The sequence below is a fragment of the Cololabis saira genome, chromosome 20, assembly GCF_033807715.1.
Source record: "Cololabis saira isolate AMF1-May2022 chromosome 20, fColSai1.1, whole genome shotgun sequence".
Classification (NCBI taxonomy): domain Eukaryota; kingdom Metazoa; phylum Chordata; class Actinopteri; order Beloniformes; family Belonidae; genus Cololabis; species Cololabis saira.
Genome location: NC_084606.1, coordinates 32888980 through 32951779, shown reverse-complemented (window position 1 = coordinate 32951779; position 62800 = coordinate 32888980). Strand labels below are relative to the sequence as shown.

The 62800-nt window shown below is 39.7% G+C and overlaps 2 protein-coding genes across 3 annotated transcripts; both read left to right on the top strand.

Moving 5' to 3' along the window:
* Nucleotides 1-2362: 2362 nt before the first annotated feature.
* msantd1 (Myb/SANT-like DNA-binding domain containing 1) lies at nt 2363-6164 on the top strand. Of its 2 annotated transcripts, none has more exons than XM_061709646.1 (3): nt 2363-2954; nt 3043-3336; nt 5176-6164. In XM_061709646.1, the coding sequence occupies exons 1-3, from the start codon at nt 2572-2574 to the stop codon at nt 5444-5446; spliced, it is 948 nt and encodes a 315-aa protein (XP_061565630.1). In that variant the 5' UTR covers nt 2363-2571; the 3' UTR covers nt 5447-6164. The 2 variants fall into 2 exon arrangements, with proteins under 2 accessions (XP_061565630.1, XP_061565628.1); XM_061709644.1 differs by having other exon boundaries at nt 5155-6164.
* An 898-nt stretch (nt 6165-7062) lies between these two features.
* On the top strand, nt 7063-62459 carry rgs12a (regulator of G protein signaling 12a). Its single transcript, XM_061709663.1, is given in 26 exon segments — nt 7063-7153; nt 8786-10638; nt 12185-12277; nt 35773-35794; nt 38000-38169; nt 39137-39229; nt 39555-39698; nt 42270-42452; nt 42577-42727; nt 44336-44404; nt 44407-44432; nt 45322-45378; nt 45380-45431; nt 45434-45480; nt 45482-45514; nt 46027-46059; nt 46061-46101; nt 46188-46209; nt 46212-46286; nt 46288-46322; nt 46769-46836; nt 46839-46859; nt 47053-47111; nt 47694-47793; nt 50267-50815; nt 60437-62459. Coding segments are annotated over 25 exon segments (4227 nt in total). The 5' UTR covers nt 7063-7153; nt 8786-8853; the 3' UTR covers nt 60736-62459.
* The last annotated feature ends 341 nt before the right edge of the window (nt 62460-62800 follow it).

Genomic DNA, 62800 nt, shown 5'->3' with positions numbered 1-62800 from the left:
CTCTCTGGGCTGTTTTTTTATGCATTCATTCCTGTCGTGCATTTATGCGCATGATGTCCACGAAATCTTCTAAATAATCCAGAAAAACAAGTCTGAGTGTCTCTTTTTAAAACTGTTGGCTAAGAAAAGGGCTGGGGTATTATGGAGATCACTCACAACTCTGACTTCTGCCTCTCTACATGAGCAGTTTATCTGTAGATTAGTCTGGCTCCTGGATTAGCCAAAAAGGATTACTCCCACTTTAATGAATGAGAAATTATGGAGGTAACTGAACACAACCCTAAAAGACCCCACGAGGAGGATTCAGGTTTGACACTGAAAGAGACAAGTATTTAGGCATTTTCTTAAAAAAAAAAAAAATCAAAAAAAGTTAATATCATGCCAGCAACTAAAATGTGGAAAAATGCCATTTTACTGCCTGAAAATGACACATTTCTCTGCACCTTTCATGTCAACTTTCATTTTCTCCTCCATTTCTGCACCGAGTCTTATCCTCTGCAGCAGATGTGATGATTGTGCAAAGCTGTCAATAACTGGCATTAAAATGCACAAGACCCTCAGGGATGAATGAGGAGCAGATGGGTCAAGGGTCTAATCAGGCCGCACATGAGTTCATCCGGACCGACTACTGCAACTACTGCCACTAATTAAGATGAAGACATAATAGATGAGCTGCATAGCTATGTTACTGTCTCTGCTTTATTTTATTTTTATGTTCAAAAAGTACCATATTACGACAGAGTATTAGGGCCAAACTAAGACAACAATTTTTTTGGGAAATTACGAGAATAAAGTCATAATATAATGAGAATAAAGTCGTAAAATTACGAGAATAAAGTCATAATGTTGCGAGAATAAAGTCGTAATAGAATAAAGTCGTAATATTACGAGAATAAAGTCGTAATATTATGAGAATAAAGTTGTAATATTACGAGAATAAAGTCGTAATATTACGAGAATAAAGTCGTAATAGAATAAAGTCGTAATATTACGAGAATAAATTCATAATATTACGAGAATAAAGTGGTAACATTACGGGAATAAAGTCATAATGTCGCGAGAATAAAGTCGTAATAGAATAAAGTCATAATATTATGAGAATAAAGTCGTAATATTACGAAAATAAAGTCGTAATATTACGAGAATAAAGTCGTAATAGAATAAAGTTGTAATATTACGAGAATAAAGTCATAATATTACGAGAATAAAGTCATAATATTACGAGAATAAAGTCGTAATAGAATAAAGTCGTAACATTACGGGAATAAAGTCGTAATATTACGAGAATAAAGTCGTAATTTATGAGAATAAAGTCGTAATATTATAAGAATAAAGTCGTAATATTATGAGAATATAATTTATGAGAACTCTAACAGGAAGAGCATCTTCTCCCTGTGTTAAAATGAGGAATATTGAGCATCTTGTGAAGTTATATTCATATATTTATAATATATTTTATTCTCGTAATATTACGCCTTTATTCTCAAAATATTACGACTTTATTCTCGTTATTTTACGACTTTATTCTCATATTATTATGACTTTTTTTTTTTCCGTCTTAGTTTGGCCCTAATACTCCGTCGTACCATATGGACAGAGCCAGCATGAGGCAAAGTGCTGCAAAGACACAGTCGACTGGTGTTTCTCTGTACCATAGCGAGGCTTCAGTGCAGACAGAGTCGTTCTTGAAGGAGGCATAAAGGGAGAAAGGGGAGTGATAAATAGGAGGGAAGAAATGCACATAAAATGGGAGATGTGTGTTTTTACAGTGTGTGTATTTGGAGGACCCCCCCCCTCTTAAGGGGGAGGGGACTTCGTGTGGTCAGAGAACCCCCCCTCCTGACGGCTCTATTGTCTACCACCCACAGCTATGCAAAGAGGGAGGATTACACGGGGCAGCATGTCGTGTTCCTCAGCAGATCTGCCCACAGCTCATCACCACATGTTGCCATTTTTATTTTTTTTGCTCTGATGTCTCTCCCCCTGTATTTCCCACCTAGAGTGCATCACACTTTCTTCCCGTCTCTGCTCGCTTTTGAGGTGTAAACTGGAAGCTGGAGCTGTTTACTCCTTCCCTGCACGATTCCAGATAAAGCAAATCCTCCCTCTCCGCCGTCTCAAAGCGACTTGTCTATTATTAAAAGCTTTTAAATGGAGCAGCGTGTTGGACGACTACCAAGTCCATTGCCTCGTTGCCAGGGAAACACATATCCGTGGTCTCGGCTCTCACACCCCCCCCCCCTCCCCCCCTTCCCCCAGAGGCTCATGTTTCAAAACTGTCAGCAATCTTCTGCGCTCACACTGCTGCCTTTCAGCTAAAAGCTTTTTGTGCTGCCAGTGGAGCAGAATGGAGGGCAAAAGAGAGAGGAAGGGAGTGGTTAAGGGAAAGGGGAGGGAAAATAAAGGACCCCTCTCACCGTTGCCAAGGCAACTTGATGTCACTGTGACATCATGCAGCATTAAAAGCTTTTAACCGGATTCCTCTCCTGCCTTAGGCCCCATTTTGAGTCCTCTTTCAGCTAGGCTAGGGGGAAGGGCACAGGCAGGACGGTGGTTTGTGTGCATTCTTGCATGTATCCCTCCCTTATTGCAGACTTCAAATCAGCTCATAGCACAGTAAAAAGACTTTCAAATCCAGCTTTAAAGATCCACATCTCTGCAAAACAAAATCTGCAGGGGCCTAGAGAACCATTGCAAAAAATGGCAGCAGATGATGGTTTCAGCTACCTGATGCCAGGCCACAGTGAGAAACACCGGCGGGCCCCGAACTGGACCGATGGCGAAATGAAAGCTCTCTTGTACGTTTGGGAGGAATTCCACAACGAACTGAAAATGAGCAAGAGGAACGCCAAGGTGTACGAGAAGATGTCCCAAAGGTTCTTCCAGCTGACCGGAGAGCAGCGCTTCAAAGAAGAGATCAAGATGAAAATCACCAACATGTCTTTCCAGTACAGGCAAGTTGCTCCACATCCACACTCGTCGTTTGCCTGCAATTTCCAGATGTTTGCATGGCTATAAAAACTCTATTTTTTGCTCTCGCAGGCGCCTGAAAGCTACGGCCGGCGAATCTACCGAGCTCCCTGACTGGCCTTACTACAAGCCCATTGAAAAGATCCTCACCAAACCGGTGGAGAACGGCAGGGTGACTTCGCTGGAGCTCCAGTCCCCCACCGCAGGGCCCTCCACTTCTTCCCAGTCCACAGAGAACATCCTGTCCCAGGGAGAGGACGGCACGATGGGGTTCCTGCCAGAGTACACCGGCTCCTCAGACGAGATGGAGATCAAACAAGAGCTGGACTCTTTGAGCTCTGACAGCGACAACACGCAGGGATCCAGGTAACAAGCAGAATGTCAAGGCGCAGTTTTTACATGAGTTTCTTTTAATCACCTTTGTTTTCTGCTGGTAATCAGAGGTGTCTTCAGTATTCACCAGAGCTGGGTAGAGTAGCCAAAAATTGTACTCAAGTAAAAGTACTGTTACTTCAGAATAATATGACTCAAGTAGAAGTAAAAAGTAGTCATCCAAATAATTATTTGAGTAAAAGTAAAAAAGTACTTGGTGAAAAAACTACTCAAGTACTGAGTAACTGTTGAGTAACGTCTGATTTATTTTTTTAACACAACCATTCAAACAGACAAAAGTACAAAATAATCATCTTCAGGCAAATTAAATCAATACAATAATAAAATAAAATACAATTAATAAAAAAAAATAGCTTAAATTAAAATAATCTTAAAGTAAATTCAAGTACTTTAATAAAATAAGTAAAATAAAAAAAAAAATAAATTAAGCACAAGTAGCACAAAATTTCAAGCCTTTGTACTTTTCTTTTTTAACCAGGCAGAACTAGAACAAACATTAACTCATAGAAACTCTGTGTGTGTTTGAGTCTGTGTAAATGTGACAAAACATGCAAAAACAAACATTTTTCCCAAAGAATCACTCAGTGATGTCATGAGATTGACGCGTACGCGGATAAAAGGGATAAAAGAAAAGTAACAAGCTCAACGTAGCCTAATGTAGCGGAGTAAGAGGAACAGTTTCTTCTTCACAAATCTACTAGTAAAAACTATAGTGATTCAAAACTACTCCTAAAAGTACAACATTTCCCAAAACTTACTCAAGTAAATGTAACGGAGTAAATGTAACTCGTTACTACCCACCTCTGGTATTCACATTCATTACTCAGGTAGAAGTATAGATACTAGAGTTTAAAAATACTCCTGTAGAAGTTGAAGTATCAACTCAAGTTTTTTACTCAAGTAAAAGTATAAAAGTACTGGTTTCAAAACTACTTAAAGTATAAAAGTAAAAGTAATGTAAGGGGGAAAAAAGCCATTAAGGACAAAAGCCATTGAAAATGAATGTATCTTAGTATAATGCAAATATATTAAAGAACCATATATGTGTACTATTGAGCATTAACATGTGTTTCAGAGAGCAGGAGATATGATGACTAGTTGCCTATAAGTATTGTAATGGTGCAAAAAGTCAAACTTCAGAGGCATGTTATCATTTATCCTAACCTTTATTGGAATGTACATCCAAGTTTAGTTGCAGGAATCTGAGGGAACGGATGTAAGAACAAAACTGGACAAGAACATCTGAAACAACCACAACCAAATTCACTCTATCCGGATGGAGCAATTTAACTGGATAGTTTTTTTTAAAGGCCGAAATTATATAGAGTAACGAGGCTGTTTTTAAAATGTAAGGAGTAAAAAGTACAGATAATTGTGTGAAAATGTAAGGAGTAAAAGTAAAAAGTCGTCTGAAAAATAATTACTCCAGTGAAGTATAGATAACCAAAATTTCTACTTAAGTAAGGTAACGAAGTATTTGTACTTCGTTACTTGACACTTCTGCTGGTAATCAACTGGCATATTTATTATTGATGTTTTATAAAAGCTGTGAATAACTAGAATACCTTTATTTATAAACTGTATGCTATAATACATAGAAAATAATCATAAATAATGTAATGAGTAACTGCATACTATTTTATATGACAAATATCACTGACAAGAGTTTTAAAAAGTACTGAGTGAGTGTAAAAGCATTATTGATATGCACTCTTCTTTCAGCTCAGTATTGAGATTAATATCACCGGGATACTGAATCTGCTCTGAAAGGTTTCTTCTGTGGTTTTCCAGCTCCCATCCTTTCTCTGCCAGGAGGAAGCATTCCAACAGGCGCCTGTCCATGAAGAGGAGGAAACTGCAGGTCATGCAGGCCATGCTACAGCAACAAAAGAGGTCGAGCCGGGCCGTAGAGGAGACGTGCAGAGAGATCCGTCGGGCCATGCAGCAACAGAACCTCCTCCAGGTCCAGTGTCTGCAGCTGCAGGAGAGGATGATGAACCTCTTGGAGAAGATGATCCAGCCTCCCTCCACCCCGTCCGCTGCATGGGCTCCAAGTGCCACAAAAGATTCAGGGAAATCTTAAAATTGTTTGGGATGGATTGTTGAACATCCTCACCTAAAGCCTTGTTAAAGGAAAATATGTATTTTATTTTGGATTTCACTGTAACAAGCATCTTAAAGGTATATTGTGTTAAAATTATAACTCCTCCAAATGCATAGATGATATTGTTGTGTCCTAAAATATGATTTAACATTTTTCAAAAAGGTGTCTGAATATCATTTATAGGGTATAATCATCTTAAAAACTTGAAATAAATGTGTTGATGCTATCAAATCTACAGTAAATCCGTATTTAATGTGAGTTTTTGATTAAGACTAGTTCTATCAAATCTTCTTTGACAACTTGCCAAGTATTCCATTAAATTACTGTGGGAGCAGCGATCTTGCAAAGTATTGCACATCATTTTTATACTCTGACTGGATAATTACATATTAGAAAGGTGTCATGTGTAGCACCATAGACGCAGCAATCAAGTGCTATTGAGTTCTTTGGAAATAAGATGCCACAAAATGGCAACAACACCAAAATAAACAGTATTCCATGTCAAGGAAAAAAATGCATCTGAAGCTTCTGCAGAAGTCAGTTTTTTCGCATAATGGCAACATTAAGAGAAACTTGTTTCTCAAGGACACGTTTGCTTCCTTTTTCACCTTGAGTGAAAAAGGCAGATCACTGACGGTGACTGATAAAAGAGTAGAAGAAAAAGGCTTTCGGCTTATGAAATACACAGAACATCTCATTTAGTTGTAATGAATAAAAGTCTTACAAATCTGGCTCAAATCTTCTGGGTTTTTTTTTTGGAGGGGGGGGTACTAGAATAAGTAAGTGAATGACCTAAATCCATATTTACTGCATTTAATTTAATTTGACTTCATGCTTTGTGGTTGTTGATTTTATATTCATGTAATTTTACATAGTGATTACTAAGGTTAGGGTTTTTATATTTTAAACCACTTGTGATTCAAAGTGTCTGCCACAGTCTATTAATGATCCTGCAGTCACGTGACCTCGGAACAAATAGCTGGTGTTCCCGTGTGTGATTTAAATGCACACGTGTAGTAAAACTGCAGCCGTTGCCGCCCTTTGACCGCCAGTCAGTGTTTAGTTTACACAGCACCGGTGGCATCAGTGTGCAACAGACCTGCAGAGACCCACGGGAATAGCTGAGGAATACCATTAACACACACATGGGTAGGACTTTACACTTATCAAATCGTGCTGTTACTGTAGATACTCACCTCTGCTCTACATTATACAGTACGTCATGGATATTTAAATGCTTTTTTCGGGGGAATTTATGTAAGATTTAAAGTGAAGTTTTGAAGCAGGAGATTATATATTGTGGTGCGACTACTTATCAAAGGTTCTCAGCTTTTATTTGTATGTACTTAAGCGCAAACTAAACACTGTCAACCGCTGCCGGTGTCAGCCAATAGCGTGTCTCCATTTGTTTGAATATTAAATGTTGTGGCGTTGTGATTGGCCAGGAGGAGAGGTCACGTGGTCCGAGACGTTACGCTGCCATGGTTACGATGAAAGACGCTTTTGTGATGAATGGAGGGAGGAGGGCTCGTGCGTTGCCATATGGACGACAGAATCACGGCAAATGTTGTAAATAAGTACAAACATGGGCGTAAAGTGAACATGTAAACGTGAGGAGTTTCAGAAAGACGACCGTAAGACGAAGAGGGGTTTTTTTTTTGTGGAAAGTATTGAACGCTGGAATAGGTAAAGACACGAATTTTGTTCTTTATTAGTTTTTTATTGTGTTGACTGTCAGAAGAAAGATAACTTTGTTTAAATGTTTACGGCTAGACAAAATTAAGCAGCTTTCGTGTTTGAAAAAGTAATATGAACTGGAAAAGTTGAGTCTAGTGGTGAGTTTACTATTATAAATATTGTGAAAAGTCCACTTTGGTTGACCGAAACCAAGTGGTTGTTGTTAAAGCGGTGGTGAATGGAAGCAGCTGGCATGGGGGATGGACGACTGAATCAGAGCAATAGTCAAGCTGTCTGGACATCCAGGCTGCCCTTTTCTTATATCTGACAGGTAATTGCTAAAATCAGATTGATGTCAGTATTGTTGCCATTATTAAATTGTTTTGTTGAGTAAGTGAGGGAAATTAAGTGAGCTAGAATAACACATTTACACTGAGGCCTGTTTGTGTGTTTTAAATGTGAACGTTGCATTTAAAGTGTTTATTGATTCTCTTTTTATTACATTGCCTGAATTAAGCTTTCACTATTACAATAAGTTGTTATCAGAAAGTATAAAGGGGCTACTTTTGTTTGATTATAGTCAAGATTTGTCTCTAATAGCTATAAAATAAACAATGTTATGCCTTTAGCTACTGTAGGTTAACATGCAATCTAAAAGATACAGTGGATCCTTAAAATAACGTTTTAAACTAACATACACACACATATATATATATATATAGCAATGTCACAGATCTTTATTAAAGCAGACAACTGTGGGACAATGACAAGGAGCATGAGCAACCAAAATTGTAAAATTAGAAGATGCAGGACAACATTTGGTCAGTCATCCCTTTCAGTGCTGGGTACACACCTATGGAATTCTTTACCACCAGAAATAAAATCCCAAACAGAATTAAGGATGTTTAGTGCCAAAGCTAAACATTGGCTTAAGCAGCAGCAGAAATGCGAACATTAACTTTCAAGTCATTGTCAGTACAGTATTTTATTAATGTTTAATGTATTTAACTTGTGCAATTTTTAAACAAAATTTTGGAGCTGTATTTATTTGTGTATGATATCTATTCACTGCATTATTCACTGTATTTGTATTATTGTATTTTATATTCAGTATCTTTTATCCTTCTTTTGCCTGACCAGGGACAAAGACTGCAAATTAGCTGAAGCTAGACGTCTTGCATGCATCACATTTTTCATTTTTTGTGACAATGTGTATGTATCGTCCCTGTTAAATAAACTTTAAAATAAAAAAATATATATATTCAGAGAAAAAAAAAATATAGAATAGAAAGCCTTTATTATCATTATAATATCCCCCCTCTGTAAAGCGACCTTGGTTACCTTGAAAGGCGCTATATAAGTATAAGTTATTATTATTTTTATTATTATTATAATGGTACAATGAGATTAGTCAGCAGCTCCGTAAAAGTATACATACATGCATGCATGCATGCATGCATGCATGCATGCATGCATGCATGCATGCATGCATGCATACATACATACATACATACATACATACATACATGCATACATACATACATACATACATACATACATACTAATTATCTCCTGATGATTGTTCTATTTTTGTGTAAGTTGATGCACTGCAAACTAACTATTTAATTGATCTTTCTGTAGGATGACAACAACACAATAGTGTTGGTTATCTGCAAGTGTTCCAGTTCCCACACCTCCCTAAAACAAAGATGGGGATACAGGGACAGCCTGAGGGTGCAAGGAGGCGTCTGGACTGGAGTACAGCTGGAGACCTCAGGAGTGCAGAGATCATCCGCGGCCGGGCGGGATATGGCTTTACTATTTCAGGACAGAGGCCTTGTCTGCTGAGTGGCATCATGGAGGGGAGCCCCGCTCACATGGTGGGGCTCAAACAAGGAGATCGCATCATGGCCATCAACGCAACTGATGTGTCCACTGCATCACATGAGACCGTGGTGGAGCTGATTGGCAGCTGCAAAGGACCCTTGCGCTTGGTGGTGCACACAGAAGGTCGATTGATGGGAAATCCCATCCTTAATGATGCAAAATTTGGATTTGCTCCGAAAGGTGGTGTTTTCCAAAAGGCGGGTGTTCTTCGCACCATTTCAGATGATGCGAGCAATTCCTCCTTTAATCCCAACCATGCTGTCGCTATTAAACAGCGGCCGGTTTCGGAGCCTGATATGTCGCAATGGTCACAACAGTGGAGTGTTTTAGCTGGGCGATCAAAGGAAGAAATGACCACAGGGAAAGATACAGACTCTGTTTATACAGACACTGATGAAGTTAACCCAGACTGGCCTAATTTAAACATGACTTTGGTGGTGGGCTACTTGAGCTCCACTGAGCTGATTTTAAACACTAGAGATCCAGAGGAAGACTGTTTAAAAGCCATTCGGGAGAGAATTCGACAACTGGGGTTGGAGCAGGATACCCATACTTTGGTAATGATGAAGATCATGTTTGATTGCATTCGTCTCTGCGATGACACTGGAGCGGTTTTGGCTGCCTTCCCTGCCGAGAACCTCGTTTTAGGAGCTCTGTGTGCTGAAGATCCACGTTTCTTTTGCCTGGTCACCACTGCTCATGTCATCAATGGGCGCGTGCCAGAGGATGGCCCTCTGCGCGCCTCCTGCCATGTATTTTTTATTGACCCGGAGCTGGGAAACCACGATGACCACATAGGGATTGCCGGCCGCTTTGGTTTTGATTGCACTCCAGATCCCGATGCCTTGGGCTGCCTGGAGTTTCCTCATACTCCTCAAGATGTCCTACACTTTGTAACAGTCCTTTACAGCGACATGGGAGAGGTGGTGGAAAGGCTGAGAGTCAAACTGGACACAGAGGCTCAGCAGCATCTCAAGGAGAATAACCGTGCTGGCAAACAAGGCAGTGCCAGCAGCAACGGGGACAGTGGTATTGGAAATGCTTCTCCTCCCGCTGAGAGAACAGACAGGGATTTCCCTTCTGAAATCCGAAACCATCCTGGGGCCCACCTCCCCAGCTGTCCATGGGATTATCCTCCGACCGGAGACTTCACCCCAATAAATCTCTCCAAAAATGACCAAATACTTAATCTGGAGAAGAGGGCCAGCACACATTCCCTTTCGGAGTCACTACCTGGCCCAGATTCTCTGATGAGCTTTTATGGAGGTCCTCCACCCAGGCTGGAGTTCCAGTTTAAGCCCCCACCCCCTCCACTACCTTTGGGGAAGAAGCCAAACTTCTTTGGAGATCCTCTCAGAGGAAGCCAAAGGTGGTTCTCAAAGCCAAAGTGGCCTAAAGTCCTAAATAATGATTCGCTACCTCAAGAGACACCCACCATTAACATTAATTGTAGCTCCGGTGGAAATAAAGTGGACCCTCCAATGAGCCAGATGCCCTCAGACAAGCTCCAGTCAACAGATGTTGCGATGCTGCCTCCCAGAGAGGAGTGGACCAAAAGGTTCCTCGAACACAGGGAAAAACAACGAACAGATGGCAGCAATAAAAACGTAAGGAACACACAGTTTCTTTTTAAATCATTTTAAAGCCAGAATCTGCAGCTGGGGTTTAAATTCGTTGTTCAAGACATCTGCATATATCATTGTTTTTACTTTTGTATGTTCACGGACAGTTGGTTTTTATCAAACATAAGTTTATTTATATTTCTGTCTTTGCATCATACAGTCTTTGTCATAAAGTAATTAAGGAAATTAATAATATTTGGTCCACTTAGTAATGCTAACAGTCCAGCTTAATGTGAGCTGAGCTTTCTCGTCTTTTTGTACTTTGAACTTGCGTGAAAATATTTTATAATATACTTTTCAGATCCCTTTGCAGCTAAAAGTTTCAGCAATGTCTAATTCAGAAATTTTTATTCTCGCTGGATGTGAATCCCTTGATTGTAACCGTGTCTGCACGGATACAAGAACATCTGTTTCTGTACTTTTTGACTTGGCCATACAGGAAATATTCAATATTCACAAGGGAGTGAGTTTCTCTACATAAAACACGCGTTAGTAAGTGTTTTTCCTTGGTGGTACCTAAAATAAAATACCATACCACTGGTTCAATAGTTTAAGGGGCGATTGTGAATTCAGCTAAAGTAATTCTTGCTGTAAATCAATGACATCATCGTTCTAAACATGGATATGAGAGGACATCCTGGTTTTCCTGTTGTTGTTGGTTTCTTCTTTGCCCACAAGATGTCCCCATGTATCCACACAGTCCCGGCGATATGCTTCTCTCAGGATAACAGGGAGCTCTATGGGCAAAACCTTAGAAGTAATTTCATTTCCCTACAAAGACGGCTCCAATCAGTCTGCATGTTGGCAAATTAGATTTGTGGGAAATCAAAGAAAGAAAAAAGAAAAACGAAGTAAAAAGGTATATGCAGTGCTTCATAATGTCATGCTTCTGAAATGTTGTCAACTGCCATTTACTGCAGTTACTGTAGTTTGCCACTTTTTAATAATAATAATAATTATTATTATTAGTAGTATTATTATTTTATATAAAAGGTAAGTATTTTTCTGTTTCTTGTCAGAACTGGATTGTGTCTTTGTCCACCATCTTGATTTAGATAAGCACAAAGACAATCTTGAACAGGAAACCAGGCAAATTACAGGGTAGAGCCCATGTCATGCAGTGGTAATTATCTGCAATTCTTAAACTCTAGTTTAAACATTAGGCACAACCTCTCTGATCATAAGAGCAAGGGCTGCTGGAATGTTCAGACCACAGCATCTTATGGTGGTTCAATCTCTCATACTGGTTTTTGTTAGACATTCTTTTTATAATAAAATCTGAAAAACTTGGGAGAACATTCCTGTTTCTAAATGAACCCACTTCTAAATGGCTTCTCATTTTGACTACGATGACATATGTTAGTCTTATTTTCATCCTCAGAATAACTGTCATCTGTATCAATTCAGCAATAAAACTGCACAAGAACTCTTATAGTTAAGACGTATTATTTACTTCAGAATCAGTCATAATACATTATATTTTTAGCTTTGTAAGAAGTTTAAGTCATCTCTGTATTCAACATTTATCCAGGGGTCCAGATTTTGGGGTCGAGGAGTTGTCCGAGCGTCCAGACGTCGTTCTGCCAAACGTCTCAGCCTCGCTCGATCATTAGACGATCTTGAGGTAGGCATCAAAATCTTTGTTTTTATCATTGCTTTTCTATTGCAGTTGGGCTTTTTTCCATTTCTGAACTTGTTGTAATAACATGTCAAGCTTCATTTTGCGTTCATGCTTTGCAGTGCTAGTTCTTCCTGGGAAACAAAGGCTTTTCATGTTTACTGCGTGAAAGCCTTCTGCTCAACAGAATAGTTAAACTGTATGATAAATGCGGACATTCGATTGAAACATCCCCCTTCCTCATTCTGCTCTACTTTCAGCTCTTTGCAAACCTTTCATTTTGGTTGCCTTGAACTCACTCTGCTGCTACTCTTGTGGCTAGGGGTCCCTAACAAAGTGGTCTTTGTGTGAGCCAAAGGCATGGACCTGTTTGTTTGGTCTTGCTAATGAGGGCTGCTGCACGACTGAATATGGTGCTCATATTCTCTCACATTAACGCCATTTAGGAACTCGCTTTCTTTCGATTGTCTGTACATGCATGCGTTACTCATGCACACTGATTCATATTCAAAAAACTCACACGCACAGAGTTCCTTTATGTTGTCTTGTGCTTTGAACTTACTTGAACGAGTGCATAAATGAATCAAATAGTTGCATACCACATTGTGTTTCTACGCATTAGTCACGCCTTCACATACCAAACATTGTACTCAAACAGATAGACCACAAATGTGCACTTTGGGATTGCTTTCAACACACAGAAAGCAGCGATGCTGTGAAAAAGTTCACTTTCCTGTGCAGGTCTGCAGCTGCAAACTGCCCATAAAACGTAGCAACAGCTGTGGAGTTTCTCCTTTCGTTGTTGATTTATTGTCCCAATCAATTGTAATTATTCTCCATCTCATCCTGAGTGGTTTCAGTTTCCTTGTTGTAATCAGATACAACTTTTAACAAGTCATTTATCCTGATTTGTTTTGTTTTTTGCCTGCAAGTTAGCTAATGTGTGGATATGGTGATTTTCTCTTCTCGATAACTTTTGCATCTATTTACTCACTAGATTTTCCCACTAGTGTTAATTTGCTTTGCATAAGTCAATAGTGAAATTACTTGTGGGTGTGAAATCACCACCAGTGGCAAATGATGTAACACTTTGGTTAGCATCGTTAGGAGACTCTTGAGATTTTTACATTACTAACATCTTGAGATGTTTTTTTTATTCCCACCCATGTTGAGGTATCGCACCCTGCTAATTGAAATGTCACTTTTATGCATCCTGTGTCTTCAAACTTAGATTAATATTATTCCAGAGCTGAATCAAGCCTATGTATATTTGTAGATCGTAATGAGTAATGAGTTTCATTAGGAGAAAAAAGACTTTTGAGTTTCAATGGAATAAAGATTTACAGCACATATGCTGTTAATGTTAGCCTGGAGGGAATGTAGTAATGTCAGAGTGAATGACTAATTTAAGCCTTTTACAAGACTCAAAAATGTGGATAGGTGTGGATAGGGCTCCTACAGACAAATCAAGATGAACTTACCTTTATATACGTAATATAAGTATATAAAAACGACTGTTTGTACAGAAATATTTTATTACCAGTTAGCTATATTAGTCTATTACCGACAGACAAAAAAGAACTTGATCATAATTTGTATAATTATGACAAAATAGCAATAGTTTGGAGCGATAGTGGTAGTTGATTTGTAAAGACTTACGACAACGTAGCAGTGAACAGAAAGACAAAGCTGTTCTAACAGTCCTTTACAATACTGTTTTGGTACACACACAAAGTGTCTCATCCACACACTGGCCACGGTTACATGATGTTTTTTAATTCGGAATTCATTATTCCGAATTAAATAATTCCAAATTAAACTATTTTCCGTCGAGTTTACATGGAAATAGTAATTCCGAATTGAGGTTTACATGGAAAACACGTTGGATCGGCTTTATCCAATTCGGCTTAAGGTCTGGGGGTTGGGAAGGTTCTGATTGGATCGGGGAAGTTACGTCTACTGGAAGTTACGTCTACCGGAAGAAAAACAAACTTAGCCGCTTACCCGCTACAACTTTGAAAAGCTCACAATTTTTATGTTTCCTGCCATCTGTTCTTTTAATTATTTCCAGGTCCTCCAAGCTATTTGCGTGCTGCCATCTTGAAACTTTGTTTGGAAAACAAGCCCAGCGCGGAATATAAGCGTCATGGCGACAAACGGGCGAGGGAACGAGCAGCGCAGAAAGACCGGCGGTGCGTCCGAAATGCCATACTAGACAGTATACTAAAAAGTATACTTAAGTTCGGCACACTTTTGAGTAAATATCAGTAGTGTGCAATAATTCGGACGTACTATTAAGAGCGCACACGTCACTTCCTGCCGTAGGGAGGAAGTGACGTGTCACAGCAGCAGTAGCAGCACCGCTCCGCTATTTCCTGTTTATCCTGGCCCAAACAAGATGACATTATATATTATTATTATAAACGAATATTATAAGCACTTAGCAACCAAACACCGCTGCATTGCATTGTGGGAAGTTTCTGCTTAGCTAGTGTCCATCAATCCACACTAATAAATTTCTCCGGAATGAGTATGGATAGTGCATATTGAGTACGTTCTAATGTTTCGGACGCACTAAAAAATCTTGCATACTCATTTTGCATACTCATTAGGGTGGAAGTGTGCAATTTCAGACGCAGCCCAGAATTAATTTAAAGCGGAATGAGTGTATACATGATCGCGGAATTATTCTATTCGGATTTAAAATCGGAATAAATAAACCAGCCACTTACTTACTTCGGAATTAAGTTTAATTCGGAATGGCCATTTTCATTCGGAATTAGGTGTTTACATGGTAATTTTTACTAATTTTAAATCAGATTTAATTTTAATTCTGAATTAAAGAGGAATTAAACTTCCCACGTAAACGCACTCAATCACTTAGGTGGAATAACATTACTGAGCCCTAGAGGCTTAAAACTTAAATCTGGTATTATTGCTTGCCCTGCGGGCCAATGTTAATAGCTATTATTCTGGAAATGTACTCTAACTAAACTGACTTTGATTAATGCAGTTTTGCTCCCTAATAAAAGTTTACCCTCATAATTACCTGGTAATAGACCAACAGGGTTGATTTATTCCTTTAAGTTTGCTTGGTTACACAATGCTTTGTCCCTGATACCTGTATTTCAGACTTCTAATCTATTGAAATTTGAGCCTTTGCAGAGTTCTCCTGTCCCTACTATTTGCTTACAACTGAATAACCTAGTTAAATGGTTATGTCAAAGTACCAAAGTTGGAGAACTGGTTTAGTTTTTTTTCTCTATGAGGATTCTGTTGCTGGGTCTTGTGAAGAGCTTCTATGAAACAGAAGACCTGACTAGAACATGAAAACGCAGGGATGATCTGAATGTCAAGGTTAGCAAAAACACACAATAAGCTCTTTTTTAGGGCATGCATCTGGACTCACAAGGACACTGTGAGATTATTTTAGAGTTCCTCGTTTCCCCTTAGGACAGACCTACTCGGATAAGCCCTGCATGTTATCCTTGATGATTGTGGAGGAGGTACGAGAGGTCGGAAGTGCGTGTCCCAGAGGCTTTTTTCATAGTAGGTGGTGTCAGTCACAGTAGCTAATGCAGAAATGAGAAAATCAATCTTTGTTTTTCTCTTCAAAGGCTCTGACACATCACTGCTGCAGCCAAGTCATAATATATGTATACCCTGCTTGTTTTTAATATGTTCCTTTCTGTTCAGTAGAGGGTAAAATAGCTCTATATTTCTGGCTTTGTTTTTCCTGATTCATTTTTTCCAGAACAAACAGCAGCGTTGACAGATTGCTGTATGTTCGGGCATGTCAAAGAATGTACTGCTTTGTTATGTCCTTGTCTTATTACCTTTCAGAGCTTGTCAGAGCCCTATACAGCGAATGCCCCCACATCCCCTTGTAGTGCTTTACCACGATGAGCCATTTCTCGCTCATCACAGGTTCCTTGTTTGTAACTCCAAACAGATGCTTTGTGCCTTTTGACGCTCAGCAGACGTGTTTGTCTTAGCAGAGGTGACACAATTAGTAGGTTGCTGTGAATATGTTATATGAATATATATGAATATGCTGAGTCTGTAGTGTTTTATATCCCTGGTGGGAGATTTGGGGCAACCCCTTTTCCCTCCAACGTGAAGTTTCTCCCCAGCTTTTTTAGGTGTAGAGAGGCATTAGGCAAGCTCTTGTTTGCGTGCCTGCAGGGTAACAGATCTATCCTGTGGGTGTAGCAGAAAAAAAACCAAAGAGAAGGCATAAAGACACAGAGACGGAGAGAGGGGAGGTAAACAGAGAGAGAAAGAGGAGCAATTCACTGCAAAGAGAGGGCGGGTGGGAGAGAGAGAGGAACCGGCAGCGGAGGAAAGAGAGAGGGAGCGTTTGAACTCCCAGTAAAGCTGTCAGGGTGTTCGGCTCCGTTCCTGCGCTGCAAAACACAGACGCGCAAACGCACCGCGGAGATCCAGCGGATGGACTCTTTTACACGCAGCAGCCGAGAGGATCAGCGCTGAAGACGAGCCAGAAAACACGCACAACAGCACCACACATGGAGCAAACTTTAACTCTCAACTCTGTAAGTCGTAAAAAACCCTCACGCTCTTCATTACTGTGTCTGTCTTCACTCCTCCGTCTGGAGATGATATCTCCATTTCTCGACCCTTCTCCTTTTTTGGGGCTCTTGCAATCCCCTGCTGCAGACCTTGAGCAAGCGTACAGTGGTTAGTTTGTGTGGTCTGTCAGAGGAATGTTTTGACCGGTGCCAGTTGAACTCCCATGCGCTATATGACACACACTGCGCTGCTGTAGAGAAAGCACAACTGCAGTCCTTGCTTCCACATCAGGATGCACGCTGACTTTAAATTAGATGTCACACTGAAAGAGTTTAGTTAAGTGACCCCAGACTTATCCTTATTAACTCCGTGGGGCTTTTAATGAAGTGGGCTTTGTTGGACTCGCTCAGAGAAATGACCCCTTCTTGTGGTCAGCTGGCAGAAGAGTGAAGTTCCGTTTAATGGGGGGGGACACAGATGAATAGTTGCTGCTGTTGGATAGAATAAAATCTACCCTGAATTTTCCGTGGGATTATAGTTTGAGGTGATTATGTTACAGTCACGGTGTAGTCTGAACTTGAAATGGTTCCCTGTGGCTTTACCTGTAATTTCTCTGTGAGGACATGTCCATGCTTTGATTCCCAAGCTTTCATTTTTCTCTAAATTACATCTTGCTTTTGGATCTTTGTCGGCCATACACTAATCCTGCTGCAGCACATGAGTTGCACATGAGTTAAATTAAAATGATACAGTGTGCAGATATTTTTGTATTCTAATGATTACTGAAGTTATAACAGTTGCTAAAAATTGACGCCATATTGGATTATGTAAATTCTTTGCTCTGTTTTTTAATGTCATGACTTTATGAGATGAACAGGAATAAATAGCGTGTTCCGGGAATTAGCAGGAGAACACGACACACTTTTATCTCCCTGACATCACATGGCTAGCTCTAGGAGAGTGGGTGGACGGTTGTGCTTGCGAAAAGTGTCCTCGGGCTAATATTAAAGGATGCAACGAGGAAGCAGCCTGACATTTTTTTTTTAATAAACGGTTCCCTCTCTTCTTTCCTAATCCAACAAGATCTTTTACTTCTCTTACATAGAGTGTTCTTTCCAAAACCACAAACTGGAAAAACAGCAAGACAACACAAGTTGAGTAAAAGGCATTTAACCATCCAGTTTCTCAGTGTATAGACACGCAAGAGCCAATAACCAGATGACCAGATGTGGCTGTGGTTGCTGAGTTTGCTGTTTGACCACGGAAAATACCCACTCCCTCACTATCTCTGCTCGGGGACCTGCTGGACTCTCTCTGTCACAGCAAATGCTATGACATCATCTCTCGTCATTTGGAATTCTGATATTTTTTCAATCACAGCTTTTCATCATCCCCTGATGATTGGTTTGAACCAGGGACTTGAGCTTCTGGAAGTGATTCATTCACATTCCCTTCTGTCTGTTTACCTTCCTCACCAGTACTATTATTATAATTCCCTGCTTCACTGAGGGAAAATCGACTGCCAAGGGTGTGGAGGTTACTCAACAAGGAACGGCTTTAGAGTGGCAAAGATGTTTTTTATCGCTTCGGTACCAGTTTAGACATGTCTAGCATACAGTGTAAATACTTCACATGCTCAACTTTTTACCCAACGCCTGAAGTTCAGATAACGCCTGAGCACGTTGGCTTCGCGTCCTGCCTTGTACGTACAGGAGAAGATTTCAGACTCGTCTGGCGAGTAAATGCAGTCTTACTGGGCTTGTGTTTTCCTCAGAGCCAAGTCAAGGTCCTGTCTACTTTATGCTGTGGAAGTCGTAAACATGGATTACTGAGGCAGCGAGCTGGCTCCGTGCTCAAATCTGGATGCCTTAACACTAATTTTCCCTTGTGGTCTATTCCCTTCGTCTTGTGGCCAAAAAAAAAAAAAAAAAAAGACGTGCCATGTTACCCTGAAAATGAGTGCTAGATGACTGCCATACCATAAAATAATTGAGTAAATGAAGGCTGATTGGCACCAGAAATAAATGTGTTGTGGGAAGAGACGAGGCATTGTAGTTTCTGAGTTTTAAAAAAGCATATCATTCTGCATTTTCTAAACTTTGCCATGAACTTGTCACAATGCCATATGCTAAGAGATACAATGCCATCTAGAAAAATGAAGTAGTTCCAAAATCACCAATACTTTTTCCTCATTTTACTCAAATTGCTCAAGTTCTCTAGCTCAAGTGTCTAACCAAGGATTTTGCAGGAGAAGGTTAGGTCTTGGACAGAAAGAACACAACAGTTCTATGAATTATTGTTATTAGCAACATATCGTGTGGCCTTGTAAATGACCAGGATAGAGATACTGTTCCATATCATGGACCTATCATAACACAACAAATGTACCCATGAACTTCAAAACACTGCACGCTAAACTTTCGTTTAGTTCAGTGGAAAATTGGGGGGACTCACAGAGCTAATTATAAGTGTCGGGTTTCAGGTTGGAAAGTCCGTTTCTGGTGTTTTTTATGGAAAAGAAAGGAGCAGTTGGAGGGTGTGGTGGCATCTTATGTGGTTTATCCACCTCAAGCCCTCCAGGCTCATGTGAGCACAGTCCTTTCTCTGATAATAAAGCGTGCAGGGAGGGGTCTGTCATCATTGGTTCTTGTTTCCCCCTCTGAAGTTTTGCTATTTGTGTAGTGGAGTTCAGCTGCGCCTTGTGAATCAAATATTACTCATTTTCTGCGTGGCATTTCTTTCAGCTAGTCCACCTGTGACATGCATGGATTCTGTACATTGCTTCATCACAACAGTTGGAGTTGCTGCTGCTGTGGACTTTAATTAGGCAGAGTAAGCATGTTCAAAACTGACAGAGTTGGCATAATTCAAATATTGGCTTGCTACATATATGCAACAGTGTAAGGCAATGTCAATAGTCAGAGAGTAATGCATAATTTATGTTGAACCAATGATGCCTGACATAGCTGGGACCGTATGTTGTAACTTCTGCCATAGCCTGACACGAAGAAATGTAACTGTCGTCATTGCCCTATTTTGACTTACCTGCCCGATCAGTTCCAGCATGCACGAACAGGACACAACTTTCTGTTGGAGCCATGTACTGTATGCCTCTTCCTTAGTAGGAGTGAATTCTTTTAATTTTTTTAGAGATTTTTTTGAATACAAAAGTTTATGCCCTTAAATAAAGAATACGTTTTTTTTTTTTTTTTTTTTTTAAATACCAGATTTTAAACTTCAGTGTCAGGCAGTATAACTAAAAGAATGTATTTGGGAAATATTCTCTCATTTGTCCAACAGAAACATTGATATAAATTAATAAGGCTGAATAATTTATTTCAATGTGTTTTTCAAATTAATTGAGGGAACTGTATATATGTTATATTTATACACATTTTACAATTGGCAGGTAGAGCCTGTATGACTGATTTATTTTCTTCCTACCTTCCTGCATATACTGTATATGGTAGGTTAGTGCTGGCAAAATAAACCCTTTTTTATATATACATATCCAATTTGAATTTGCAGCAAATGTAAGTTTTCTTTTGCATATGTGATAGTGAAGGTGAAAGTGCCCAACACCAGCCCTCCAGTATATGATTCATTTTTAAGCAATAACATTATAGTGTTCAAGTTAAAAGCAAAGGTATTTTAGCTGAGTTTGAGTCTTTGTAGCATTTTATTTACATCCAAAGTGCAAAGTACTTTAAAACAACTATACAAAGTGTGATTTTTGTTTAATGTGTAGAACAAATCTGGCTGTTATGGTGACAGACAGTCGTGAACTTCTAAGACTAACAGGTAGTTGTGTCAGGCTGGGGCAAGTTTGTGCATGCAAGATCGGATTGAGTCAAGCGCCGGCTATCTAACTTCCTGGCTGGAGCTAACCTGGAAGTAACAGTAATTGCAGCTCGACCGTTGGGGGCTGGGGGCTGGCTCCAAAAGCAAGTCAGCCTTTGCTGACTGCCATATTCAATTGTCCAGCAGAAATAAACAAATGGTAAAGAAATGGTTCAAAATAACAATTTTGTTCTCAATAGTTAAGTTTCACCAACTGTGGGGACTTTATATAAATTCTCCACCCAGGCCCAGCAGAGGTCTTTCTGTGTGGAGTTTGCATGTTCTCCCCGTGCTTGCGTGGGTTTCCTCCGGGTACTCCGGTTTCCTCCCACAGTCCAAAAACATGCATAGTAGGTTAATTGCTGATTCTAAATTGCCCGTAGGTGTGAGCGTGAGTGTGTCTGGTTGTTTGTCTGTATATGTGGCCCTGTGATGGACTGGTGACCTGTCCAGGGTGTAACCCCTGCCTCTCACCTGAAATGAGCTGGGATAGGCTCCAGCAGACCCCCGTGACCCTAAAGGATAAAGCGGGTATAGATAATGGATGGATGGATAAAGCAATCATTTTCCTTTTTCATAATAAGGGGAATTTACTTGATTGGCAGCTGGCTAGCTGATGCCAAGCCATTATCTCTTCCTCATTTGTCAGAGTCATGCTTCAAAGCTCAGCGAGGCAATTGACAGTTTGTACTAACCCGGCATCAGCTAAGAACAGCGTTTCTTTCAGATTTTGCCATAACATTTGAAAAGGGATATTCTGCGGCAGATGTTCCTCTAGCATGGACCGGCTAAAGGAGCTGGCAGCCACGGCAAACTTTGATTGATATAAGATGGGTGTGTTCCAGTCGACTTCCTGGGCAACAAGGGTCATTCCTCATTTGCATCATAGCGCAGCACAGTACGACAAAAAAGGGCTTTTCTGCTCCTCAGAAAACCAGTGGGTGACGTCCTTATACAGTTTAAAGATGGGGAAGGTAAATGAAATCGAGTCACCACACCTGTACATTGGATTGATATTGACCGCAGTAGATGTGTTTGGTCCATTTGGTGAGGTTTTATAGTGTTATATGTATTTCGCAACATTACTTATTTATTGTTTTCAAGCCAGGTACTTCTGTTGCTACTTCTGAGTTTCATAAAGGGAGTAAACGAAAGGAGGCTCAGACTTGCAAGCTACAGAGCTACAGAAGTCGCACTGCCATCTAGGGTTTAGTGGTGTAATTACAGAGCAACACAACAACTAGTATAAACACCAACCATGACATGTACCGTATTTTCCGCACTATAAGGCATTTTCCGCACTGAAAGCCTTAACTTTTTTCAAAAGCTGACCATGCGCCTTATAATCCGATGCGCCTTATATATGGATCAATATTGAGCCGCAACAGGTCTTGCAATCATAGACATATATACGTAGACGCCTCATGACATGCTGGAACGTAATCCAGCGTGGCCGCCATATTGGATGGGTCTCCTCACTCCAGGCAAAATTAACTACACTGGAGTTACAGAGTGCCCGGATCACAATAATCTTCCAATTTAGAAATAAAATATTAAAAAAACTAACACAAATAAAATACACTTCAATTAAATACTTAGTTGTTTTTTTTTTTTGTAATTTATTTTCCCAAGCCACTCAGTATAAGGATGAAAGAGACGCATGCGGCTCCGGAGCCACGGGCTGCCGACCGTTGGTCGAATGGATGCATAACCCCAGCCTCTACTGTAGTGCCTTATAATGCGGTGCGCCTTTATATATGGGAAAGGTTTTAAAATACGTCATTCATTGGAGGTGCACCTTATAATGCGATGCGCCTTATAGTGCAGAAAATATGGTATACATATGTTTGTAAGCTATGTGTATAGTTGCAATGTAGAAGCATAGATCATGTTGAACAAGGGCTAACACACTAGCACCACATTGCAAGTCATACTGATGAGAATTTATTGTAGAAAGTAGATGGTACAGTTCTGGTTGTGGAAAAGGCAGTGAATTAGTGCTGGTCGGAAGGATTACGAGATGAAAGGTAGAGTTACGATGTCTTCTGTTTGCATGCAAACAACTGGTGCAACTGTTTGAACAGCTAATTTGTTTCACAGAGGGGATTATACTTAAAAGCCATCTTAGCAAAAGTCTGAACTGTGTACATAGCTCGTGGCCAAGATCTAGACATATATGAACCCAGTTTCATTATTTCTGTTAAAATGCATACCCATATAAAATACCAATTTTATTAGGTTAGACTTTCTTCTGAATTCTTCTGAGATTTACATCCCAATTAAAACGCTGCTAAAATGGTCAGTTATTTCTCCTTAAAATCTACTGGAAACCTTTTTCCCTGTTTTTCTGCTACATTCATGAGTGTGAAGCCAGGTATCGAGGATAATTGTGTTTTGTTCAGTATTTAAATTCAGAATGATTCGAGTCATATTGGTTTCCCTTTTATCACATCTTCTAAATTCAAGGTGTCAAAACTTTAATATAGTTGAAATATTACCGGTAATGTCATGAGCGTATTATAACAAGTGACACATCAAGATTTGCTATATTGCCTCTGTGAAAATGATGAAATAATGTTGTCTGAAAGGAATGACACCCCAGTGCCTGATCTATGAATTTAAACTGATATCAAATCTAATGGGATGCTAATTGTGATCATCTTGTTTACCATTCCTTGCCCCTTAAGCATCACGTAAGCATGCTGACCTCATCTGATTCTCGCTAATCTGATGAAGTCTCGCAAATTTGTTATGACTAACAAACTTTCCCTTTGTGGAATCACACTCTTTTGCTTCTAAAATCAAACACAAGGGTGTCTGTCTGTACTTTACAATCATCACAAGAGTTTCATAAACCCTTAAATCAGTCTGTCTCCCTCTCAGCTTCACACTCCTCGGATGGTTTGGAAAGAAATGTGTCTTCCATCTTATCAGTTACCGCACCCTCACCCTCCCTCCCTCAAAAGGAAGTTGCTTTCATGCAAGTCGTATTCTTGATGTTAGTCTCAGGGAATACTTTGTCGTCTCCCACAGATAGCAGGCGAGATTATTTTCAGGCTTAGGTCAAGATTTGCCAAGTGGAGGAATTGCCATGCAATTTGTGATAAGTAGCACTTATTGATGCTGTGAAGCCTGTCTAGAATAGTTTCACAAATCAATTAAAGTCTTTATGACCTAAAGCTTCGTTTTAAAACGCTTTGTAAAATTATCCACGGAACCATTTTGTTTCTCTGCCTCTGGAGAAACTAGAAACATGAAATGAGTAACTATTGAAGTAGTTAAACGTTCTGCTTATTTGGAAATTGTTGACTTGCCTTTATAAGTAAAGTAAGTAAGTGAGTAAAATTTTATTTACATAGCAGCTTTCAAGATAAAAATCTTGAAAAAACATCACAATAAAACACAGGACAAAACATAAAATATAAAAACAGATAAACCAAAGCAAAAGCAAGTTTAAAAAGTTACCTTTTTAGCTTTTAGCTTTTTGAAAGAGATCACAGAGTTAACAGATTTCAGGTTGAGGGGTACGGGGTTCCAGACTGAGGGAGCTCTGCTGCAAATACTCAGCGATACTTCACAGCGAGCAGACGCTGGTCACGTGATCTCAAGGACCTGCTAGGGACATAAGGCTGCAAAAGGTCTCTAATATAAACTGGTGCCTGATTATTTAAAGCTCTGTCAATACCAGCATGTTAAAATGCACTCTCTAGTGAATGGGGAGACAGTGCAGCTGGATTAGTAAAGGGGTGACATGTGAATACTTGGAAGATTTTGTTATGCAGCAGCAGTCTGGACAACCTGAAGAGGATCCATTAATGTTTTACTTAAATATGTGAAAATAGAGTAAGAAATGAAAGAGAGGTGATGAAATGAAGGCATGAATGATCATCTCCATCTCAGATCGTCACACAATTGGACTCAGTGGGGTGATATTTTTTAAATGATAAAAGGAAGAAAAAACCTGTGATTTAATTTGAGAATTGATTTTTTTTTTTTTTTTTGATTTTGAGTTTTTATTTCGGTCTATTTGGATACAACATAATACAACATTAAAAAAAAGGTCCAATATATTAAATGGCACCGAAAAGGTATAGGCTGAAGCCAAGGCTTATTATGCCTACCCTTTTATGAACCTCGACTCAGGAGGTTTTATACAAAACAAAACTAATAGAATTCAAATACAAAACAAAATCAAGAGTTACCCCGAGGTTCTGAAGGCTTGATAAATGAGGCAAGTGGAGCAAGTGAGTCTCTACTATTTTAGGGAGAAACCTGTCAGGGGTGCAAACAGTTGAAGAAAATTGTCATTCATCCAACTCCTGACAGAATCCAAACGCCTAAGCAAGATCTGTATCTTTAAAAACATCAGAACAGAATGAACAAAAAAGCCCTTGTAGTATACCAAAGGGGGATGATGAGGAAGAGGACTTAAATAAAGCAGCAGCCACAGAAAATGATCTTCCAGATAGATAAGAGGAAAACCATTTCAAAGCAGAGCCTGACACCTCAACCCAGTGTTTCAACCTGTGGAGCAGGACATGATGATCAACGGTGTCAAACACTGAGGTCAAGTCCAACAGCAACAGTAAGGAACAATGTCCGGCATCAGGATGTCATTGGTGACTTTACGAAGGGCTGTTTCAGTGGAGTGAGCCCTGCGAAAAGCAGACCGAAAGTGATCAAGGATGCAATGTCCATCTAAAGCGGCTGTAAGTTGCTTAGCAACAACTTTTTCTAAAATCTTAGAAATAAATGGCAAGTTTAAGATGGGTCTATAGCTGCTGAAAAGGGAAGGATCAAGCCTGGGTTTTTTAAGTGGAAGGATGACGGCTTTCCTGAAATGACCATGGACTTGACCAGACAGCAGGGAGGAGTTAATTACTGTTAACATACAGGGACCAATAGACTGGAGGACATCGTTGAATAGGGATGTTGGTGACACATCAAGAGAATAACAAGATGCCTTCTTCGAGCCAACTAATGTGACCAGCTCTGATGGAGAAACAGGTGACAAAATGTTCTAAAATAATGGGCCAAGCTGGACCTGGAACAGACAGCGAGACAACGAAACAAAGAACTAGGAACCTGGGGCCGGATTCACAAAACATTCTTAAGAAAAAAAATCTTCTTAAGTGTCATTTTTTTCTTAAGTTCAGTCTTAAGAAGAAAAAAGAGAATAAGTCATATTCTCCAAAAAAGTTCTAAGTATTTTCTCAACTTTCTTCTTAAGAAAAAACTTAAGAATAAATGGTATTCTTGAAATAAAAGTTCTCAAATTTGTTCTTGACTTTTTTCTTAACTTTAAGACAACCTTGACCTGTCAAGGTAATAATAATAATAAGACTATAATATCACCTTTTTCAACACATTTTAGACAAGTTTAGACTAGTAGGTCATAGTTTGAGGGTATACTTTGTAATAAATTAAACAAATAGCCTGTTAACTGTTTGTTAGCATGTTAGTTAGCGTGGTAGTTAATTATTATTAATTTTCCCCAATAGTATTTTTTTTTCGCACATTAATCTCATCCACCAAAACCTCAGGTTCCAGCATCTCTTTTTCTCCTTCTCCATGTTTAGTGAGTGACTGACGGTTAAGACCAAACTACCTGTATAAATGTTGTTTGTTGGCGTGTGCAATGCAATTACATATTTTAAGAAGTTCTTAGGTAGGAAAAATAAGAAATTCGTTAGAAATGACAGTTCTTAAGACGGTTCTTAAGAAAATATTGAGGAATTTCACTTAAGAACTTTCTTATGAACTTCTTAATTTTAGATCTTAAGACATTTCTTAAGATCGTTCTTAAGAACACATTGGGGAATCTGGCCCCAGGACATTTTTCACAATCATAGCTTGAGAGAATAGGAACAGCAGGAGGAAAAAGGAGTATCAATATCACTGTTAAGGCATGTTAAAGAGCGTGCAAAGAGGTCAGAGTTCAAATCACCAACTACAACCGGACTGGAAAGCTTCATGGTGGAGGATAAAAGTCACTAAACTCCTTGGGAAATAGGATCTTTCGGCCGGGTGGACGGTTTTAAGCAGAACTTTAATCAACTGTAGTTTGAACGATGAAAAGTGTCCAATGTTCGGTGACCTACATGAGGAACAGCTCCGAAAGACCACAGTGACACCTCCTTCGGCCAGATGTCCGAGGCTGGCCGATGAAGGACTGACCAGCTGGGCAAAGTCCAACGAGGGACGAGTGGTCAGAGGCACGCTGCCAGATTTCAGTAAGAAACAGGAAATCCAAGTTTTTGGAGAATATAAAATCATTCAAAAGGAATGCGTAAAGAGCAGTAAAGAGCGACACGTGCAACCCCGATTTTTATCGGAGACGACCCGAGCTGTCAGTTTATCAGTGGTTAAAAATATATATAAATGATGTGTCTTCAGACTGTTGTTGGGACATGGATGTCACATCAGATCTGAGAGGTTGCATCAGGTCGTTAAATACAATAGAGGCTTTGAGCTTGTGCTCTGTGTCATCAGTTAAAAAGCAGGACAAAACTTTTTAGCTGGAAGCACTTGGTTTTAGGTGTCCCAACATACTTTCTGTTGTCATGCGCTTGGATGGTCTCACCTGGCTGAACAGAGCTTTCTATCTCATAGAGGTCAAGGGTCAAAAGTAAACTTCAAAGGCTGACGTGGGCTCCCTTCAGTCCTGAGATTTATGAGACCACATTGATGACAAAGCCCTGCACCTAAAATAGCTTCTAATTATTGGAGATTTTATCTTCCCATGAAACATTCACAATCCGTCTTTGTGTGTTGCAGTTTGCTCTATAACCTAAAGTGTAAAGAGCTAACACTCAAACTTTCCAGGAGCTCAAGGAGCTCCAGGAGCTGTATCAGTTCAGTGCACAATAGAAACTATTGTAAGTGTGGTTCATTGGAGGCAAAAGTCATAAATTAAATTAATTGATGAAGCAAGGATAATGTTGCTTCTTTTCATGGCAGTACTAAAAATGCTCAAAGTCCGTTCTGAATAAGTTTTTAAAATAGAGCTCAACTTCTCTCTGGAAATGAGAATCATCAAAAATAATTTCAACCTCAAGACTGGTTCCAAATTTCCTGTAGCATAGGAAGCATATGCCTCTAAACTTACCAGTACCATTATTGTTGTGGGCTCTTGCTGAAAATGCACGTAACGAATCAACAATGTGTCACAAGACACAAGTTAATACATTCAATTGGACATGCAATGATGCAGTGATCGACTCACAGTTGCCTGTTGCTGCAATGTACTTGTAGTTAAGTAGACATATTGCTGCAGTGTTGTTGTACTGTCTTGTTCTTAGCATTTCTGACATTTCAGGACAGTAAAGTGGCTGTTTTGAGGCTGAAAATATAGTTTTTCCTCATGAAAATTGATATGGGAATGAACATAAATAGCATGCCCAAAATTATCCCTTAAGTGTTTAATTGGGTTGACGTCAGGACTATAGGAGGCCAGTGCATCCACTCCACTCCCTAATTCTTGGAGATCTCTGATAAAACCTGTGGGGGCGAGTGTTATCATCTTGGAGGAGAGAGTTCATCCTCAGACTTTGGAGATACGGCATTGCCACTGGTTGCAGAATCTCATCTGGATATCTCTCTGAGATTCCTTCCAATCTCAGATTGAGATTCCCACCAATGATGAGAGCTTTGTTTTTCCAGTGAAGGACATGCTACCCCACACCATCACACTACCTCCACCAAAAGATGTTACTCTATTGGTGCAGCAATCAGCATAGTGGTCTCCAATGTGTGAAGTCTGTTCTGGATTGTCTGGGCATATCGTTCTGCAAACCTTGACTGCAAATCTGTAGAGGACAGCCTACGGTACCTTAAGTGCCTGATTGGCAGGAGATTGACACCAACCTGGGGCACCAGAAGCTCAAAGGAAGAGTCGATAGCAAAAGCAAAATAAGCTGTTTGGCATTGGCAGAGAGGATTTGGCAAATTTTTCATGGGCGCAACCCACATACTCAGCTCTGCTGCTCATCCCACAAATATATGTTCATTACAAATGTGGCATCATTTAAAAGGGAAATAAACAGGCTTTCCAACAAGATTTATTGCCAAGAAGCATCATTAGAATAGAATAGAATAGTAGACTTTATTGATCTCCCAGAGGAGAAATTCAGTCGTGCAGCAGCCAAAACACACACACGCTTTATACAAAAAATGTAAAATAGAAATTACCATAAATAGTTAAATAATAAAAAAGAGCAATATAAAAAGTAGAAAGTAGAAATAGAAAGTATTACAACAAAGAAATAACAAAGAACAAAGAAATAATCTACCAAACACAAATTTCCTAACTTCCTAACTACCAAACACAAATTTCCTAACTTTTTGTGCTTCGTTTACTATTTTCAGTTTTATTTGAAGAGATATAAAATAGAGATAAAAAATAAACTTAAGTGTTTTATGAATGCAATGTGTGGGTGCTGATGTCAGGGGGAAAAAATGAAGCAAGACTAAAAAAAAAAAAATCAAGTGCTATTTCTGATCTTGGGGGCATAACAAACATGAGCGATGCTGTTTTGAAAATACTTTGCTAATTGGAAGTATCCAGGGTGACATCAGCATCACAATTAGAAATGCATTCGTCTAAATGGATTTCACGAAGTGAAGAAGGAGCTTTTCTCTCAGTATAAAGTGACATGGAACAAGAACTGTAAGATTTGACTTGCTTTAAGAATATGTCATTGCTCAAACCAGAACTGTGTCAGACTGTTGACAGGGTTTTCAGATTGGATGTCCATTAAAAATGCTTGCCACTGCATTTGAAGCATTGACACAATCCCTCCTAATGTGTTTTTTCCTCTCTTTTTCTCATTTGTTTGCATGTAACAACTCTCACTACTCCTGCGGTCAAGATTGCACCTTCCAATCAATAAATGCCACATGCACATGAAATAAACATTTCTTTCCAAACAAATAGACAGGTCCAAGCAAATCGAAAAGGGGAAATGAAAAGGAGGTTGTTAACAGGCAACATGTTACATCCAGTTTGAAAATTAAAAAAAAAAAAAAAAATGTTAACCAAAACTTAAAGATTTCCATTTTTTTTTTCACAGGACATTGAATGAGTCAGTGTTAGAATATTATTAGTCTGAAAAAAGTACCAATACTAGATATAAAGAAACATAAAGGTACAGTGCTGCAGTAGAAGGAAATACTAATTTTTTTTTGACATTTTTTTTTCCTTTTTTTTTGACATTCTTATATTTATATATTTTTTGTACATAACGAGACATGCCCCATTCATCTGTTCATTTTATTCTATTTTATTTCTTATTCTATTTGATATTTTCAACGTCTTGCTGCTCAGTTGTCTTGCAATTGCCCCTCGGGGATAAAGTTTTCTGAATCTAAATCTGAAACTAATGGCAGAAATGTGGAAAAACAAAGGTAGATTAGCTTAATTGCAAGTAATAAATACAAACTGACAACTACCATTTGAGGTGCATGAACGGTGCTCTGCAACAGCAGAAAATGAAGCTTGGAGTGAAACTCAGGGCCTACCTTACTTTTATTTAGATTAAACAAAATTCATATGGTCTCAATTTAAACTGACTGACTATTTTTTCCCCTTTTTTGAGGGAGCGCCCTAAGTGGAAACAAAAAAAAAAGGAGGGGGCCGGGGGGTGTAGCCCAGTGCGGTTTCAAATACCCACTGTTCTCTTCTTTTTTTTTTTCCTGAAAGGGAATAAAGAGGGTTAATATTTCTGATTCCTTCATGCCATTGGAGCATAAGCTGTATGTATTGTCGGGAGGGTTGCCGTGGCAACAGCTGTGAAATTAGGAAATCTTCCTTTCCTCCTTTTGCACCTCACTCCTCCTGCTCTTTGTTCTTTTTCTGTCCGGTATCTTGTCAGACCTCTGCTTCCTACTCCCTCTCTCGCTTTCCTTTTTCTGCAACTTGTCCAGACATGGTTTGCGGAGTCTTTGGGTGGGGAATGTTCAGGTATGCGTCTACACACACACACACACACACACACACAAAGAAACACACACACACACATTCTGTCTGTGTGCTGCTGGTGTAGCAGAACAGGGAACAATGAGCCTCAAAAAGAGACTTTCCTTCAAGAGGAGCTGGAAGTTCAACACTGTAAGTAAACAGTTGGCTCACCGGCTGAGACTCCTCTTCCTCTTCGGCGTGAAGCGAGGAGACTCCTTTTGTTCCCTCAGCTGTTTTTCTCATTAATATCCTTTTTTGTAACTCGTTTTCCTCTCTCGTCTCCCGCCGGGAACAGCTGTTTGAAATGGCAGGGACTTGTTGTGGTTGTTTGTTCGTTTGCTAGAATCAGCTTTGATTTGTGCAAAGTTTAAAAGAGGCTTTGTTGATCACAGTGTGGTAAAAATGTTGAAGAGAGTACGTCTCAACCCAACTTTTGAGGATCTGGACATGTCTAAACAAGCTTGAAATATAAAGCAAGTCACTTTTAAAACATCTGAAATGCGCTCTTACAGGTGGTGCGGTGCTGTAGCGCTTTCTTGAATGTGCTTTCTCTTTAAACTTTTTACGGTGATCCTAGTCATCTTCACTTGCGGCAGCTCACCAGGGAATATAGAGCGCCTTAAGGGGGATCCTATGCGATCCTATACATGTGCTGCCTCGAGATGTCAGACTGCATGCCGTGGAGGTTCTGCCACAGAGAAATGTTTTCCAGGTCGAGATCCAACTCTCCTCAGAGTCTCAGCTCACGCACATGGACTTCACTTGTGATTGCGGACATTTACGTGATAATCCAAAGTGGATTCCTTTCAACGCGACTCAAGCTGAGAAATTGCATTTTTACTCTTTAACCTTAGTAAGTGCTCCAGAGCCACCCACAGTGGACAGTTTGTTAGCAGAGGTCTAAATAGAAGTAAAAAGAGGAAAACATTTATATAAGGCATCACTTCGGTCTTATTGTAAACTTGTTGACTTGCAAATGACAAAACACACCATAGTTTGTGGTTTAACTGATGCAGTTTCATACAAAAAATATACACAGTACCTTCTGTTTAATTCCAGTTATGTCCAGTGAGCAGATTTCTACACAAATATCCACCAATAATTTCTCATAATTGTATAATTAATCAAACTGAGCCTGGAAATATTTGTTGTTTTTAAGCTCTTAAACGTGAGGATCTTTAATAGAATTTAAGACATGTCTCTTCATAGATCATTCTGGTATGACTATAGTTCAAACGGCGAGATATTGCGTCAGCTGTATGTGTCAAGCCATTGTGATTAACCGTAACTCTCCCACACTTCTCAGATCTACCTCCATGTTCACAAAAGAAGCTATTCATCACCTTTGTCATGTATACCGTTTTGATAATACACGTAGTTTTGACCTTAACAATAATACATCAATTTATAATTTCAATGTTAAGCCCGGGGATCTTTTAGTCATTAAAAAACAAAATTGACGTCACATTGTGTGAGATGATGTCTGCCTTGTTCTCCAGAATGAACTCCCCTCGTATGTATTTAAGGTTTGCGGTTTAGTTGTTTTTAGACTTAAAGGGACCAGCACATGGAGTGGGTGTCCTCTCCTCTGTCTCAGCTTCATGTCGGTCCCCATCCTCCCCACCCATGATTACCGTACACATGCTCGCCACCACACAACTGGTGGCTTTTTGGGTGTTGATGATGCAGGGGTGGACTCAGCAGAAAAAAGTTGTAAAGAGCCTGTGAGACACAATTAGTGGTTCGGTGGTCTGTGTCTGATGGAGTTTTTACATGTGGTCACTCCCAAAATGGAAGCGAGCATCTGTGAGGGCCCGTGACCCCGATCTCTCCGCCTTCAGATGTCCAGATGAAACAAAAATTAAGTCCCCAATATGACTGGACTTGTTCAAAACTACTATTTAAAGAACAAAGAGTTTGAACTTATGCTATAAATAAATTCAGACTACTCCAAGTAAAGAGTTTAAGTGACAAGGACAGACCCATCGACAGTTGTTATTACTATTCTTTGTTTCCTTCGTAATTCTGTGACATCCCAGCTCTACAATTCAGTGATATGCACGAAAGCACAAAACTCTGAGTGCTGCTCAGAGCAAAGCTTAAGCCTCGAAAGAAAAGCCATGTTTATGCATATTATCCATCTTTTAATAGTCACACTTTGAAGTGGCAGCTCAGAAAGCAAAGCACTTCCCTGGAAATAGTCCCTCCTTTACAAAGGAATCCTCCAATGCACCAATTTTATGGATGTTCTTGGATTGAGTCCCAAGATATTCTTCTCTGCATTAAAATATGATTTTAACAAAGGCACCACAGTTAGGATTTAAATCAGTTTCAATTAGCCTCATCAGGATAAGGATCTCTTTCAATCTTTCTGTTGTGTAAAAGGAATAAACAGTCATCTGATCAGCTGGTCACATGACTGCAGATAAACAACACACAGTTTAGCTCCTTTCACTGTACAGTTATGCATTAAGCAGAAATTAAAGCATTAATGAAAAAATGTTCAGTGGTTGTGCAGATCTCTGTAAAAGCAACCATTCTGGTGGCTTCAGCCGTCTGTTGATCTAATGCAGTGTTTCTCAATCCTGGTCCTCGAGTACCACTGCCCTGCATGTTTTAGATGCTACCCTGCTTCAGCACACTGTGATACAAGTGGCTGTGTCATCAACAGAACTGTGCAGACCTTGGTGACAAGCTAATTAGGGCCTTTAATTAGAATCAGGTGTGTTGGGGCAGGGAAACATCTAAAACATGCAGGACAGTGGTACTCGAGGACCAGGATTGAGAAGCACTGATCTAATGCCAAAAGGGAAAGACATTGGCAGAATTCGTAGAGAAGCGATAGTAAAAACAATTGGAAAAGAATTTGGAGTTCAACATTCTGCAGTAAGGAAGATTATGCACAAGAAGAAAGACTGTTACCAATCTTAAAGGGGACCTATTATGAAAAACAGGTTTTTTTCTTGCTTTAACATATATAAAGTGGTCTCCCCTCAGCCTGCCAACTCAGAGAAGGAGGAAAGCAACCAAATTCTGCAGTGTCTGTACAGCCGTCCAGTGTGATGTGGATCTATGAGCCGTTCAGATTTTGCTCCCGTCGTTACGTAACGATGGAAGCGATGTGTGAAACCACGCCCACAACTAACTCTGGCCGGAACAACAACAACTGCTTCCACCATTTTTTCGTAGCATTGTATCACGTCATTCAGGCAGCCAATCAGCACAGTAACTCATTATCATAGCCCCGCCCACTCAGAATCCTGCATAGATAATGAGGTTAGAGAATGGGAAGATAAAAACATGGCTCAGAGGCTTAATTTCTAATTTATTTAGCAAAAACAATCAAAAGCTTGTTTTTAAGACATTCAAGGCCTGTTTAAAATAGGTATTAGATGCCATAACAGGTCCCCTTTAAGAGAAGTGGATATGCCAACAAATTTACCCCAATGTGTAACCAGGCAGCACACAGAGAAATACAGCAAAGCCCCAAGAGATACATCTCAGAGCTTCACTGATTATACACCAGAGTATTCTAGAGACAAATGTGAAACCATCTGTATTACAGTAAATTTACGTCAGGGTGGATAAAAAAAAAAAAGGTTTTGACACACCTTAATCAAAGTCCAAATCTCAGCTCAATTGTTATGCTGTGATGCAATTTAAAATAGCTGTGCATATGCAATTAGCCAAAAACCTCTATAAAAGGAGGCGATTTGTAAAGAAATAATTGAAGAAAATATACAGTAAATGTCAACTTCTAGTTACAACTGCAGAAGGTAGAATTACAAGCTTTTGAGTTATGGGGTACTTAGTGTTGCCAACATGATTTTTTCTTTTTGTTTCTTACTAGTTTTTGGATTTAGTTTTTTTTTTTTTTTTAAATAAATGACAGATTTCAAGTTTGTGTGAGTTTGTACTTACTTAATACTAAAACCCTTTAAGATTTTTACTATGTTTTTACAAAACAAAAATCCATAGAGGTTTTAAAGAGGGTAACTAACTTCTGCATATGCCTTGATTGTGAATATTCACCAGATTAGACATGAGCGGTGTTTCACTAAGCATTAATCTTTAGCTATGATTTTCAACAATTAAAGGTTTAAGTGAGAGTTATTTGGATTATAGCCTCTTTGTTTTCTTGATTCATTAATTAGCCATTTGTTGACCATTGCAACAGCCGAGACTATAGGTTGAGATTGCTGTTTCCTCCAACAGGTTGAAATATGATAATAAAAAAGCCATTTTATGTGCAGATTTTTAGGGATGTTGCAAAGAGGCTTCATCTGAGAACATGTATAGTGTATATATATCTACTATATCATACTGGTAACTTTTATACAGTGCTTTTTGCTGCTTTCCAGTCTCATGTCCATTAATATGTCCCAATGCATGTTGCATTTGCCAGCCTTCACAAAAACACTGAGTGGGGACAACTAGAGAGCCCCATCTACAGATCTTGACATTCTGTGAACAAAACAGTAATTTCCTTTGTGCACTTTTTGTATCATGATTCGGCTGATGAGCACTAAACACCACTCTGGAGTTATTTTTGCTGTTATGCGAACACTTCTCTTGCTCTAGTGTGAAAACAGCCTTTAGTTACTATGATGCAACACTATGGGAACAGAGAAAATCTATAATTTGAAATAAAAATGGCACCAGAGAAATGTCTAATTAGCAGATGACTGGATGCCTACAGCTCGGGGTGGTTGTCTTGTGGGCTTGCCTTTTTGCTCGGGGACATGTACACACATGAATCATTTATTTCCTGCATTAGCAAGTGAACAGAGGCCGACTGCAGCCGCTGACGGCCTCTCAAGTGGACGGCCTCCACGAGCTCTTATCGTCGTGACTGCAGTTCACAGGAATGCACACAGTCAGGGATGTTAATGTGTGTGCATGAGGTTAATATAAAACGAAGGGTGGATCCTGCTGGGGAGGTGTGAACAGCTGTGTGTGTGTGTGGTAGAGACTAGAGGTCCACCCACTCACAAATCAATGAGCTTTGGTAAGATCCCACGATTCAAGCCGGTGCAGAGACACACTCTGAGTAACAAACCAGAAGGACACACACCTCACCTCACAGCGACGGCTGTGATGCTTAAAAAATCTGTGCCACCAAGGAGGTCACGAGGGCAGTCTCTCATTCATGTCTCTCTTTGTTCTCTTCCAGTCTGCAGCGTCTTCAGATGGCGGTGAGTACAACTACTTTTATATAACATTGAAAAGCTGTTCTTTAAGGAATATGTAAAATAATCTAAGTAATTCTAGTGGATATTACTAGTTTTAACAATATTAACATTTAAATGCTTTCCTCATTCATCTGTTTTTTTCAAAATCTTGGCCAACTTGTGTCCGTTTTTCCCTTAGCAGCTGCTCAGCAAACTAGTGTAATATATAAAGTTTTTTACGAGGACGATGTATTCACTCCAGACAGCATGCCTCATTAACAAAGGATGTTTGTTGAGGGTTTTTCCCTTTTTTTTGGTTCCAGTCCAGGGTTTGTGTGTATGTTTCTGCCCGCCTGTCCTTCTCGTAGGACTTATAACAGCTTTTACTAGCGACCGTACGGAGGCTGCAGAGACGGGTTCATCTCGCCGGCTTTCATTGTTGGTGTGAATCAGACATGCTCATTAACTCAGCGGAGAACAGTGGGGGGAAAACACAGATCTGAAAGCTTCAGCGCTAATACGTTTAACTGAGTTTAAACAAGTGGCTTTAAACAGAAACCCACGGTACCTGAAGCTGTAATGAAGCCTGCTGTGTGCAGTTTTAATGACACATCTACTGGGTCAATTAAACTAAAACATACTGTGGAAAGAAGAAGGTCAAACTGAGGCAACTTTAGTCATACTCTGATCTCATATACTATTTATACCGTGCTTTTCTCTCACAAGGCCACAGTGGAACGGAACCTGTTTGTAAGTTCATCCCACTTGCGCAGGCGTGTGGGGAGGATAGAGATATGCAGTATTGTTTCTCACTTACTTAGTAAACATGTCTGTTTTCAGAAGCAAAAAATAAACTCGGTTAAACTCCAGTTGCCTATGACAACCATTAGAGTCCACGGAGTGACAACGACTATGTATGCGTGTCCAGCGCTGCTGTGAGCTCCTTTTGTTTTTAATGAGCAATCCTTGCTTGCTCTGCCCTCAGCTGTAAAGTGGCCATCTGCTGCTGTGATAGCAGGTAACATCCCCACTTTAGTTGACCACCATTTCCTGGGACACTCTTCTTGTGTAATCCCCCCCTGCTAACTAAAGGACGTTGTTACGCTTGTAGTGAGTTTTAATATTAGTAGAGCTAGTAAAAGTAGCATTAACGCAAAATAGACCTGTGTTGAAGAAATCGATTTCCCAATTCTAAATCGATTCTCATATTAATTCCTAAAAATCGATTCATATGTCTAAAGATCGATAATTTTTTTTAAATTTTATTTATTCATGTATTTTTTTTTCATCATTACATTACAACTTTTGGTTATTTTTTTGTTTATCCCCAAAAAAGTTATGTTTTGTTGGACACGAGAATAACTGGTGCCATGTTTTTGCCTTTAAATATGTTTAAAGGTATGAAAACATTAAAGTGTTAGGTTATAATTGCATAAATTGTCTATATTTCATTACTTTATATAATGTCTTGGGGTTACATTTGCAAAAAATGCTCAAAACCAAATGCTCAAAAATTAAAAACCAAAATAGACCGAAAATGGAACAAATAAAAACGGAATGTGGGAAAAAATAAAACCGATTTCATCCGTCTCTGTTTCCTCCCTGGATCTGTTTGGTAATTCTGACCCACAATGTTTCTGAAAGCAGTTCTATCAGCATTCTGGGAGCTGATTGGTCCTTACAGCATCATTAGCTGCAATACTTGCTGTTTAATCTCAATATAATACTAGTAGTAATATTTTGCGGAACTACAGTCATATAATTCATGCAACAGCTCAAAAAACAGTTTTAATAACACTAACACAAATCAATATCGGAATCGAATCAAATCAAATCTTGATAATCGATTCCGAATCTTAAGAATCGGAATCGAATCGATTCTTGACATTGGAATCGATCCCCAGCCCTAACGCAAAATAATGTAGTTATTCTCGTTATTTGTTGTTTGAAAGCCCTTTGTCTTCTTTGACAAACTAAAATTGGAAGCAGTGAATCCTTTGTGGGTTAAATGGTGAACACAGTTTACTGTCCTAAAAAAAGAGTTACTGGCAGGTTTGAGAAAGGACAAAATTGTCAAAAGGAAAGTAAAATGCATCAAAATCTACTTGGTTATCGATAAGGGTTTTAAAGGGCACACAGGAAAATGTCTTTTCCACCCTCTCCTCTGGCTGGAGTTCAACATTAGGACTTGCTAAGCCAATGCTCTCTCTGTGACCCCTGACCTTGCAGATTACAGCGGGATCCAGCTGCAGGGATGCTGCAGCCAGACCAGCCTGAACAGCAACGGCAGCCTGCAGGGAGCCGGCAGCCTCCGGGGGCTTCCAGAGCAGCGCGTGGCCAGCTGGGCTTCCTGCTTCGAGCGCTTCCTCCAGGACCCCGTGGGTGTGCGCTATTTCTCGGTAAGCTGGGGAAAGGTTTTAATTTGACAAGCTGTTCTTTTTTTTAGTTTTTAATGCTTTTTGTTGAGCCTGGATTAGCATTTAAACCACTGCAACACAAGTGCTTTTTGATTCATTTCTTTTTTGTGTGAAATCCTTTAATTTAAAACATCTTATAGGCATCAGTGTTCGCTAAACATTGGGCATAAAAGCAATGAAAATGCAACACTTACAAATATCCTTTTACTTGTTATCAAGCACATGCTTTGTTACCTATTAAGGAGTTTCGGAGCAACATTTTTCAATTAATTAGTGGGGTCTTTGATTCTGCCCGCTTAATGAATATAAAACGAATATTCTCTCTTCTTAGCTTCATTTTGGCTGCCACCATCTCCTGGGGGAAGTATTAGACCTTTAAGCTGCTAAATGAGATGAGCATTTAGAAGCTTAAGAGTAATAATGTCCCGACAAATCACTGCCTTTGTCTGTTGTTGGGCAAAAGAGGTTGAATCCCTCCATAGAACTAAAACAAATTAAAAACGTTTAGAATAGGAGTAACAATTTTCATAGTAATATGCATATCTAATACATTTTTTAATAATGAAGTGCTGTAATTACAGTGGGTGCCAGTTAAGAACTATTTCTGAAAAGCCTTGCTGAGGAAATACAGGCACTTTTGTAATATTATCATGTACTTTTCCCTCCCACATGAAAGATGCGTCTCAGGATTTAGCCCACAACACCTTCACAAAGATGAACATTAAGTTCTAGCTTTTCTAAGCTCCCTCCCTCCTCACCTTCCCTCCAAAGCCATCAGCTGCACTCGCCCACTCCATCCTGTGCCTACACGTACAGCACACCAGTCTGGTTTCATTTACACCCAGTAATTTGTGCCTCCACTAATGGTCTTCACAGCAAACGGCGCTGGAAAGATGAGAAAGTGATCTCCAGTTTGAGACCGTACCAAACTTCTCATATGTCTCCACAGGAATTTCTCAAGAAAGAATTCAGTGAGGAGAATATCTTGTTCTGGCAGGCCTGTGAATGCTTCAGTCATGTCCCTGCAACAGATAAAAAGCAGGTGAGTGGAGCTGCAGATGCAGCGAGAATTTATTGAGCAAGGGAATTCTGTTGTGATCGCTTGAGAAAAGGAGAACTGTGAGTCAGATGTATTTTACAACAACTGATTCAGAAAAAAAGTATTTGAGAAGCATATTTGATGAGTAAGGAGGTTTCTTCCATCGCTTCACATTTATCTTGTGACAAGGATTCGTGGCTCTTGAATTCCACGCTTTGAACCCCTGGTTTCTTTTGCATGGTCGTATTTAATCCAACTCATTTACCTTCATGTTTGACATCTTTAGTAAAGCAGCTAAGATAACTCTCCCCAACCTCCTGTGCTGCAGCTGTCCCAGAGGGCAGGGGAGATCTACAACAGCTTCCTGTCCAGCAAGGCCACGATGCCCGTCAACATCGACAGCCAGGCCCAGCTGGCCGACGACGTCCTCACGTCCCCGCGGCCCGACATGTTCAAGACTCAGCAGTTACAGGTACCAGAGGTGTCTTCAGTATTCACATTCATTACTCAGGTAGAAGTATAGATACTAGAGTTTAAAAATACTCCTGTAGAAGTTGAAGTATCAACTCAAGTTTTTTACTCAAGTAAAAGTATAAAAGTACTGGTTTCAAAACTACTTAAAGTATAAAAGTAAAAGTAATGTAAGGGGGAAAAAGCCATTAAGGACAAAAGCCATTGAAAATGAATGTATCTTAGTATAATGCAAATATATTAAAGAAGCATATATGTGTACTATTGAGCATTAACATGTGTTTCAGAGAGCAGGAGATATGATGACTAGTTGCCTATAAGTATTGTAATGGTGCAAAAAGTCAAACTTCAGAGGCATGATATCATTTATCCTAACCTTTATTGGAATGTACATCCAAGTTTAGTTGCAGGAATCTGAGGGAACGGATGTAAGAACAAACCTGGACAAGAACATCTGAAACAACCACAACCAAATTCACTCTATCCGGACGGAGCAATTTAACTGGATAGTTTTTTTTTTAAAGGCCGAAATGAAATAGAGTAACGAGGCTGTTTTTAAAATGTAAGGAGTAAAAAGTACAGATAATTGTGTGAAAATGTAAGGAGTAAAAGTAAAAAGTCGTCTGAAAAAGAATTACTCCAGTGAAGTAAAGATAACCAAAATTTCTACTTAAGTAAGGTAACAAAGTATTTGTACTTCGTTACTTGACACCTCTGACATGGTACCAGCTGCATGCCCCTCGGACGCCTTTCAAATATTCAAGTCTGTCTTCTATCGTTGGGATAATTTGGTTCTTCTGTATCAAGTGGAGGATCAAGACGTTTCCTAGCCAGCATTAATGGATGAGGGATTCTGCGTGCATTAGGGGGGATTTGTTCTCATCTAGCATTTAGTCACTTTGCACAAGCATATTGGGCTTTTCCGTGACCATCTGGGTTTGTTTACAAAAGGCCTCAGAGGCTTTTGCAGAGAAATAAACACAAACTGGCATTTGCCCACAGAGAACCCAGCACATACGATACAGACACAGCCAAAGACATGCAGTCAAGGATCTGTGCACTTCAGCTTGCAGATGAGCTTGACAACATGACAATTGCTCAGACTTGTGTCATAATATCAGCCGCGACCATATGTTAACACTTCTTTCCTTATGTTTCATTTTCACCATCTCACTCACAGCGTTTTTGTCACTAACTGTCACTTTGCATACTTCACATCTTCTTCCATTCTTCTCACAAGCATTAAGACATTAAAAGAAAGTCAAGGTGTCTTTTTTTCACTGTACTAATTAGGGATTGGCGGTAGGGACTAAAACATTTATCACGATAATTTCTGGCATTTATTCCGATAACGATAAAAAAAATACCAATTCTACTCCATCTTTTTAACTATAAATCTATCACCACATTCAGTCTTTGGAGCCAAAACACTGCTCTAAAAGATACTAAATGCTACTAAATGTCATCAATGGGAATTTATCTTTCTTTCTTTCTTTCTTTCTTTCTTTCTTTCTTTCTTTCTTTCTTTCTTTCTTTCTTTCTTTCTTTCTTTCTTTCTTTCTTTCTTTCTTTCTTTCTTTCTTTCTTTCTTTCTTTCTTTCTTTCTTTCTTTCTTTCTTTCTTTCTTTCTTTCTTTCTTTCTTTCTGGCTCTTTCTGGCTCTTTCTTTCTTTCTTTCTGGCTCATTTCCTTCCTCTCCTTCCTTCCTTCCTCCTTTCTTTCTTCCATCTTTCTTTCTTTCTTTCTTTCTTTCTGGCTCATTTCCTTCCTCCTTCCTTTCTTCCTTCCTCCTTCCTTCCTTTCTTTCTTTCTTTCTTTCTTTCTTTCTGGCTCATTTCCTTCCTTCCTCCTTTCTTTCTTCCATCCTTCCTTCTTTCTTTCTTTCTTTCTTTCTTTCTTTCTTTCTTTCTTTCTTTCTTTCTTTCTTCTTCTTTCTTTCTTTCTTTCTTTCTTTCTTTCTTTCTTTCTGGCTCATTTCTTTCTTTCTTTCTTTCTTTCTTTCTTTCTTTCTTTCTTTCTTTCTGGCTCTTTCTTTCTTTCTTTCTTTCTTCCTTCCTTCACGTACATTGTGCGTCAATTTAAATGTCAATTTCATCAACGTCATCAACGAGAATGTATTGTTTTTACCGTGAGATACAAATTCTTACCGTGGGGAATTTTTTTGACGGTTTATCGTGAACGGTAAAATATCGCCCATTCCTAGTACTAATTCATACGGATCAACCAGCGGTGGTTTTGGCGCTGCATGAGTTCATGCTCACAAATAGCGAAGCGATGCAGCAGATTTAGATGAGTGACAACATCATTGTTAGTTAGAGAAGTGTCTCACATCCTGCTGCCTCTCATTTCACACAGACATGCCAGTTCAGAGTTTTGACTGCCGTTGTCAGCTCCGAGGAGCATCAATGTCGACCCCCCCGCCCCTGTTCTGTCTCTGCAGCGTGCGTGTCAGCGATGTGCAATCAAAGTGCATCAGTCCCGCCCTGAAGATTCTGTGTGAAAAGAGCTATTGTGTCACTTTGAATTGCTTTACGTGCGTCTTTATTAATCTCTTCCTTTGTCCCATCTTGCAGATTTTCAACCTGATGAAATTTGACAGCTATTCTCGATTCCTCAAGTCGTCCCTCTACCAGGAGTGTTTGCGCGCCGAGGAGGACGGCCAGCCCCTGCCGGACCCCTACCAGATCCCCTGCAGTCCTGCACCATCAAAACACAGCGCCAGCTCCGACCGCTCCACCCTCTCCACTCCAAAAAAGGTACGCCCTAAAGCCTGCCGGCCGTGTTGCAGGAACCGCTCACGGAGGTTTGGGGGTTATCAGCATCAGTCAGACCTGTTGAGACCGACAGATAAAATAGATCTGCTTATCTTGCAATCCACAGGAAGCCAGAAAGCAGAGATCAGGGAGGTCCCTGAATGAAGACAGCAGGGATGAAAGCGCAGACAAGAAACGCGGCATCTTCTTTTCATGGTCCCGAAACAGGAGCTTCGGGAAGGGGCCCAAGAAGAAGGACATTGGAGACATTAATCTCGGTGAGAATGAACAACTGCTCATCCTATCCTACTTTTCGCTTGTCTGCTTTTGCAACACAAACTCCTGAAGTGCTCCAGCATCATGTAACAAGACGATAAATCAGTTAAAGCTACATGCAAGGAAGACATGTAGGAATTGCCTTGCAGTTATAAAAGCATTACAGAAACCACTGGAACACTGGCAAAAACACGTTCACGTCAACTCTGGAATTCTGACACGCAGGAGAAGCAAGAAGAGCTTTAAGGGAAGAAAAATGGCAATATAATATAGTGCTGTGTAGGAATGGCCGTCTTTGTGTAAAGCTGATTTATGGTTCTGCGTTAAATCGAAGGAAGGAAGGAAGGAAGGAAGGAAGGGAAGGAAGGAAGGAAAGGAAGGAAGGAAGGAAGGAAGGAAGGAAGGAAGGAAGGAAGGAAGGAAGGAAGGAAGGAAGGAAGGAAGGAAAGAAGGAAGGAAGGAAGGAAGGAAGGAAGGAAGGAAGGAAGGAAGGAAGGAAGGAGAAGGAAGGAAGGAAGGAAGGAAGGAAGAAGGAGCCTAAAAAGGAAACAAAGAAAGAAAGAAAGAATGAGCCTAAAAAGGAAACAAAGAAAGAAAGAAAGAAATGAGCCTAAAAAGGAAACAAAGAAAGAAAGAAAGAATGAGCCTAAAAGGAAACAAAGAAAGAAAGAAAGAAATGAGCCTAAAAAGGAAACAAAGAAGAAAGAAAGAAATGAGCCTAAAAAGGAAACAGAAGAAAGAAAGAAAGAAATGAGCCTAAAAAGGAAACAAAGAAAGAAAGAAAGAAATGAGCCTAAAAAGGAAACAAAGAAAGAAAGAAAGAAATGAGCCTAAAAGGAAACAAAGAAAGAAAGAAAGAAATGAGCCTAAAAAGGAAACAAAGAAAGAAAGAAAGAAAGAAATGAGCCTAAAAAGGAACAAGAAGAAAGGAAAGAAAGAAATGAGCCTAAAAAGGAAACAAAGAAAGAAAGAAAGAAAGAAATGAGCTAAAAAGGAAACAAAGAAAGAAAGAAAGAAGAAATGAGCCAAAAAGGAAACAAAGAAAGAAAGAAAGAAAGAAAGAAATGAGCCTAAAAGGAAACAAAGAAAGAAGAAAGAAAGAAAGAAATGAGCCTAAAAAGGAAACAAAGAAAGAAAGAAAGAAAGAAATGAGCCTAAAAAGGAAACAAAGAAAGAAAGAAAGAAAGAAATGAGCCTAAAAGGGAAAGAAAGAAAGAAAGAAAGAAAGAAGGATAAATTCCCGTTGACGTTTTTGTGTTGGTATTTTTTTTTTAGTATTTAGTATTTTTAGTAAATTTTTTAGTCCATACCGCCCATCCTAGTGCTGTGTATAATACACATTTCACCTTTGACTTTGTATTGATTTCTTTGTAAAAGCAGTTCCATGTATTTTGTTTGATTTCATAGATCTAGTTGTCAGATAATTTAGCTGATGAAAAACTGCCTTTATAACTCCAAATCAATGTCATCTTGACGTGTTGTTATATCAGTCAGTGTGAGATATGTACAAATGCTTGTTATTTGCATGACCTCAGGCCCTTGAGTGGGATTTGTTTGTGTGGCAGCAGCTCTCCTCCTCAACCCACCGCCCTCTTTGTTTTGTTGTGCAGAGTACTGGGGCAGTAATGGACGGAGGGAGTCCCAGGGCTCCTTGTCATCCAGCGCCAGTCTGGAAATTCCGCATCTTTTTCGGCAAGCAAGCTTGAGGTAAGATCCCTCTGGTCACTTCACCGTTGCACACATAGCTGAGGGTCTCGTAAAAGGCACCACCATTTCACAGAATATGTTCTCGCTAGGGCTTGGGGATCCATTCAAATGTCAAGAATCGATTCGATTCCGATTCTAAGATTCAGAATCGATTAGCAAGATTTGATTTGATTCGATTCCGATATTGATTTGGGCTTAGTGTTATTAAAACAGTTTTTTGAGCATGAATTATATGACTGTAGTTATGCAAAATATTACTACTAGTATTATATTGAGATTCAACAGCAAGTATTACAGCTAATGATGCTGTAAGGACCAATCAGCTCCCAGAATGCTGATAGAACTGCTTTCAGAAACATCGTGGGTCAGAATTACCAACAGATCCAGGGAGGAAACAGAGACGGAGGAATCTGTTTATTTTTCCACATTCCATTTTATTTGTTCCATTTTCGGTCTATTTTGGTTTTACATTTTTGAGCATTTGGTTTTAGCATTTTTTGCAAATGTAACCCCAAGACAGTATATAAAGTAATGAAATATAGACAATTTATGCAATTATAACCTAACACTTTAATGTTTCCATACCTTTAAACATATTTAAAGCCAAAACATGGCACCAGTTATTCTCGTGTCCAACAAAACATTCCTTTTTGGGGATAACAAAAAAATTTACCAAAAGTTGTAATGTAATGATGAAAAAAAAACATAAATAAATAAAACAAAGACAAAAATAAATAAATTAAAAAAAATCGATCTTAGACATATGAATCGATTTTTAGGATTAATATGAGAATCGATTTAGAATTGGGGAATCCATTTTTTCAACACGGCCTAGTTCTCGCTACTATAACAAAGATGACTGAGCCTTTTCCGCATCCTTTGACCCTAGGCTGATAACCGGCACTCAGTCGGTGTGTGGGAGCGCTCATCCAAGCAGTGTAGCGTTACTGCTGCCCGACGGTTCCTGCTCCTCCATCACCCTCCGTCCCGGTTCGTCCATTAGGAAGTCCTCCATGATCTGTGTCGCAGCATCAATGTCAACATTGCTTGCCGTCGACCTTTTCCTGGTGGGAGGAGAGAAGGTAAGTCAGGAAAAGTAACCATTAATGATGCCTTTTGATTCTCGTGCAAAGATTATGTTTTGTATGGAGCCAAATCAAGGCCAAAAGTTTTGCTAATTTGAAAATAAAATTTGAACTGAAAATTATTTTTTACAGTTTCAGTTTATTTTTTTCGGTATCAGATCTTTTATTTCAGTTTCAAATCTTTTTTGAGTTTCAGATCTTTTTTTTAAGTTTCACTTCTTTTTTCCAGTTTCAAACCTTTTTTTCATATTGGGGCCAAAAGTCTGAAACTGAAAAAAAATTTGAAACTGAAAAAAAAAAAAGATTTGAACTGAAAAAAAAAGATCTGAAACTGAAAAAAAGATTTTGAAACTGAAATAAAAAGTTCTGATTAATTAATATGAATCAATTAAAATTGTAAAAAAGAATTTTCAGGTTCAAAATTTATTTTCAAATTAGCAAAACTTTGGCCTTGATTTGGCTCCATAGTTTTGTACTTTGTTGCTTATGATTTGTTTTTTGTCATCCAGCCTTTAGTGTTGGACCAAGACTGTATGACGCTCAAATTCACGAGACTTAAGACTGGAGAAGCGCACTTTGTTTAGGTACGAACCCTTCACTTTCATTTCTGTTTTCATTCATGTTTTTTAAGAGCTGCCTCATTTACTCCGGTTTCTTTCGTTGCTCTCAGACTGGACCTGGTACCTATTAACCCGCTCCGTGGGGACTGAAAGCCAAACCTACCAAACCAGTCACTGAGGTCCTGCGTCCTGTGGTGGCCAAATACGGCTCTCCATCTCAGTGATCTTGTGGCCAAAAATAGTAAGTTACTCCCTTTAATGTCTCTGGAGCTGCTGTGTGTCCAGAGAGAGAGCAGGCTGTTTGTGACGATGCAACAGGGTGAGTATCATGGTCAGGGAAGGAGACGACCGCATCCCTTTTCCATCTCTACACGGTGGTTAGCGCTCTGACTCAGCCCGCCATGTGAAGACGGAGCACAAGAACTATAATTTAAGAGATGACGACACTCCTCAGGACATGCTCACTCTTATTCTTCTCCCGTAACCTCCGTGAGATTTATTTTAGTCTTATGGGTTTCACTGCATTATAACTATATTATACAGGAGACATGGGCTGAAGATGGTTTATAAATTAAGTACAGGCTTATGCACTTAAATATAACCCACATGCCTGTGATCTGTGAAGTAGAAACATATTTAGACTTATGCAAGGCAGGTGAAAATACTAACACGCTGTGTTGGTTTTTTAGAGCGGAGAAACGGAGCCTTTGATCTGGGTGCCCCATATCAACCTGGACGGCCTGCGAGTCGTGTTAGATCGACAGACCTCTGCTCAGGGAAAGGTAAAACCATCTAACATTTACCTCTAAAGGTTCCTTACAAAAATAACTCAATTGTAAAGTAGCGTTTTTTCCCCTGCGGAGCATGTTAAAACATATTCTGGTTTTAAGGGCACGTCTCTTATGTCTCAGCTGCTCGATCAATCTCTCAAACCTGATGAATTGTAATTTATTCCTTTCTGTCTCTGTCAAATAGACAAATCCAAGTCTTCCTCGCTAAAAGGCCACCCTTCAAGCAGGAGTTTTTCTGCAGCAGTGAGTACTCCAAACACATTTGTATTCATATATTTTTGCCAAAGAAATCTAGATGTGGTGTTTTGTCCTGTTTTTTTTTTTTCTACTGCTGTGCTACCTCTGCCACATTAATTATTATTTAACGGTGGCCCTGATTAATCTATTAACATTCACTGGATGCTAACCTGTCAGCTGGTGTTTTTTTTACTGTGGGTTTCTTTTCTTTGTATTCCTCGCTCTTCCTCCGCTCTTGGCTGACTTTTCCCAGGCTTCCTCATGTTTTTCCTCATATTTTCCCTTTCTGTCTCCTCTTATTTTCCCTGCTCAAGCCCTGCACCTTACACAGCCACACGGTACATGGTCACATAGCGTAGATACTAGCACAGCCAGTAAAGATACACCGCTCACAGATGGGCCAGGCTCATCTTTTACAAGAGGGTCCCAGTAAATCTGGGCACTCCTCAGTAAGGTGCTTAGCAGCTCATGCTTAGCTTAGCCTCCCCCTTACGACCCCCCACCCCCCCACCCCTCACCCCTCCACCCCCTCCACCCCCTCCACCCCTCCACCCCTAACAGAGTGCATTGTTATTGTCGCATCTGCAGGGAGATGAGAGGGCAACACCTGTGAGAGCAAGTGGACCAGACTCAGCATTCCCAGGAGCAAAGATAAAGCAGAAAAAGATTAATATAGATGAAGCGGAAGGTAACCTCCGATTTTCTTTTACTTTTACTCCTTTTGGATTTTTATATATTTTCTGTTTTGGTTGCTTGTGGTGGATTTCTTTGCTTTGCCTTGGCTTGGGACTGACTAATTTAATTGGCAGTTATGGGGAGTGGTTGTCTGTCTGGTGTGAGGCTTTTATTGCTGCATGTAAAACCCAACTAAACATTCTTTTTTTTTCACTTTATTTGAAACGTACCGTATTTTCCGCACTATAAGGCGCACCTAAAAGCCTTTAATTTTCTCAAAAATCGGCAGTGCGCCTTATAATGCAGTGCGCCTTATATATGATCATTACGGTAATTTCTGTTACTGTAGTCAGGGGGATTGTGGGTAATGTAGTTGGCAAGAAAGAAAGAAAGAAAGAAAGAAAGAAAGAAAGAAAGAAAGAAAGAAAGAAAGAAAGAAAGAAAGAAAGAAAGAAATGAGCCTAAAAATAAAGAAAGAAAGAAAGAAAGAAATTAGCCAAAAAAGAAAGAAATGAGCCTAAAAAGCAAGAAAGAATAATAAATAATAAAGTTCGACATACGGTGCTTTTCTTCTTGTTTTTTTTTTTTTTTTGCATTTGCTGTAGGATTTTGTAGCATTTCCTGTAGCGCAGCTCCATCAGGTAGATACGTAACTCAACCCCAGCCACTATAGTCGGTATTTTACCATATATTTAGTGCGCCTTATACAGGACTCAGAAAATCTGTCTCAGAAAATTAGAATATTGTGATAAAGTCCTTTATTTTCTGTAATGCAAAAATGTCATACATTCTGGATTCATTACAAATCAACTGAAATATTGCAAGCCTTTTATTATTTTAATATTGCTGATCATGGCTTACAGCTTAAAGCGACACTACGTAACTTTTCCACCTTAATATCATATTTCCAGAGTCATTGTGATGGTACATCAACTTCCAACAGGTTTAATGAAACCTCTGTCGTGGTCTGAGGGGTCTGTATCGCCTCCACTGGCACTATGTAACTTTGAGGAGCATGGTAGGAACCCTGCCACACTAAAAAACTACAAATCGTTACGACTTTGACTGCTTTACGGCATACGTCACTTCCCCCTCCTTCCCGATTCGCAGTCGAGACGAAAATGGGCGGGGCTTGGAGCTCAGAGCCCCGCAGAAGCTGTTGCTGCGTTGCTGCTGCAGCACCACATAACAGACGTGGGGAAAAGATCATAATGGTTTAACTTTTCACCGGTTTCCTGCTCGGAGGCAGAACCACGCAGGCCAAGTATCTGATATAACAGAGTAAAAGAGTGAAAGAGTCGTCGGCTCGCTTTGGATCGCGGCTGTAACGACCAAACACACAGTAAAGCCTGAATTATGGTTCTGCGTTAAATCGACGCAGACCTACGGCGTAGGGTACGTGGCGACACGCAACGTACGGTGCGTGTTGCCGCGTACCCTTCGCCGTAGGCTCTGCGTCGATTTAACGCAGAACCATAAATCAGCCTTAAACCACAAACACTCACACGGACGGGTCGGATCAAAACACAGGTTTTATTCCCCACTTCGCCAGCTAAATGCAGTTGCTGGCCAGCTCTCTGCGGTGCAATTAACCCCAATCTTCAGATAAAACTAGTTTGTTGAGGAAAAAATATTAACTCTTATTTGTAGCTGCAGAGGAAAAAAATAATCTCACGAGGAAAAAAAAATATTGCTCACGCCTCGGAGCCTCTTCAACATAATATAGCAGTATAAAAAAAAGAAAAGAGAAGTAAGAGGGATACAAAACATGTACTGTATGTTGTACTATTATACAAATTTATTGAAACACATGGGTCTTCAGTAATGATTTCATATGGATCCAGACCGTTAATAATCATTATTTTCTCCATATACCGCTCCCTGGCTTCCTTGTTTAAGGTATCCCGGTAAATTCCAGTTCCTTTCCAGCAGTTTAACATCTTTTTTTGCGTTCCTTCTTTTCACTTGGTGAAACAGAAAAGCGTCCCGTCTCCTCTCATCAAAACAAATGCAGCGACGGGACAGGAGTTTTCCGGCAGTACGCGCTGGTGCTCATGGGAAACGTAGTGTTCTTTCTGGTAAAACACTACCGATTTTGTCCACAAGATGCCGGCAAACTCAGAAAAGCTGAAAGTTACGTTGTGCTGCTTTAAGAGAACTCAAATATCCTATCTCAAAAAATTTGAATATTTTGGGAATCTTAATCTTAAACTGTAAACCATAATCAGCAATATTAAAATAATAAAAGGCTTGTAATATTTCAGTTGATTTGTAATGAATCCAGAATGTATGACATTTTTGTTTTTGTGATTGCATTACAGAAAATAAAACTTTATCACAATATTCTAATTTTCTGAGACAGTCCTGTATATGGAAAAAGTTTTAAAATGCGTCATTCATTGAAGGTGCGCCTTATAATGCGGTGCGCCTTAAAGTGCGGAAAATACGGTAACTGAACTTATTTTATGTCTTTTATTTTTTGCTAGAATTCTTTGAGCTGCTAAGCCGGGCTCAGAGCACACGAGCCAACGACCAACGTGGACTCCTGAACAAAGACGACCTGGTGCTTCCCGACTTCCTGCGCCTGACTCCCCCCGCTTCCTCCTGCTCAGCTTCCTCCGCCGCCTCCTCCTCGCTCAAACACGGCAGAGAAAACGGCCTCCCCCAGCGGGGCTCCCTCACCGCCGGCCTCCGCTCAGAGAGCCTGGACTCCTCCCTCAGCTCCAGCGCCAACGGACACTCCAGGCGGTGCCTGCTGCCGCCTCCCCGCCACCCGACCTTCGGCACCCACCTGTCCCCCATCGCCCGGCCCTCCGACACCCGCCACCCGAGCCTCCGCACGGTGGAGGAAGACGCCCACACCGACCTGACCCTCATGGGGGAGGGCGACATCAACAGCCCCAATAGCACGCTCCTGCCGTCGTCTCCGTCTCCCCTGGCGTCCTTCGACAGCAGCCTCCCCGAGGCCAACTTCACCCCGCCACCGCCCTGCTCCCAGTCTCCAGACACAGGTGGAGAGACAAAGTCCAGTTCAGGTACTTCTACAGAGTAACAAACCAGTAGTGCTCCGTGTGCTTGTGAGTGTGTGTATCTGCATGTGTGTGTTGTAGGGCTGGGCGATATGGACCAAAAGTCATATCTTCTAGCTGAATGGCGATACTTGATATATATCGATATTTTTTCTGTGCCATAATTGGGGTTTCCCCTAAAGATTTATAGCATAGCATCTCTGTTAGCTTCATTTTTTTCTGAGGCAAACCCTTAAAAAACTGTCAGTTTTAATACAAAGCCTCGTGCCAAAGGTCACACAGGTTCCTTTATTAACAGAGGTCTGCACAATATCAAAATGTATAAAACAAAATAAACAATGCTTCTTGAATAAAATAAAACAAATATCCCTTTCCTGCATAACAATTACATTAAAATACACTCTGCAATTAATACAGTGTAGACAGTAACAGGCAGACTTTTCCACTGAGGTTGACAGTTGTGAAAATAACAAAACATTTATACAAATCTCAAATAAAACATTCAAGCCAATTTGTCACAAAATAAGCTATATCAAAATCATTTAAAAAAAAAAAAAATGTTTAAATCGATATAAACGATATTGTCTCGTACCATATCGCGTTTGAAAATATATCGATATATATTAAAATCTCGATATATCGCCCAGCCCTAGTGTGTTCCCTGTGGCTAGAATTGGACCCAAGTTCATGATCAAACATCCTCTGTTCTGACTGACGCACTTTAATGACAAATTGATACCGACTCGCTCTCAATTTGCCTGTTTTCTTCTGTTAAACTCAGTAAAACGTGTGTGTGTGTGCATGTGTGTGCGTGTGTGTGCATGTGTGTGCGTGTGTGTGCATGTGCGTGTGTGTGTGTGATTGATTGATCATGATTACACTCAGATTGACCTGTAAATAGTGATGTGTGTATATTTTGTGAGTGACGTTTACTCGGAATGCTGCAAACTGTTGAGTTGACCATGTGACTGGCAATTTGTCTACTCCGGTGAAATATTTCACCTTTTTTATTTTGTAATTTTTTGGGGTTGCATGCAAATGTGACGGACTACAGTTCCTATAATTATTTTTAACACATGCATAGTGCACCTAAAGTCATGATTCACATGTGACAGTGTTGTAGTTGCACAATGTTGTACTGAAGATCATTATTCAGAACAGCTGACTAGTTGACAGAAATGAGGTCAGCATCATGTGGAAACGGTGGAGCACGCCACATTACCGCGTCATCACTACACCAGTGCTGTATTCCTCTCCATCCCACCACCCGAACCAACAGCAATTCAACAATGTCAGTCTCAGAAAAGCTTCTGTTTTATGTTCTCACAAGTCTTTAAAAGCAGTGAGTCATTACACATCATCATCATCACCATCGTCATCATCATGCTGTAGCAATTGGAGCTATGGAGAAAATAATTTGTCATCGAGGGAACAAGCCCTCCTTAGCGTCAGTGACATTGTTGAAGTGCCTGTCACTCTCCATCTGGCTCATTCACTTCCTCTCTAGGTGCCTGTTGTAGATAATCACTGCCATTGAACTCTGTACCTGTGATTGAATAGATCTAATAAATGTTAGAATTGGAAATCACTCTCGTTTGTCTTTTTACACGTGTCGTGGGGTCAGTTTTCTCTCTCCCACCAGCCCCCACCACCTTGTCTGTTCCCGCCTCCACATGCCTTCTTCTTCTTCCTCGTCCTCCTTTTGGCTCTGCCTTGTTTTTGTCTTGTGGCGCTCTTATCTCATCAGCTCCCACTCCTTTTGTGTACTTTCACTCCCGTGTGCGCTCATTTTTGGCGGTGCCCGCCCGCCTGCTCGCTTTGTGTTTTTTCTGCTCAGATCGGTGAGAGTCAGTGGTGTGTTTGTTCAGCACCACCGCCGCTTGGCTCACACGCTCGTGGTGTAGCGGGTTTCCTTTCCGTACGGCCGCCGCTGTGTGTTGTGTAGTTTTTTTGTCTTCTGGTGGTGGATCTGTTGAGTATTTTTTTCTGGGGGTCAAATTTGTGTTTTGTGGCAAGGTGCATCGTGTTTGGATGAGTCTTCATCCTCAAATTTCTTTTTTTATATATCTGCTTTGCTCCTTCCAGCCTGTGTTTCAAAGGTTTTGCAAATAATCAGTGAAATGGTGTGTTTCTTCTTAGTTGTGATGCTTTCTTTCACAGCAAACGTGACTCTTGTCACAAGTTTCTGCTCAGGATTCAAGATGCTTTGATTCTGGCCTTATAAAATTCCAAGAAGCTTCTTTAAAATACACTTGGAGTTCAATAATTTAAAAAAGAGGCTGTCCTGTGCTTGTAGGGGAGTTTTAAAAGTTGTTCTTTAATGTAAAATGTTCTGCACACAAGATGACGGAGAGAAGGATCATGCACAACCCCTCTTCTGGTTGCTACGTGCATCAGGCTGATTCTTCCCACCAACGGGCGCCATGGTAACCTTATCCACGGATTCTGCTACAGATAGAAACTGTCACTACAGTTTTTTCTCGTCCATCTCCTTCCTTGTTTTTCATCTTTTTTTCATCCCACCTGCAAAAAATAGAAACATGGCTGTGATTCAGTAAAGCCACCTCGTTGCTGGGAAATGTGGGACCAAGTCCACCCGCCTCCACTTTTCTCACTTTTCATAGACTTTCTAAAGTCGTTGCATTTCCGGTTTTCAGGTGGTTAATCGTTCTTGTCGGGACTGCTGTGATACATTTAAGACGCTCATCAAGGAGAAATCGTCTTATTCCTAACGAGTCATGCGCAGCAAATTTGATTAAATGGCATTTCTCCTCTTTGACCTTCGGTCTGCTCGATATCCATCAGTGCAGACGTGCCTCTTCTGCTTGTATATTAATGTCAGACTGACGCCCTCTGCTGTTCTGAGCTGATCACATCAATCACATATCACTTCCACAGATATGGAAATAAGAAGTTCAGCTGCTTTTCCATACATGCAAGATGGCTACAGTTGAAACAGATACTCTGCTGCTCCATACTATTGCCACGTCAACAGTGGAGCCAAATGTTCAAAAGCTGGTGAAATACATTGAGATTCATCTGTCATAAACACAATTTCTCCTCCAGTTAGAAAGCGACGGACCCTGACATCACTGAAGGGCTTTTGCGTGCAGCGCCGAGGACTCTCCCTGAAGGGTTTCAGGCCAGACATGTGGTTTGAATAGCTTAACTTGGCATGTCAGGTGTGAATTAGCCCTGATTATACTGTAGAAATAAAAACCAGAGGGGTTCTGGTCCGAATCCAGAGAGCCAGAAGGGAAATGATTTCTGTGCTCTGTGGGGAACAGGATGTCCACTAGGGGGCGAACTCACACAGCCTAACTTCACTCACACACACTGAGGGAGCAGACTCTATCTTTCTATTATTTGGCAAAAACACAAGGCCATGAAAGATTCTTTCTCTCTTAGATATTTACATTTTGGAAACATATGACAGAGATGTGTAGATGATTCCTTTTTGAGACTGGATTTTGAGGTCAGAGTGTCTTCAAAAAGTCATTTTATAATGTCTCAGTTAGGGATGGACTAAAAAATGTATCATCATGATAATTCTTTCATTCTTTCTTTCTTTCTTTCTTTCTTTCTTTCTTTCTTTCTTTCTTTCTTTCTTTCTTTCTTTCTTTCTTTCTTTCTTTCTTTCTTTCTTTCTTTCTTTCTTTCTTTCTTTCTTTCTTTCTTTCTTTCTTTCTTTCTTTCTTTCTTTCTTTCTTTCTTTCTTTCTTTCTTTCTTTCTTTTAGGCTCATTTCTTTTTTTCTTTCTTTCTTTTCAGGCTTCTTTCTTTTTTTCTTTCTTTCTTTCTTTCTTTTTAGGCTCATTTCTTTTTTTCTTTCTTTCTTTTCAGGCTTCTTTCTTTTCAGGCTCTTTTTTTCTTTCTTTCTTTTTAGGCTCATTTCTTTCTTTCTTTCTTTCTTGGCTCATTTCTTTCTTTCTTTCTTTCTTTCTTGGCTCATGTCTTTCTTTCTTTCTTTCTTTTTTGGCTCATTTCTTTCTTTCTTTCTTTCTTTTTAGGCTCATTTCTTTTTTTCTTTCTTTCTTTCTTTCTTTCTTTCTTTCTTTCTTTCTTTCTTTCTTTCTTTCTTTTTTTCTTTCTTTCTTTCTTTTTAGGCTCCTTTCTTTCTTTCTTTCTTTCTTTCTTTCTTTCTTTCTTTCTTTCTTTCTTTTTAGGCTCATTTCTTTCTTTCTTTCTTGGCTCATTTCTTTCTTTCTTTCTTGGCTCATTTCTTTCTTTCTTTCTTTCTTTCTTTCTTTCTTTCTTTCTTTCTTTCTTTTTAGGCTAATTTCTTTCTTTCTTGGCTCATTTCTTTCTTTCTTTCTTTCTTTCTTTCTTTCTTTTTAGGCTAATTTCTTTCTTTCTTGACTCATTTCTTTCTTTCTTTTTAGGCTCATTTCTTTCTTTCTTTTTAGGCTCATTTCTTTCTTTCTTTCTGGCTCATTTCCTTCCTTCCTTCCTTCCTTCCTTCCTTCCTTCCTTCCTTCCTGTACGTTGTGCGTGGATTTAACACAGAACCATAAATCAGTTTTACACAAAAACGTCATCAACGGGAATTTATCGTTTTTACCACGAGATACAAATTCTTACAGTGGGTAATTTTTTTGACGGTTTATCGTGAACGGTAAAATATCACCCACCCCTAGTCTCAGTGTTTGAGTGTTGTGCACCTGAAGCAGCATATGGCTGTGCTTCCCCTCCCGCTCCTCTCACGGTCTTCCCCCCTCTACCCCCCCAGTCAGTGTCAGCTCTCAGAGCCGACAGCAGCTGACCCCGGGCCAGCCTTGTTATCCATCTGCTGGTCACATTCAGCGTCAGCACACATTCGTTGGCAGCTCGCCTCGCCGTGGACCGTATCTGGGTCCGTTCCAGCCCCGGCTGATCTGGCTCAGCTCAGCAACGCTGACAGGACCCGTCACGGGAGGCACGGTCCTGTTAAACTGCTCATCGTTTTGACAAGTCACAGCACGGCACCCCAAGCAGCTAGGCCTCGCGATGATAGAGGAGCACACGGAACACACCTAGAGGCGTCCTGGCTCGCACACCAGTCAAGATGGATGGTTTTTATCTTTTTTACCTGCACCAGAACTGTAAACTGTAAGCGGGTTATTTTTCCCCATGCAAAACCCTGGTGGCGTGGTGACTCAGCGTCTGCAGAAAGGTTTTCCCCTTCCTGCATCGAACTGAAGAGGGGAAAAGCAACCTCCAGCTTCTCTATTATAAGTTTGCTGATTCTCTAAATCAGGGGTCTGCAACCCAAAATGTTGAAAGAGCCATATTGGACCAAAAACACAAAAAACTAATATGTCTGGAGCCGCAAGAAATGAAAAGTCTTGTATCAGCCTTAGAATGAAGACAACACATGCTGCATGTATCTATATTAACTGGGGGAAGATTTTTTTTTCATTATGCACTTCGAGGAAAAAGTCAAAATGTCGAGAAAAAAGTCAAAATGTCGAGAAAAAAGTCAAAATGTTGAGAAAAAAGTCGAAATGTCAAGATTAATGTTGAAGTACAATCTCAAGAAAAAAGTCGAAATGTTGAGAAAAAAGTTGAAATGTCGAGAAAAAAGTCAAAATATTGAGAAAAAAGTCGAAATATCGAGATTAAAAAGGAAATGAAAAAGGAAGAAAAAAAGGAAAAAAACAAGAGAAAAAAAAGAAGAAAAAAAAGCTCCAGGAGCCACTAGGGCGGCGCTAAAGAAAAAATCAAAATGTTGAGAAAAAAGTTGAAATGTTGAGAAAAAAGTCAAAATGCCGAGATTAATGTTGAAGTACAATGTCGAGAAAAAAGTCGAAATGTTGAGAAAAAAGTTGAAATTTCGAGAAAAAAGTCAAAATTTCAAGAAAAAAGTCAAAATGTCGAGATTAAAAAGGAAAGGAAAAAAAAAGAAAAAAGAGAAGAAAAAAAGAGAAAAAGGAAAAAAAGAAGAAAAAAGGGAAAAAAGGGGAAAAAAAGAAGAAAAAAAGACAAAAAAGAAGAAAAAACAGGAAAAAAAGGTCAAACATTTTTGAAAAAGCTCCAGGAGCCACTAGGGCGGCGCTAAAGAGCCGCATGCGGCTCTAGAGCCGCGGGTTGCCGACTCCTGCTCTAAAATGTATTTCAGCCAGTGGACTCGTACAATGAAGATGTGAAACGCTTTATTAATGATTAAACACTTGACTTCTGGCCATCTAGGATCCAATCTAATCAGTCCACACTCATTAAGCATATCAAGAGATATTGAAGGCGTTGAGCAGAATTGAACCCCAATCTTTAGATGTGGAGCCTACAGGTGGAAGCTCAGGGGAGCTGGGATTTTAAGAGACATCAGAACAAGATGGAACAACTGGAATAAACCATGCACAGAGCTGAACGCAAGCATAAAAAGCTGCTGGAACCGGCTGCCTGCACATGCTCCCACGAGTCACATCCGTGTTATTTAACTGAAACTAATTGGGTTTTGAACAGTTAGACAAAATAATACTTTTAATTAAACATGCCAAATGAGTTTTGATATGGCTCCCTCTCTTTCTTAATAAAGTTAACAGACAAAGTGAGAAAATTGCTTTTAGATGAAGTGACAATGAATTTACAGAAAATGTAAAATTGATATTTGTAAGACAAAAGCGGTAAAACTTTTGAAAGGTCTGCCAGAACAATAATTCATTTCAGATTAAATAAAGAAAGTATTTTTTCTATAATTACCATTCATTTCACAACTGGTGAGACTATCTTGAGATCCCTCGGATGAGTCCTGGACCTCAGTCGGGGATCCGTTAGTGCTATAAACAATTTATAGGCAATGGATGCTGTTGTAAAACAACTTATTTAATACTCCAGAACATGTTCTTCCCACCAGGTGAATATCCGGACTGAAACTGAGTGTTACCAAGAATAAGACTTGAGAGATGAGACAGATTTCAGTAGATTTAATTAAGCAGTTGCACGCAAATGAGTCAGAACAGAATGCACATCAGGCCATGCCGAAATGATGAAGAACAAAGGGAGGCATGATGATTTTTAAGCATAAATGATGATTCACCCTCACGATTCTGATAGAAAAATCATTGTTACATCTGAGCTAATCTTTTAGGGACCAAGTATCAGTCTGCACACTCTGAACTCAGGCCAAGGCTTAATGCTCATCCCAGTAGTTTTGGTTTAATCCAAGTGGCCATGGCCAAGTTTTTCCATCACAGATGCATCAATGCATTACTAACTGTGGCAAGCCCCATGACTAATATTTGTATCGAGGTATAAAAGAAACTGAAAACTTTTCTGTCCCCAAAAATGCATCACAATATGACGTCCTTGAACTTCTTTCACAACGAAATCACTTGGGTTTTTTCCCCCTTGGAAGTTCACTGTGGTCATCCAGCCACACTTTGCTGCAGAGTGCAGGGTTTTTGCAGCGGGCCAGTCCTGAAGGTCAGCTGTTGTAGCTCACAAGCTGTGTTTACGTCTGCACCGGACAGCGGTGAATCACAATCACGGCAGAGCCCGGCGCATCTCTGTGTCCAAGAGCTGCGTTGGAGTGAGTCCGCCCTCGGTGTTTAGAGTCTGGGGGGGCCGCCCGACGGACGGTTTATCACTCATCATAACTGTGAGGCACTTTGTGACTCCCTGAGTGCAACTTGTATGGGAACAGGGGGGATGTTAGAGGATGTTTTATTTATCTTTACGGTGAGCTCATGCATCTGAAGTGTACGATTGATTCAATTCAGTATTTTGCCATGACTTTTTGTTTTTTTCTTCTACCCCAAATTGTGCAAGTTTGCACAAAAGTACTTGTGTCATCAAGTTCGTCCTCACTCTCGCACGTTACGCAACGATTTCTATTGACGCCAAAGTATTGAACTTGAACGCTGACTCAAGTGATGCACAAAAATGCAGCTGCAGCCGTGAGAGGGGTGACAATCTGAACTCTGATATCATCCTACGGGACGATACACGTCGGAGCAAAGCCACACCAGCCGAGACTGCAACTTACAGCCTTTTCATTGTTTTCACGGATTAGTTTAGATCAGGGGTCGGCAACCCAAAATGTTGAAAGAGGGACTAAAAACATTGGACCAAAAATTGGACCAAAAACACAAAAAATAAATATGTCTGGAGCCGCAAAAAATGAAAAGTCTTGTATCAGCCTTAGAATGAAGACAACACATGCTGCATGTTTCTATATTAGTTATAACTGGGGGAAGATTTTTGTTTTTATTATGCACTTCGAGAAAAAAGTGAAAATGTCGAGAAAAAAGACCAAATGTCGAGAAAAAAATCAAAATGTTGAGAAAAAGTTGAAATGTTGAGAAAAAAGTCGAAATGTCGAGATTAATGTTGAAGTACAATGTCGAGAAAAAAGTCGAAATGTTGAGAAAAAAGTTGAAATGTCGAGAAAAAGTTGAAATGTCGAGAAAAGTCAAAATGTTGAGAAAAAAGTCAAAATATTGAGAAAAAAGTCAAAACTTCGAGAAAAAAGTCAAAATATTGAGATCAAAAAGGAAATGAAAAAGGAAGAAAAAAAGAGAAAAAAGGAAAAAAAGAAGAAAAAAGGAAAAAAGGAGAAGAGAAAAAAGGGAAAAAAAAGAAGAAAAAAAGGAGAAAAAAAGCTCAATTTCAAGAAAAAAGTCAAAATTTCAAGAAAAAAAGTCAAAATGTCGAGTTTAAAAAGGAAAGGAAAAAGAAGAAGAAAAAAAGAAAAGAAAAAAAGGAAAAAAAGAGAAAAAGAAGAAAAAAAAGAAAAAAAGAAGAAAAAAAGAAGAAAAAACAGGAAAAAAAGGTCAAACATTTTTGGAAAAGCTCCGGCAGCCACTAGGGCGGCGCTAAAGAGCCGGGTTGCCGACCCCTGGTTTAGACATTAAAAGTCTCCCACGCCGTTAAATTTTAGCAAGACACTGTCCTGAAGAGACACAAAGCAATAACTAACAATATGTTTGTGTAATGTTTCCACGGAGCTGCCCTGTTGCTCTGGTCACGAGGAAGTTTCATATCCATTTCATTGTTTTGTTCACATCAATTATATCTGTTCGTGTTCAAGTTGGATCTTTGATTTAATCTATTGCTGTTCTCTTGAGTTGCTTTAGTGTCGTGGTTGTTTTGAATGTTCTTGAAGATTTAAGCATTTTGGATCATTTCAAGATCTTGTTGTGGTTGTTTTCAGGTACTTTATGACTCGTCTGAATCATTTTGCAGACATTGTGGAAACCTGTTTTGTCATTGAGGCTGTTTTAAATCATTTGGAGTTACTGTGACCGGAGGGGGATGCATTAGTGTGGTGGGTAGAGTCGGTTTTTACAGCGCAATCAATGCCATATCTTCACACTCAGGCAGTTCAAAAACAAAAGCAAATAACTTCTGTTATCTTAGCATTTTTTGATTTGAGCGTCCCTTCAGAAACCGAAAATAAATTTGCTTTCAAATAGAGAAGTGATGCATAACTGCTTGGAATCATTCAGTCTTTTTTAATTAGTTTTTTTTAATATATTTTTTTGTTTGATTGTCTTTGAAAAACCAAACCAAACCAAAGCTTTTTGTTTGTTGAGTAATTTTCATTTCTCCAAACCTTCCCACAAACACTCAAAATGAAATTTTTTTGCTGACTTTTATTGCAGTAACCTTACATAAAGGTTTCATCTGTTTCTTCCTCTTGTGCACACAGAGGCAAGAACAGAAACAAACAGCACCAGGGCCAGATCACCTGCTGCCAGAGCAGATGCTGTGCAGACGGTTCAGGAGGTGATGGACGTGGAGGGAGTGCACCTGGAAGAGGGAACGCCGGGAGCGTCCCACTCCCGGGGAGAGGACACGGAGCTCAGCCTGAGTTTCCAGGGCTACGTGGAGGAGCTGCGACAGTGTCAGACCAAAATGAGGAACGTCCAGATCCCTCAGAACGGAACCCGCAACCCAGCAGAGAACCAGGACTGCCAGGCGGACCTGTATAAAGCTACGATCGTCTGAGAGAAAATAACTACTGCACTTTTTGAGCCTGGATCACTGATGTCTGGAAGTGAATTAGTCAATCGATGTGCTGCATGCACAAGCTGTCAAAAAACAAAACACAAACAAACTAAAAATAATCTATATTATATTGATTTATATCGTATATTTGTTTGGAATTTTGGGGCAATTTCGTTTTGTTTTAGTAATGGCTGTAATTTTGAGACAGTGACATGTTTTGGTTCTTGGTATTATTTAACAATGAAGGGAAATGCATCTCTGTTATTGGTCACAATCAGTACTGGAGTTGAGGGGGGATGAGGGGGGATGGCATCCCCCCCTGAAATAAAAACGGTCAAAATCATCCCCCCAGTAAAACTGCCATCCCCCCGTTTCCATCCCTTATGTCATTTCATCAATGAATGTGGTTTTACTGCTATTTCAACATTTAGAGTCATCACCAGAAAAATAACACCAGAAAAATAACTTATTTGACAATTTTCACCTGTTTCAAGTAAACTTTCACTTGAAATAAGTAGGAAAATCTGCCAGGGGGACAAGATTTATCTTCTCATTACAAGCAAAAAATTCCACTGGCAGATTTTTCTACTTATTTTAAGTGAAAATCTACTTGAAACAGGTGAAAATAGCTGTTTTTCCAGTGATGAGTCTTGTTTTAAGTGTAATGAGATTTTTTACTAAAATGAGACTTTTTAACTAGAAATAAGACAAATATTCTTGTTAATATTTTGGGTTTTTGCAGTGATCCATTTTACTTATCCTGTGAAGGACAGAGTCATATTGATAAGTTCAGAAAACTGTTTTTTATTGTTGTGTTTTGATGTATTTGATGTAAGCCCAGTGGATATTTAAAGCTTACAGAAGGCTGCATTTAACTGCTGCTATGTCATGCCTGCAGTATTTCTGCAGGTGTTTTGGTCACTGCTATTATTTGTAATATTTTATATTATTTGTAATCAGCACAAATTATCTGTCCCCATATGATAAAATCCACCATCCCCCCTGATTTTTTTTTTTTTTTTTTTTTACAACTCGAGTACTGGTCACAATAAACTAAAAACAACCTTCAGCTCACTTTCAGGTAGAGGTTTCTGATTGGGTAACATCACAAATGGCCCTGCAGTTGGTAAAAAGGCAGCGATATGTATTAAAGATCAGTGATCGCTGCCATCTAAAGGGATTCACCATTAATGATGATATTAAGTAACAGCAACATAAAGAGACATCAGAAAGGTTGACGCAACGTCCATTTGTCTGCACTTTTCCACCCATTTTCTGCTGACGGTACATGTGAGATGCAGATTGAAGCTCCGTAACATTATTGTAAATGTTGTTGAAAATAGTGTATAGTTAAATTCTGAATGAGAAGTGACACAGCGTCTAGTTTTCCTACTCGTCCTCCGATTCTGAAGGCTGTTAGATGTAGACAAAAGCTTTAAAAAAAGAAGGAAAATATAGTAAGTGAAGCTTAAGTTTGATTATTTAGTCAAACTGCTCTTGCTCGTGTACTGTAGGAGGTACCGCCACTGTAGCACCACATTCTGAGCAGGACTCTGTTAGGACCCAACGGGAGGAAAAACACATTTTTCTTGGATATTTGATTGTTCTTCCTTATACTGTCTTCCTGTTTTACAGATGATACACAACAGTAACTTTATTGTCTGTATTTCCTGCTACTGTGGTTTTGAAGGTTGTTCAATAATTAAAAAGCTTTGATGACTACCGTTCCAACAAACTCATACTACGGCCTTTTTGTTCAGACCATCACCATTTCTGCTTATTATTACAGAATTACAATCTTTTTTTCATGACAGAACTTGCTGCTTGGAGTTCAATAGTCCTCTTTTGATGAAAGATTATGTAAGACCATAAGACTTTTTGCTGGAAAGTACTGAACAAGTCAAAGTCATTACATTTCTGATCTTATTTTAATGGTCAATTTTTCCTTTTAACTTATCTGATAAGTTAGAGTTATGAAAGAATAAAAAAGTGCCCCCTTTTCCGAGGTTTTACATATTAGGACATAATAAACATAACATACTAGAGCAGGGGTCGGCAACCCTAA

Bases quoted from the DNA above. Each gene is read 5' to 3' on its own strand.
- msantd1 (XM_061709644.1), top strand. From the start codon at position 2,572: ATGTATCCCTCCCTTATTGCAGACTTCAAATCAGCTCATAGCACAGTA. The intron at 2,955-3,042 runs GCAAGTTGCTCC...TTGCTCTCGCAG, and splicing joins AACATGTCTTTCCAGTACAG to GCGCCTGAAAGCTACGGCCG. The intron at 3,337-5,154 runs GTAACAAGCAGA...GTGGTTTTCCAG, and splicing joins GACAACACGCAGGGATCCAG to CTCCCATCCTTTCTCTGCCA.